This window comes from Nelumbo nucifera, chromosome 3, assembly GCF_055504915.1.
Source record: "Nelumbo nucifera cultivar China Antique chromosome 3, China Antique-T2T, whole genome shotgun sequence".
In the NCBI taxonomy this organism is placed as follows: domain Eukaryota; kingdom Viridiplantae; phylum Streptophyta; class Magnoliopsida; order Proteales; family Nelumbonaceae; genus Nelumbo; species Nelumbo nucifera.
Genome location: NC_142651.1, coordinates 13,173,566 through 13,245,654, shown reverse-complemented (window position 1 = coordinate 13,245,654; position 72,089 = coordinate 13,173,566). Strand labels below are relative to the sequence as shown.

At 37.7% G+C, this 72,089-nt stretch overlaps 3 protein-coding genes and 1 long non-coding RNA gene across 8 annotated transcripts; 2 read left to right on the top strand and 2 right to left on the bottom strand.

The window, feature by feature from the left end:
* The first annotated feature begins 5,151 nt into the window (after positions 1–5,151).
* LOC104596811 (plant/protein) lies at positions 5,152–13,101 on the top strand. Its single transcript, XM_010258108.3, has 7 exons — positions 5,152–5,558; positions 6,177–6,326; positions 6,544–6,759; positions 8,608–8,729; positions 9,005–9,168; positions 11,255–11,409; positions 12,451–13,101. Exons 1-7 carry the CDS (start codon positions 5,322–5,324, stop codon positions 12,547–12,549), a joined length of 1,143 nt encoding a protein of 380 aa, XP_010256410.1. The 5' UTR covers positions 5,152–5,321; the 3' UTR covers positions 12,550–13,101.
* A 1,180-nt stretch (positions 13,102–14,281) lies between these two features.
* On the bottom strand, positions 14,282–28,000 carry LOC104596796 (serine/threonine-protein kinase PBL34-like). Of its 2 annotated transcripts, none has more exons than XM_010258100.3 (6): positions 26,911–28,000; positions 25,947–26,284; positions 25,683–25,818; positions 16,038–16,174; positions 15,835–15,958; positions 14,282–15,172 (listed from the first exon to the last, which is right to left on the bottom strand). In XM_010258100.3, the coding sequence occupies exons 1-6, from the start codon at positions 27,098–27,100 to the stop codon at positions 14,643–14,645; spliced, it is 1,455 nt and encodes a 484-aa protein (XP_010256402.1). In that variant the 5' UTR covers positions 27,101–28,000; the 3' UTR covers positions 14,282–14,642. The 2 variants fall into 2 exon arrangements, with proteins under 2 accessions (XP_010256402.1, XP_010256394.1); XM_010258092.3 differs by having other exon boundaries at positions 16,038–16,177; positions 26,911–27,991.
* Positions 28,001–38,661: 10,661 nt separating this feature from the next.
* Positions 38,662–60,471, bottom strand: LOC104596789 (protein CLP1 homolog). Its single transcript, XM_010258080.3, has 10 exons — positions 60,072–60,471; positions 58,131–58,199; positions 57,905–58,000; positions 46,137–46,378; positions 45,853–45,991; positions 45,692–45,748; positions 43,982–44,116; positions 40,656–40,891; positions 39,223–39,267; positions 38,662–39,147 (listed from the first exon to the last, which is right to left on the bottom strand). Exons 1-10 carry the CDS (start codon positions 60,306–60,308, stop codon positions 39,060–39,062), a joined length of 1,344 nt encoding a protein of 447 aa, XP_010256382.1. The 5' UTR covers positions 60,309–60,471; the 3' UTR covers positions 38,662–39,059.
* A 255-nt stretch (positions 60,472–60,726) lies between these two features.
* On the top strand, positions 60,727–71,080 carry LOC148800962 (uncharacterized). Of its 4 annotated transcripts, none has more exons than XR_016083885.1 (5): positions 60,758–61,132; positions 61,235–61,281; positions 63,084–63,183; positions 63,344–63,442; positions 64,027–68,256. It is a non-coding gene; the product is annotated as an uncharacterized LOC148800962 (long non-coding RNA). The 4 variants fall into 4 exon arrangements; XR_016083884.1 differs by lacking the exon at positions 64,027–68,256 and adding an exon at positions 69,806–71,080 and having other exon boundaries at positions 60,768–61,132; XR_016083886.1 differs by having other exon boundaries at positions 60,727–61,132; positions 63,084–63,222; positions 63,344–68,256.
* Positions 71,081–72,089: the final 1,009 nt, after the last annotated feature.

Genomic DNA, 72,089 nt, shown 5'->3' with positions numbered 1-72,089 from the left:
TTATTGAATCCATTTCATCATTTATAGCTTCCTTCCAAAAGGCAGCATCTCTAGAGGTCATGGCCTCACTATAGGTTTTTGGACCATTTTCAATGTTTAGGACAATAGGTATCTTATTTAAAATCTTCTCTCGATCAGCCTCAACCAAAAATACAATTGACTGAGTAGAGATAAAATCTGAACCTAAGTGTTTCTCTGTTCATTGTCTTTGACTTCTTCTAAGTCCTAATGTAGGTGTTACAGTTGTGTCATTTCTTCTTTCAGTCTCATTATTATCAACAGGTTTTGAGATATGAGTTTCTCAGTCATTTTCTGTAGATTCAGAACACAGTTTATTTTCAAAGAATTCAACATCTCTAGTTCCAATTATTATGTTGGACTCTAAGCCTAGAAACCTATAGACCTTGCTATGTTCTGCATATCCAACAAACATACTTTTCTTAGCTCTGAGTCCTAATTTGGTTCTTTTAGGATCTGGAACTCTATAATATGCTAAGCACCCCCACACTTTTAGATATGCTAAATTAGGCTTTCTTCCCGTCCATAATTCATATGGGCATTTGTTATTAACTCTAGAAACAATTATGTTATGTAAATGGCAGGCTGTTAGGAGTGCTTCCCCCCACAGGTTTAAGGGTGCATTAGCTTTTAACAACATGCAGTTTATCATTTCTGTAAGTGTTCTATTTTTCCTTTCAATTAGGCCATTCTGTTGAGGGGTATAGGGAGCAGAACACTGATGTATTATTCCAAATTCTCCACAGAAAGAATTAAACTCATTTTTAAAGTATTCAGCACCCCTATCACTTCTAAGGATTTTAATTTTCTTTTCTAGTTGATTTTCAACTTCAATCTTATATAGTTTAAACATGTCAAAGGCTTCATCCTTAGTTCTCATAAGGTAGACATATGTGTACCTAGAAAAGTTATCTATAAATGTTATGAAGTATCTCTTACCTCATCTAGTTAATACACCATTAAATTCACAAATGTTAGAATGGATTAGTTCCAAAAGTTGAGAATTTCTCTCAACACTAGGGAAATGTTTCTTAGCCATTTTAGATTTTACACATATTTCACATTTTTCAGTTGATTCATTACTATAAGTAATTATGCCAAGTTTGCTCATGTTCTTTATGGATTTAAAATTCAAGTGTGTTAATCTATCATGCCATAAAGAAAAAGAATCAACAATATAAGCAGAAACTTTTCCTTCATTAATACTTAATTTGAACATACCATTACAACCATATCATTTTCCAACAAACATCCCATTCTTGGATAGGATTAGTTTGTCGGATTCAAGGACAACTTTGAATCCCCTTTTACAAACAAGATTTACTGAGACCAAGTTCTTTCTAATGTTAGGAACATGGAGAACATTCAGGAGAGTCAGTGTCTTTCCGGAGGTGAAGTTCAACTCTACGCTGGCTCTTCCAGCAACTTTGGCACATGTTTGGTTTTCCTTCTGTACCTCCTGGCCATCAGTCACTTCTTCATATGTCTTGAACAAGGACTTGTCCTTGCAAACATGGACTGTGGCGCTTGAATCAAACCACCATCCAGAAGATGATTCTGCCATGTTGACTTCAGTAATCATGGCCACGAGATTGTCTTCTACCATGTTTGCAGACTTGGTTCCGCCTTTCCGATGTCAGCAGACTCGGGCATAATGCCCCTTCTTTCCACAAACATAGCAGGATCCTTTCTTATTGTTGCTTTTCTTGAAGTTCCCATCCTTCTTCTTTACTTGTAATGCAGGGTTAGTCTTCTTCGATCCGTTTTCCACAAAATTGACCTTAGAGTTCAGCATATCGGTCAGGGTCTTATCCCTACTGTCTCTAATTCGTGACTCTTCTTCAATACGAAGGTGTTGTTGAATTTGCTCCAAGGTAAGTTCTTCAGCCTTGTGCAGAAGCTTCTTTCTGTAATCCTTCCAAGAGGGTGGAAGTTTGGCAATGATTGCTCCCACTTGGAAAGATTCAGGAAGGATGATGTTAAGGGATCAAATTTTGTTGACTATCACCTGTAGTTCATGAACTTGCTCCAGTATGGGTTTATGGTCGTTCATGGTGAAGTCAAAGTATTCTGCAATAAGATACTTATTCGTACCTGCTTCTTGTACCTTGTATTTGAATTCCAAGGCCTTCCAGATTTCTTTTGGAGATGTAAGTTCCCTGTAGAAGTTGTAGAGCTGGTATGATAAAGCATTCAGTATGTGTCCTCGGCACAGAAGTGAGTCCTCTTCTTGTTTTGCTCTTTCCTTCTTTAGTTTCTCTAAGTCTTTGTCAGTGGGTTCAGGAAGTGATTGCAGATTCGGGTCCAGCAGATAGTATAGCTTCAGTGTGGTCAGAAAGAAGATCATCTTGTCTTGCCATCGGCTGAAATTTGCTCCATTGAACTGGTCTAGTCAAACAAGATTTTGGTTCATCATCTTGATCAAAGTCATGCTTGCTTCTGCCTCCATTGCAAAATAACGTTCTAAAATTGTTGGGGAAGATGGGGTCACTGTAACTTTGGAGGAGAAGCTCTGAGGCGCGTCTGAAAACACTGTCTTTAGAACGTTATTTGCCCCCACTCAGTTTTACTGAGTTTGCTATTGGGTTACAGGCAAATTCGTTCGCAGGATACAACAGAGCCTTGGGCGAGAATCTGCAACCAGCAAAGTTGAAGAGTCTCTAGAGAAACCTTCTGTGAGACTGTAGCAGACCGGACTGAGAGAGAGAGAGAGAGAGAGTGAATTTCAAAATTGTATGTTTTGGAGTCTGATTTATGCTCCTTAAATAATTTGTAAAGAAGTATGAAGAAAAGGTAGGTGTTGATTTAGAGAAGGCACCTTGATTAAACAGTTAACAGTTAGTGACTGTTAACTTTGAATTGTGCCTCTTGATCACACCCGATCGAATCGTGACCGTTGATCTCATCAACGGTGATCAACGCACCAAAACCAAAGTCGTCTATTGCGAGCCACGCGGGTGCGCGCAAAGTGCGCCTCTAAAGCGCCTCATTGCGTCGCACACATGCGCGCTTTGCGTGGTATCGAATCCCCATACTCTCCTCTACTAATTCTAAGGAGTGTAAATCAGCTCCTATTGAAAAACTGAAAACAAAATTTATAATTTTCCAATGTGGGACAAGTTCAAAACTGGATTTTGTAAGAGAAAAACTGATTTTTCAACCAAGTGTGCAAGTGCAATTTCTCATGTAATTGACCAATCAAACCCATTGGATTTAATCTCTTATGAGATTAAAATCCAACACTTATTAAAAAATAAACACTAACAAAAGCACTTAAAAAGCATCTCACCAAACACTCATTGGGATAAACATTTATTTAATAATTTATTTCAACCCTACACACTACTATTGAACCATGAGGAGAAGATTCTAATATATAGGACCCACCAAGTACCTCCAACCTAATAAATTATGTAAATTAAAAATTTAAGTTGGTAGGATGGATCATTGCAGCTAATAAAATAAATACCATTGCAAAGTGTCAACCAGTTGGTTGGTAAGGTCTTCAGTTATTGATCGCTTATTACTTTATGAGAACTTTAGAAGTACACTTGGAAAGAATACAAATACAAATGTTTGTATTTATACTCCTTCCAAACTGAGACCTAATATCAAATGTATTGTTTTGATACATTTGACATTGTTCCTAACTTATATTGGTTTTCAAATGTATTGTTCATACCTCCACACATAGTTTTTAAAGCACTATTGATCCAGATGGTTAGATTGTTTGGCCTAGGAACCGTGCAGATAACTGGTTCTGTTATCGGTCAACAACCCGTTGACCAAAGTGGTCGAACCATGGTTTTTAAAAACGACCTAGAGATTGAATCGGTCAAAGGTCCGGTTACCGGGTCAACAGTTTGCTGACCAAAATCAATAGTTTTGGGCAACTTTTCGGTTTTGGGGAAAACCGAAACTGGTCACCTGATTGGTTCTCGGTTTTTCTAGTCCGACCGTCTGGCCCGTCCAATTTTGAAAACCATGAGTGAACTGTTAACCTGTTCAATAGTTTTTGACCGTTTTTTATTTTTATTTTTTTTAATTTTTGTTGTCAAAATAGACCATTCGTTCGAATCGAACAGTCAAACCATCAACTCGAAAGCCGATGACGAAAACGACTCCATTTTCAGGTCATTTTTTAAAACCATGCCTCCGCTTAACACACACCACCATCCCCCTAGCACCGTTCCTAACTGAATGAAAGCATAAAGATTTATGAGAGAGAGAGAGAATGGACAATAAAAACCCCTTAAAAATAAAAGAAGGCTCCAAGTGGAATTTAGATAATGAGATAGATGTTCTCATACACGGCTGGGATGAGCTTTGAGATGCCCATGCGAATTCATGTGTACTACTGATTTGGCGCATTTGAATCTAATTTCCTAGATGGTACCCATCAAAAGATGCATCCTCATCCTCCGTTATGTCACTGCTTCATTTGAATTCATATCTCCGCCCCACAGCATATCCCCGCTGTGTATGGAGAATATCTTTCGATGATATCATCGATTCTGATACCATTATCGGAGATGTTTCTAATACACGGCAATAATGTGCTGTAGGGCGTTGTGGGGTGGAGATGTGGACTAAGCTCGCATTTTGCTCCAGACATGCCACGTCATTGTTCCCCGCCCAGGAAATGGATAAGGTCGAGTATGACTGACATAAGAACCAACAAATTTCAATTTGATACGAAAGCCAACTAGAAAAGATAAATTTCCACGCTACGGAACTAGCGTTATTGCTATCTGCTCCGTACGACAGGAATTACAGGTGAATTAGCGGAGTTGAGATTTTCTGCCAACAAACATCTTTGCCCCACACCATCGATCGGCTAATGACAAATGTCAAATGCATACTCACTACTCAGAGCATGGAAGTCGTTGCCAAACGCTCGGAGCTGTCGTGATCGGTCCCACCGTCCCAGTCACTACTCTTACGAGTAGAACCATAGAACGGAGGACATTGAGAATATCTCTCGTACTTTCTATGTTGTAATTAATGGTGAGATATTCTCGATGTGCGGCTTTAGTTTCTTGTGTCAAGTTGTATCCAGCCCTTTGTTCTCAGCAGATCTAACCGGCATTCTTTTTTCTTTTTGGTAAAAGAGGACAGGCATTCTGACATATTGAGATTCGCAAAATAATCAATAAAAGAAAGCTTAGATGTATTCGACAACGACCCCAACTACTACTTTCATAGTTTCATTTGTATTTGTTTCCTTAAACCACCTGCTTGGCTGCTTCACGAGCTTTGGAGCAGACCAGAGAGAGAGAGTGGATTTCTGAACAATCAGATCGATGGAGGCTACCCGGGTTTCCTCTATGATTTCCTTATGCTCGTATATGAAAAGTAGGTCTCCTTCGCTACCCTCTTTGAATTTACTATCCTCTTCGTCGTCTCTCTACGACACCAAATCAAGAAATTTAGTACACTCAAAGACAAAATTTCCCGGCAGTTCGATTTGTAACAGAAGACGAGATCTCTGCATGGTTTCTGGTTCAAAAACAGATGGATTTCAGGGTTCGACTCTTCAGGTGCATCTCCATTCAAAATTACTAGACCGATCATTTCTGTTCTTATTTCATATAGAGAGGACCATTATGCACCTTGATTCTTTTTCGGTTTTATTATTATTTTGATTTCAGAGGTATGAGCTTCTGCACGAGGATCAGTTATGGTCCTTTCATGCCCATTGGGCTAGTGGAAATCACTCATCCCCTAATCGAAGCTCTTGCCTAAGCAAATGGAGCCTACTGTGTAATAATGATCTTCCAGTGGAAGGATACAGCTATCACTTGATACTTCAACATGTGTTATTGCTCGAAATGCATTTGATGCTGTTCTGATCAGGGAAAAAAGAGAAAGAAAAGAAAAAAGACTTTTTTTTTTTTCTTTTGTTTCTGTATTCTGCTGTTCATTATAAAATACCTCTCTTGCCTTTTTCCTAAAACCTTCTATTTTCTATCTCTTACTCTTTTTCTCTGAATATCATTTCGGGTTCTTCTAAATGTTTAATTCATTGTTCAATTCATAGAAATTTGTTGTGCCTGTTGTATCACATAACTATCAAGCTTGTGAATATTTATTTTTCTCGATTAGTGGGTAGTTAGTATGCACTATTACCACTAAAGCTAATGCTACCTTTATTTTAGGGTGCTGAATCTTTCTTTAGGAGCGTGCTGGCAAGTATGGAAAGGGTGTATTTAAGTAGGAATCCCACTGCAAATGCCATTTTGGAGCTTGTTCGCTCATTTGGTGATGATCAGATCTGTTATGATCATCTAGCGTTTCGAACTTTTGGGGTATATTTCTGTTGCTATTTTTTTCACATTTAGTTTAATTTCTTAGCTTTCAACAATGGAATTACTTATGTTTGCCATTTCCCGTTCTATTACAAAGATACACACTCTAAGAAATTTTGTCAACTTTAGTACACTCTCCTAGGAAAATGCAAATTTTCTTGAACCATTTCCTACATCCCAATGGAATTACTTATATTTTTCATTTATAACATGGTAGGTTCATGACTATGGAATTGATTCAATGGCAAGATTTTTCCTTGATTTTGGTTATACACAACGCGAAGAATTGAGATTTCCTGCAAAAAAACTGAAAGCATTGTGGTTTGCCCCTCCCACTACCTCATCTTCTGATAGCGGGACTGGTGTTAATGGGCCTTTACCAAGAATTTTCATATCAGAACTTCTTGTAGATGAGATGAGTCTGCAAGCTCAGGTACAGTCTGTTGAGATGGTTATAATTTTGTATTGAAATATAATGAATGCAATAAACTTTTACAGTGGAAATTTAGGGGGTATTTCTCCAACCTGAAAGAAAAGGTTTCACATCATCCATGTACAAGCAGATTCTCCAGAAAATTTGGAGAATCTTTTCTTTGAGTTATTTTCATCTTCTAGGAGGAGAGAGAAAGTGATGTGGTGGTGAGCAAAGGTAGCTTGGTTATGGTACATTTGGAAAGATAGAAATGCCAGAATATTTAAGGCAAAGGTCCACACAAGAGAAGCTGCTATTGAAAACTTTGTGGTAAGGGTGGTTCACTGGATAAAATCTATAAAAATGTTAAAGACAAATGTTATCCTTTATTGGAGATCATCAGCCCCTTGTCTAACCAAGCTGAACTTTGACAACTGTACTGTAGGTAAACCGATCAGGTCTTAGAAATAGACAAGGATATTTAGTGGCTATGTTCTCAACTCCTATTGGCCATGGAAATTCTGTGAATGCAGGATATTGGCTGTCTCACAAGGGTTGAGATTGGAAAAAATGCTTGATTATAGAGGTCCTTTGGTGGAAGATTCTAGGGGGGGGGGGGGTTGGTGAGTGAATGAGCGAGTGTTGGTGACCAGAAAATTCAGGAGGGAGAGAGAGAGAGATGTGGGGGCCCCCTTTCGGAAATGGGTTCCCTTATTTATATTTTTCTTTTCTTTCTCTAATTAAAGAATCTTCTACAATTTCCAATTTTGCTTAGTTAGCATAAGCAGCTGGCTCGGTTTGCTAACATGTGCCCTAGATCAGACTGGGGGGGCAGTTTGATTTTGGATTGAACTGGGTCTATGCTGGGTCAGATGCCCATGCTCTTACAAGGGATTAATAGAAGAATGCTATTGGGGGGGGGGCAGTTATGCAACTGAAGTATTGCTTATAGTTTAAGCAGCTGATGCTAGCCTAAAACTAAAGATGGGTGCTTGGCACACTCTGTATTTTACCACTTTCTTTATATAAACCAATAAAGTTATATTCAGATAGAGATTTAATTAAATGGTTATTAACTCATACTTTTTCCTTTTTTTTCTTTGGGCCCAACTCCATTTAAATGTGGGTTGGTATGGTCCGTATAAGCTTTAAACCAGCACTTGTGAGCGGATGCATAGGAGATTTTGGTGTGTTACCACCCACCAAATGGTAGGCCATATGTGCCTCATGGAAGTGAAAATATATTTTTTGTTTTTTAAAGCATCTTTTTATTTATTTTAGAAACAAGGTTATTTTTTCTTAGATGAAACATATATTTTTCTTTTTCTATTTTTTGTTTTTTCTTATGTGGCGTATATTAGAAACAAGAACAGACATTCATGTTGGAGAATATGTATTTTCTCTTGTTTCCTTTTTGTTTCTCTATGTGGTATCTAGTAGAAACAAGAAAAAGAACATTTGTGTTGGAGTGTAGCCCCTTAGTTTCTGTGGCTCATATGCAGTTTTTTGGTAGTTCTTTTGAAATGGACTACGTGTGTTTAGACCCAACTTCATCGTTCTTAAAGAAGGATACATAACATGATGTGACCAAAGTCTGCTTAAAATTTAACTTTATGGAGCTTCCAAGAATAATCTAACCATGAATTACCTTTATTATTGCCATTTACTCCGAAGTCAGTGACCTCACTGAAATATCTGACACAACAGGGAATTGGATGAATAGGTTATACAAATTCCATCTTTTTTTAGTCCAGTAGACTTGGATTAATCTGATAATACTCAATTTTGTCACCTGGCATTTTGGATTTAGAATAATTTTTCTTATTTTCTTTATTCTGAGTATGATAAGGCTTTGCTTCATATTCACAGGAAATAATAAAAAGATATACCAAAACATCTGGTAATGGAAATAAGTATGCAGCTCTTGCAAGTGCTTTAGGATCATTAACATGGGAAAAACCCTTATATTCTGACTTCCAACAATTAGCCAGGTACTTATTCTTTAAAGTTCCAGTGTTTTTTGTGGTTCCTTTGAGCGAGTGTATTATTCTTTCCTACTGGACAGGGTATACATGCCATTATCTCAGAACTTGGTATTATTATCAAATATTTAATTTCTATGAAATGATTAAGAATTTTGTTCAGCTAATTGACAGGTTCTGTCTTTATTGTGTCATGGGTAAATTAGATGCAACATACTTTGCTTCAGATACAACTTTACAAACTTCTGCCCTGGAGCCTTACTATTTGGTTTGTGAATTGACAGGGAAAGTGAATATGCTGCATGGACTCTTGTTAATGGATATGCAGTGAACCATGTCACTATTTCTACTCATCGTCTGAGATCTCACCTGAGGAATATAAAAAGCCTCAATCAATTCATTGAAGAGAATGGATTCAAATTGAACTCTGAAGGAGGAGTTCTTAAAGGTTGCTTATCAATATTCTTGTACTGACAAATTCAAGTTTATTAAGTTTTCCTTCTTTCTTTCTCTAGATAATATAGAACTAAAGTTTATTAAGTTTTCCTTCAGTGTAATGTTTTCCTTTTTCTCTTTATTTATTTGATATAAATTAACAGTTCCTATAGAACAATAATAAGTAATTAGAACAAATTTTTAGATCATTTTCTACATGACATTAGACTTCAATTATATGGACTAGTTTAATAACATATATTTCTTCAGATATGACCGTAAGCACATATTTTTCCATCCTGCTGAGCCAGACTCCCAGATAAATGTTGGTTTCTGATTCCTGTGTATGTTCCTGCAGCACTTAAGTAAGGAAACTGGAATGGAATTCTTTTTCTTTTAAATACAAAAAATGGTATGAATTTTTCTTATTTTACAAGTGATTTGACAAAAAATGAAATATGTAGGGCTTCAAAATTCTACTAATTTTTCAAAATAAGGTCATTACCCAATGATGGTCCTATAAGTCTTCAAAATAAACTTCCTAATTCATCAAGTGCTAAGGCTATCACATATGACTGCAACATGCACTAAAATTGATGATATCATACTTTTGCTCCTTTGGCATATCATCTTCTGGCACTGGGAGAATACTTTCATGGCTTGAAGGGAAGCAGAAAATTTATAGTTTATTCCAGCAACTGTTTTTTGGCCAGCTACATTAGTAACATTCTTGTATAAGATAAATCTGATAAGTTTTTTTTTTAATGAATGATAATTAAGAAAAAAAATCTAATACTTGCATTTGGTTTGCTCTTGGTGTATATGTTGATGTTCTTGTCAGTTGCTTGTCATAGGGATCGTTTGATTGCACTTTTCAGAGGTCTGAATCTGAAAATGCTACTTTTCAGACCTCACCCCTTGTTTGGCTTTACCTCTTAAAATTGGTCTGAATCTTATTTTCAGATCTGAAAATAATAGACCTTGGGCCGGCTCTTAACGCGCTCAGACGTGTTTCAGAGCCTGTGCATAGTCTACAATATTTTGGAAATGGCGCGAGTTACCCCTGATAACCCCAAACCCAGAAAACCTAAACATTTGACCTCTCTCTCTCTCTCTCTCTCTCTCTCCCCCCTGCCCTGTCTTCTCGCCACCGCCGCTGCAAGCTGCAGCTCTCTCTCTCCCCCTGTCTTCTCACTCTCGCTCTCTCTCTCCCTCCCCTGTCTTCCAACCACCGCCACCGCGGCTGCAAGTTGCAGCGGCGACTCTCTTTCTCCCCCTCCCGTCTTCCCACCACCACCACCGCTGCTGCAACTCTCTCTCTCCTGTCTTCCCACCACCGCCATTGTTCGGTGAATAATAATAACATTTTTATTAATTATTAATTGTAAATTATTTTTATTAATTATTTTAATATTTTTTATTAAACATTAATTATTTTTTATTAAATTTACTTGTGTTATTTATTAGTTATTAATTATTCTTATTAACTAGTAATTTTTAATTATTTCATTAATTTTTAAAAACTATTTTAATTTTTGTGTAAATTATTAATTATTTTAATACTTTTATAGTCATTAATTATTTTTTTAATTTTAATCGTTTCATTTATTAATTAGTAATTATTAATTTATTATTTTTTATTTGTATTGTTTCAATAGTTTTTTGAGGTTGAAAATTATTTTTTATGAGATAATGCAAATTGAATTCAACATTTCCAAATAATATGTTTTAAGGGTAAAATAGTAAAATCAGTAAATTTTAGATGGTAAAGGGTTGATCCAACACAAACAAACTTATGGATTCAGATCCTCTAAAAAGTAGAAAAGCATCTATGCCTCTTTTCAGATTTCAGACACTTTTAATATCTTTTCAACTTTTCAGATCTGAATTTTCAGATTTATCAAACGCCATCATAGTTTTTTCCTTTTCAGATAAATTATTATCCTGACTTAAGTGCCAATTTTTGTTGCAAAAAACACTCATGGAACAATTATTGTTATTGCTGTTGTTGTTTCAACTTTTTATTTATTACTTTCAATGGGTTCTATTAGAAGGCCTTGGGAGTGAACAATTGGTGACTTTCTTTCTGTTGTAAACAGTCAGCCCTGATGGACTTCTGTTGCAAAGCTCAACAGTTGCAGATTCAATATCTTTCAATTTCTCTGATGGTATAACCGAATCTGTTCCCTGTTCATACATTGAGTTTGCAGAACGCCTTGTGCTGCCTCGGTATAAAAGCTTACCTGAAAAAGAGGTACCGTTTTTACTTATTTGCTCATTTAAATCTTATATTTTAATGCAAGGTGTGAAAAGTGAATGATTGTCCCATTAAATCTGCATACAGAGTATCCTCATGATTAATACAACTGAACGCTTCTTATTAGCTTTTGTGGAATAAGTGATGCACTTGTAGTGTTAATCACATCAACACCTAGGAGTAAGGGCAGGATGCTGAACCATAATATAATGAATTTCCTACACACGATATCTCTGATGCTCAGTTCTAGTTCAACTCGGTTGTCTTCCTAAATCCAACAGTTTTTTCTATACCCAATGGATTCCTTGTTTTAAATTTAACCAGTTCTTATATACATAATGAATTCCTCCATATGCATGCCCTAAGGATCTTATAGGAAAGATGAAATTCATAATGCATGCTGCATGCTAGATATTCATTTATATCAAAAAGCAAGGAGAAAAAAAGGAAAAAATGATTAGAAATGCTTGAGAATCAGAAGCATGTCTAATACGGGCATTTTATCCATTTGGAGTCCATAAAATATTGGTTATCAGAGCTTTGGTATTTTCTTAGGACTTTCTCAGCTTCCCCCTTGTTAACTATTGGCAATACTGATTTTCTTGATTTATTTAAGACCCATCTCATATCATGCAAGTCTGCAGCAGGGTTATAAAATGGATATTTAATGTGGATTAAGCCTATATGTATAATGGATTTTCAATCCAAGATGCAAAGCATGAAGTCAAATTTTCTACGGTAATTACGCAAGTCTATTGGTTTATGTATCTTTTTGGCCTCATGAACTGTTGTGGTTTACTGATTCACTACCAAAGAAATAGAACGTGTATGGCTTTTTGAAATTCACTAACTGCTCTCTTGTTTAGATGTTCCTTTCTGGGCATGGTCCACTTTGTCAGGTCATTTAGGGAAGAATGTAACATAACCAGAAAACTTACACCATTCCACGTATGAATCTTTATTGGGGCTTAAAAAGGCTCTCTGGTTTATTTTCTATAGGGTGTTGCTAAGTACTTTCATCTTTGTAAAAATGCACAGATAAAGGAGTTCCACAGACGCGATGGTTTTGAGGTTGGAAATGCTGACAAGATATTCGAGAGCACATCCAAGGATCAACTAACCAGGAAAGCTTCCTGAGACGACCTGGGCCCATGTCCACGTTGATTATATATATCTACATGGAAGCGTCGATCTAGTGGGCCTTTAACCATAAGTCGTCATGTATTACCATTGTTGGTACTTAAATAAAATAAAAAGAGATTCCGATTTACGACCCTGATCGCGATTTAAAGGAAGTACTTGGGCGTCATGTTTATCTGTTTCCATCACAACCATGCTGCAGGCACTACCCTTGTCCATTTAATGATCTCAATTCACACTGCAGTCTGCACCTACTGGGTTTACAACGTCGCCTAAACTCTGAATGCAGAGCTGGTAAGGCCTCAAAGAATAAGGATGACCTAGTCTAGATGGGAAGCTACTCTTTTCTTTATTTGGAAATCCAAAAAAGCATGTGTTTGCAGATAGTGTGGACATGAACCGAGCTTTTTTACGAGTTATTTGAATTCGACCTATGAAAAGTTCGTTTTGGTTCAGCTTAAACCAATCTTTGAATCGAGCTTGAACCCAATATATAGACTCATTTGCTAATTGAGCTGAGTTCAAGTTTAATGAAACTCGATTTATGAAGCTTGCAAGTCTAATCAAGCTTATATATTATATTATATATAACATTTTTTATTTTTTATATGTTAAATTTTTTATTATTTTATGAAGCTTGGTTCACTGTCAAAAGCTCGAGCTGAGCTGAACTCGAACATATGAGCTTTTGAATCAAGCCAAATTCGAGTTCATGTTTATACTTTATAGCCTAAATTGGCCTGAACTCGAGACTAGTTTTCTGTTGAGTCGAACTTGAATAACCAGATATTCAGATCCACCTGGTTCTAATTCACTCTTATTTGCATATGTTACCAGAAGGGGATCCGAATAAACTTTAATTTGGGTTGGTTCGGACTTTGGAGGACTATTTTTTTCATCCGCTCTGCTACAAACAAGGCATACCAGGGGCTACGAAACCCAATCCAAAGTAAACATTATATTGGTGCGCATTGTGTACTGTCATCGGACGTACCAGCAACTGGAGTTTTAAGTACTGAATTCTGATTGAGTTTCATGGTCTGTTGTAAACATCTTATTTGTAACAGATCCAAAGGCCTGCATAACATGCCTCGTCGTGTTGTCGTGCACTTCCCTGCAGATCCAACTGCACATTTGTTGAATCATTCTGCACATGGTTTCCACATCACTGCCTTAATCCAATGGCAGGTATCCTTCTCTCCATGTAAGCATGTAACCTTCATTCAGAATTTCACATTCAGTAACCCCACCTAAACTGGATCATGCTTGGTTGTATTTGAGCGGAAACTTTGACCCGAGCAACTATGGACAGGACCATACTTGTTTTTGAGAAAGCCCGTACGCAATTCATTCAACCTGTTGAACAAAATTGTCGCTTACAAAGAAATGGGTGCACCAAGACAGCAAGGGTGTTATTTCGAGTGCGGAACCATTCTTAATATAATGACAAGGTCCCAGTAGAGAAATTCAAGACAAACCCAACTTTGGCGACAACCCACATAGTATTATAGCGTCTTTGCATGGAGAGATGGTTCAAGTTGCTACGGCTGTAATAGTATTCTGTATGTATTCATACCATATAGTCAGACGGAGCAATCCCACCAAGCAAAATTCAAAATATCTAACCTGTAAGTTTTCCACATGGCAATCGCTCTATCTATCCAATCAAATGTTTTGAAGGCATATTTATTAACAAAGATGGAAGAGAAAGAAGCATCATAAGCATCAGGTCACCGGTCAATCAACTATACTCTTACCATTTTGATATTTTCAAACAAATTAAATGCAACATAAGGTGGCATTACAATTCTCTCCAAAACCCTCTTCCACATTCCCCCTCCCGATGACCATTTCCTTAATGGAAGAAAGGGCACAGCCCACCAACTCTCGTCACAAATTAAAATACACTGCATCCGCTTAGAGATCCCCACTGCCTGTTCAGTATTCCAAGACTAGATATGACCTCGTGATGATCATGTATTTATACATAAGAAAGAAAGAAATGTAAATTAAAAAAAAAAAAAAAAGGAAGTCTAGGATGTTGGGATGCAATGGATGAAATATGGATATAGAATCATAGAAACTGAACATCATGCCTGTTTACCATTGGGTTTGGGTGACTGGTGGGATTGGTGGTGATGGTGGTGGTATGGAGAAGCATGCGAACCATTTGGCATCGAAAGGCTCCTTGTTGGTTGCCCATTCCTCAACAGAGACCCTCCCTGTGTCCGAAGACCATTTCTAGTTAGGTTGGACCCAGTTCTCTCTGCTAGCATTGTCTGGTAGTAGTAGGAGGAGCTAGCCATGTCCCTCAGATTCTGTAGAGGCTTCAGGGCTTCTACAACTTCACTCATCAAAGGTCTGGCTTTGGGGTCCCGGCTAAGACAACGATGGGCCAGCTGTGCAGCCTTCTCTGCACCTTTGATTGAGAAATGGCCCTCAAGACGAGGATCTATTATTAGCCGATAAAACCTTTTCTTCTCACCAAGATATGGTCGTGCCCATTCCACCAAGTTATGCTCCCCATTTGGTCGGTTTTTATCCATGGATCTTCGGCCAGTCAGCATCTCTAGTAAAACCACCCCAAAACTGTATACATCACTCTTTGACGTTAGATGCCCTGAAACAAAAGATGGATTGTATAAGAAAGAGAGATGGAGGGTCATGGAGATGCCCTGTTTAGTAATCATTCAGGTCTAAATAGAATATAACTATAGATAAATTTTGCAAATAGCACTTGCACAAAAAAAGGTTATTTTTTGGGGGCATAGAAAATTCGGGCGTGGATCTCTCAATGTTTTATTTTCTCTTTTGAGAATCTAATAGCTTCTCTCAAGTTTTTTTTATCAACAACAAAAAGGATGTATTCATTGAAAAACTGAATCCCTATTCTAGATGGATATTATGCAATATAGAAACATGTCTGGCAACGAAATGTAAAGTTAGGTTGGATAAAAGATGCACAGAGATATTTACCAAAAAAAATAACAAAAGAAAAGTGCAGAGTTGCATTCAGAAGATGAAGATGGATCAAGGAACAAGAATTTCAATTGGACCAGAGAACTTGAGGAACAGAAAACCATTATAGGATCTCACATCACATCAAAAGACTCTTAAACCATCCAAGCCTGTGTTATGTCACAATAACATTTTACTAAGCAAATTGCCAGAAAATCCATGAAAGACAGTTAAACAACAACAAAAAAAAAACATAAATATACCCAAAAAAGAAGAATGTGCAATTTGTTCATATGAAACCATTAAAAGATGAATCATACCGACCTGTCATCACGTACTCTGGAGCTGCATAGCCATATGTTCCCATCACTCGAGTAGAAACATGAGTCTTATCTCCCTCGGGACCATCTTTGGCTAGTCCAAAATCAGAGAGCTTTGCATTATAGTCCTGGACCAGCATCCCATCAGATAAGGACTAAAATTGGGGAAAATGTAATGGTTCATAGTGTGTCAAGTTTGTCACCTACCGCATCTAACAGGATATTAGATGTTTTAAAATCTCGATATATAACAGGCCTTTCAGCTTCTTCATGAAGAAATGCAAGGCCCTTGGCAGCACCAAGTGCAATTCTCATCCTGATAGACCAGGGGAGAGGCAGGGACCCTTCTGCATACAAAATGGTTGTTACCAGAATACATTAAACATCAATAATGGAAAAAATATATGATTAACAGAAATTTAAAAAAAAATCGGGACAGATGGTCAAGTCAACAAAAATATCAAAGAGAGACCATGATTGCAAAGAAATGCGAGAGAACATCTTTGACAAAATGTGACAGAGAAAAGGGAATTCTGCAGTTAGCTGAAAAGTGTTAAATATAAATGCTCAATGGATCCTGGCATAATCTTTTCTTTATCAGTGTATTCTGAGAGAACATCTTTCAAACAAGGGTAGAATAAAGCTTTGCACTTCTTAACACAAAGCAGTAAAGCCTACTGTGTTTGGTAAAGCTAGACAATGGAACTCTAGAAATGGCTTCTTAATAACTTAAGGAATACAAAGAGATCAGATTTTACTTCTAACTAGAAGCAAATCCTTGGTGGAGCTCAGAAAGTGAACTAGGCATGGATGAACAAGTCAGGCTGATCACAAACTGAAATGCCAACACAACCATACAGATAATTTTGCATAGTAGATATGGTTTAAGAAGCTTGGCATGCTATCAAACTCCCATGTAATCAACAATGAATGTCACTCTGCAAGTTGAAAGCTCTGAAGAGAAGGGACCAAAAGGACATGAATCAAAGCAGTGATGATAGACCAACACCTATCATTCAAGAGAAGGTAAAAGTGGAAAAGAACCGAACAATGCTAAATAGAAAAATGAATATAAATAAGTATAAGCTAATACATATGAGATTCTATTAATACTTTGTAAATACCACTAAAAACTGAGAAACAAAATCTTTTCCTTTCCTTTAATACTTTTTTTTTATCAATAACACTTTCATTAAATCATCAATAGAAAATTTACAAGAAGACAAACACACTTATCTTCCAAGAGCCACAAAGAGACTCATGAAAGGAAAAAAGAAGAAAAAGAGAAAAGAAGACACTAAAGTTACAGCTTAGCCCAAAACAGTGAATCCCTTTCTGCCCGTTGTTTAGCTAAACCGTCAGCTAGGGAATTAGCCGATCTTTTAACCCAACATGTCTTAACTTTCCATCTCCCGCACCAGCCACATGAATTTCCTCCTCTCATTGTTGTACTTCAATAAACCATTTTGATCTTTAGTCAGCCACCCTATCACCACCTCTGAATCCCCTTCAATTATGAGTTTCTTGATGTTTAACTCCTTAGCTTTCTAGACTCCTTCCATAACTGCAAAGATCTCAGCTCTAAGGGAGTCACCCACTCCAATTGGGCCTGAGAACATGGCAGAGATGACCCCATTTTCGTCCCTAAAAACACCTCCAATCCCCGATTGTCCCGGATTTCCCCTACTACAACCATCAAAGTTTAATTTCAAGAATCCACTAGGTGGGGGAGTCCAAGCCACATTCATTACTGACTTGGTCTGTGTGCAATTTGCAATTTCACCCCACTTCCTCAACATGCCATCCACAGTGTAATCTGTGAATAGTTCCAAAGATTTCAGCCACTGTACCACCCTAACATGTATGATAGCCCTCAGATCTGCTGCTCCTCTCTGGGTTTCTGAGAATATCCTGGAGTTTCTTTCTTCCCACAGTGTCCAACATACTACAGCCCTTAGTCCTCTCCACATTATCCTTCCCCTTTTTATCCGCCACCTGAAAAGGGTAGGGGAGAAAAGGCCCTACAAGTCTGATGGGGGATTCCAGCTGCATCCAAATAAGGAGAAAGCCCAATCCCAAATTGACCTCGCAAAGTGGCAAGACACCAGTAGGTGAAAACCAGTCTCCCCATCCGCTTTACATAGAACATACCATTGAGGTGACAAGCAAGTATTGGGTCTCTTCTTTTGGAGTAGATCACCAGTGTTGATTCTTTCCAGATAGGCTTCCCAACAAAAACTACCAACCCTAGGAGGTATTGCTCTACATCAAACCTCACCAACAGGGAAAGGGGGGAAGGTACGACTGGTGGACTGACTTAAGACTTTGAAGAACGAAGCACAAGAGAAGATGCCATTGGGGGTAGGTGTCCAAATTCTAGAATCCGCCCTAGTGGGGTCTAAGACAACGTTATCAAGAAGTGCAATAAGGCTCGAAATACTGTCGAGGTCTAAGTCCCTCAAATCCCTTCTTAGACCCAAGTTCCACCCAATCCCAGAAGTTGAAGAGGATGGGGTGGTGAAAGATGAGATCGACTCATTTTTCAAATCAGAAAGAGCATACAAAGAAGGAAACTGATCCTTTAAAGGGGCGCTCCCCACCCAGTTTGTTCCCAAAATTTTATGGAGTTACCGGAATTCAAGTCATACCTGATATTAGGGGAGAAAACTGGTAGCAGGTCATGAATGGCTTTCCAAGGAGAATTGCTTGTGGTCCTAGCTCTGATTCCAGTGTCCCATCCATTGTGCTCCAACCCATGTATACTTGCCACTATTCTAGCCCATAGCTTCTCCTTCTCCATAGGGAACCTCCACAACCACTTCCCCAACAGAGTCATATTCCTTCTCCTGATACTCCCAAGCCCCACGCCACCACAAGACTTACTCCTACATACTATCTCCCAGCTAATTCTGTGATCCCTCTTCTCCTCTCCTGGTTCCCACAGGAAATCTCTCATTAGCTTCTCTAATCTGTTAGCAACCTTCACTGTGATTTTAACACCGACAGGAAAAAGATGGGTAAGTTAGCAAGCGTGGCCTTAATTAGTGTAATTCTCCCACCGAGAGAGAGGTAGTTCTTTTTCCAGGATACCAGTCTTTTTTCAAACCTTTCCACCACCGGGTTCCAAAAGCTCTCTCTCATGGGATTATCACCTAATGGCAACCCTAAGTAGTTGAAAGGCCACCCCGAAACTTCACACCCCAACACTTCAGCACTCTCCCTGATCTCTCCCTCCTCCAAGTTTACCCCCACTACACAGTTTTTCCCAAGGTTAACCTTCAAGTTAGACATTTGCTCAAACAGTTGTATCACCAACTTCAAGTTCCTGATAAAACTCACATTACCACCTTCACAAAATAGAATCGTGTCATCAGCAAACTATAAGTGAGTGAAGGGGGTTTCCGCCCTCCAAACTCTCCAGCCTCTAATGAGCCCCCTAGAATCTGCTCTGTGAATCAGTTTCCCCAAAACCTCCGCAATTAGAATGAACAAGAAAGGAGACAAGGGGTCTCCTTGTCTTATACCCCTACTGGTTGGAAAGAAATCTACCACTGTCCCATTCACTAGCACTGAATAATGACAGCTCCTGACACAACCCATGATCCACTTGCACCATCTAGCCCCAAACCCAAATTTAGTCAAAACTTTCCTCAAGAAATCTCAGTCCACCAAGTCATAAGCCTTTTCCAAGTCCAACTTACAGACCACTCCCTTCTTCTTATCCCTCTTAAAGTTCTCCACACTCTCATTAGCAATTAAAATATGATCAGTAATTTGTCTTCCACTCACAAAGGCTCCTTGATAGTGTACAATGATATCGGACAGTACCTTCTTCAGCCTCAAAGACAACACTTTTGCAATGATCTTATACAAGCTATTAACCAAGTTAATTGGCCTAAAATCCTTCGGGTGGGATGCATCTTTCTTTTTTGGAATTAAGGCTATAAATGTAGAGTTCACACCCGAATTGACAATTCCTCTGTTGAAAAACTCCTCAAACACCCGCAAGAGATCATCTTTCAAGATATCCCAACAGTCCTGATAAAAAGCCATTGTGAACCCATCTGGCCCTGGAGCTTTTGTTCTATCCATAGAAAACATAGCCTCCTTGATCTCTTCTAGAGTAAAGCTTCTTTCCAACCTTCTCCTGTTCTCCACCCCTACATCTGGCCAGTCCAAACCTTCTACCCACACCCTTCTACTCACAAGCCTTCTTAGAATAGATTTGAAATGCTCCACACAGGCCCTGGCAATCTCCTTTCCTTTAATACTAAAATAAACATACCAACTTTTTCCCCAAGCAATGTAATAATAGATTCTAGAATATTCTTTAAGCATTTATATTAGGTCTATACTGGAAGTACCTTCTTTTCACCCCCCCCCCTTCCCTTCTAATTAAAACTCAAATAGAACCTGTAATGGCCTCCAAAAATGGCCCACCATTCACCCTCAAATTTTATAGGTAAGAGAAAAGAAATGACTTCTTTTTATATAAAAGAAATGACTTTTATAGATCTTAATAATGTCAGCTTCCTTAAACCATTTAAGTTTAATGCCTTTAAGTGCTGCGTATGCACATTGCTGATTTTCTAGTGTCAATGCCCCAAAATAACACTTTAACAGCAACAGAAAGCAGAATGAGATCCAAAACATTCAAGAAATGGCTGATATGTTTGTCCCTAATCAACTCTTGTTTCACAAGTAGCAACCTGCAAATATAAACTTAAATAGAAAAGCAAAAAGAAAACACATAAGACAATAAAGTGCAGAAATAGAAGATTTATGGAGAGAATAATAGATCTTCAAATACTACCTACAAATAGGAATTATGGTGCCTCGCTTTAAGACAAAGACATAATGCACAATTGGGTTTTCATGCATGGTTAAAGGTCAGCAAGTATTCTAACATTTCCATTTTAATGGGCATCAAAATGAATCCTACTTGTAACGTTTCCAAAAAACTCCCTAATATTTCAATATGTTTTATGTGTTATTTTGACTAAATTGTTATTTCCTAATTATTCCATTGCAATACCTCAGTTCCATGCATTATGTATTATGTATGGCCATATATCTCATTCTTTTAGATTCCTAGAAAGAAAAAGTAGTATAACAAGCTATTTTTCCTTTGTATTTGAAGGGTACTGATAATTGGTATATACTAGTTTTGATAAACTAGGGCCGGACCAACAGAAAAGACCAAAAAATAACAAAAATAATAAAAATTAATGCATATTAATTTCATAGTTGGCAGTTCAAACCAAGACAAGTCATTAGTCATATAAGATGCTCGCTTTTCCAACTGCATGCTCTTCTCAGGTTGACCCACTGCCACTGCTACCACCATGACCCATCACCGATGCTGATCCACTGTCACTGCTATTGCAGCTGCTTGAGGGCCACTGTCATCCTGTAACTGCTCTATGCCCCCTCCCCCCCTCCTCTGTTCCTTTGCTGTTATTGCAGCCACTAAAAATTAATGCATATTAATTTCATGGTTCGCAGTTCAAACCAAGACAAGTCATTAGTCATATAAGATGCTTGCTTTTCCAACTGCATGCTCTTCTCAGGTTGACCCACTGCCACTGCTACCACCATGACCCATCACCGATGCTGATCCACTGTCACTGCTATTGCAGCTGCTTGAGGGCCACTGTCATCCTGTAACTGCTCTATGCCCCCTCCCCCCCTCCTCTGTTCCTTTGTTGTTATTGCAGCCACTAAAGAGGCCCTGTTGGCTTGCTGGCTGCCACTGCTTGATCTTTCTCTTCCCTCTCTTTCTCATTTTTTTATCTACGGTTTTAGAAGACCAATCCATAATCTAAGGGAGGAAATCCATGATCACAATCTAAAGGTTGTAGTGCTATTATGGGTTGAACCACTAACCCACCATCCAGAGGGAAAAAGCGGTTCCAGAATCTTTTTTTTTTTTTTAAATACTAGTAATTTATAGTAAAACTATAACTTTAAGATATCGATTATACCTCCTTTTTCATCTCACAAATATCACCAAAGCATTCCAAATATTTTTGCAATGCTTTCACAATCCTTTCAATATTCCAACACAGCATTTTTAACATATCCCCAAAGGAGGTTGCGGGTGCCTTGATGGCTAAAACTGAAGTTAGGTAGTTCGCTCTACCCTTGAAATTTGTATTATTTAATTATTTTAACAACTAAAAGACAAAGCAATTCTTTCAGTTCAGCAACTTCAACCAATATCAAGTGGCCCCTTATTAGATTTTACATTAAATAAAATGAAGAAAAGAAATTAAATAATATATGTCTTCCATAATAGGGAATATTTCACTCATTTACCTACAGTTCCTAATTTTATGCTTCTTTTATTCAATGGCAAGAAGTCAAGACTTGGGGAAAGGGGCCAAAAGAGGCCTCAAATAGGCAAGGCAACGGGACAAACTTAAGGGGAAAAGGGACCCACCAAACAACAAGACATCATGGAGGTTTCATCTCCCAACACAACTATCTTCCCCCAACCTCTCCGTTAGCCAGACCATCAATCATCCAATTGACAGATCTCAGGATCTGAATGATATGTTTACTCTAGAAGCAAAGGCTCTAACCTCTATAATAAAATATCTCTAAATTTCAATCTATCTGAATTGTTAGTCAACCAGTCCGGAACAATCTGAGTGTCACCTCTACTTAGAATAGTTTTACCCATTTCCATTTGTCATGCAGTAATTTATTGTCATATAATACGTTAGTAATTTGTTTGATTATTCTTTGTGGTTTCCTAAAATATCATCTCATATTTCTTATTAAGTTTCCATGATCATTACAAGATTGACCCAAAATTTTTAACGTTCCCAACATATTTTTCATCTCTAAATGACTAATATTCCCCCAAAGACCATTTATCAAAAATAAATAAATAAATCCCCCAATGACCATTTTCTTGGTATTATGTACTAAGTTTAGCATGGTCATTTTCTATTTTTTTTAGAAAATGGGGTTTAATTCCCCAATGGGGAATTTCTAAAACAAAACTTCTGAGTATGAGAAGGCTTTGCTTGGAAGTGTTTAAATTTTTAGTAACTTCTGATATATAAGTGATTAACTGAATATTCTAAAACAAAACTTCTGATATATTTTTAAATTTTTAGTAACTTGGAAGTGTTTATCCATGCTTCTTTTTATCATTTCCTAAAATATACAAGTGATTAACTGAATATTTTGCAACACTTCCACAACCCTAATAATATTCTAAAACAAAACTTCTGATGTATTTTTATATTTTTAGTAACTTGGAAGTGTTTATCCATGCTTCTTTTTGTCATTTCCTAAAATATACAAGTGATTAACTGAATATTTTGTAACACTTCCACAATCCTTATAATATTCTAAAACAAAATTTCTGATATATTTTTAAATTTTAAGTAACTCATCATCATCATCCAAGCCTTATCTCAACTATATGGGTTGGCTACATGAATCCTGTTTTTCCGTTCCGTTCTATTTAATGCCATATCCATTGTTAAGTTATGAGCACTTAAATAATTTCTTACTACTTTGGCCCATGTCCTTTATGGTCTACCCCCAGCCCTTCTAGTCCCTTTAACTTGCAACAAATCACTTCCTTTTACAGGTGCTGTTGATGGTCTTCTATGCACATACTAAACCATCTTAGTCTACTTCATCTCATTTTATCACCTATTGGAGCTACTCCTAGGTTCCCTTCAAATGCCATTTTTCAAATTTGGTTTCATGGATTCTATCATGAGCTGTTGTTTTTTTTTTTTTTGATAATCTATCATGAGCTGTTGTTCAGATTATGATAATTGCATGGAGGATGCAATTAAACACCCCCATAGAAGCCCTTTACATAAAAATGAGATGAAGTTTGAAATTAAACACCCCCATGGATACAAATCAAATCTTTATCTGTCAGATTCAGTTTGGATTTGATCATATTCAAATTCAAATTTGATATACAGCCCACTAGAAGCCCTTTACATAAAAACACCCCCATAAATCAAAGCGTGAAATTACCTAAAATGAATTCTTCCTATTTGACATTCGCAAAATCCTTCAATGGTAATGTGGGTCCATTGAGTACATGATGCTTTAGCCTACAAATGTCAAAAGGACTTCTAAGGCCCTTAATGGATCTTCCTATTCACTGTATTTAAAATTGATCCAGAAACAGAACTGCTTCTTTTGTCCAGGGGGCAGGCCAGCAGTTCAATATTCCAGGTCAAACTGGTTAAGTTGTAATGTCATAATTAAATAATAAATAGAGAAATATAAAACTACATAAAACTTGTAGAAATTTTGGGTATATCTCTAATATTATATAATCATCTTATTAAACAAAAATAACTGTGATAAATAAGAATTTTTATTAATGATGGAAATGGCTAAAAATACCAAAAATAGGTAAAAGAGAATTAATATTTGACCCGCGAAATGGTTCAGCAATTCAACCAGCCAGGTCACTGGGTCATTGACCGAGTCAATAGTTTTTTTTTCAGGCAAGTGGTTCAGTAGAAAAACAAACCTGAAAATCTGGCTGGGTGACAGGTTCTGACCAACCGGTTCAACCATTGGTTGAAATCACTGTTCCCATTTCTTTCTCTTGGTGTGCTTCAAAATATAATCATAAAAAATACAAATCCCCCAAGCCCAAACTAATTTCTGTTCAAAAAATTAAGAATTAAGACACCATTAATCAACAAGAGAAAGAACAACCCAACCAGCATTAAAGGTTCAAACAGTGAACAGAATAAGCTCCAAAGCTCATTAGTCTCAAAATAAGAAGGGGTGATCTAGAGATTCTTCACCACCTTGTGCATTAAACATATTTTAAAAATTTGAATCTCCTTATGGTTGAGATGGTTCACAATGCAAAAATTACCCAAAATACAAGCCACATATAAGAAGGCCACCCTCCAAACTACCTATGATTGAGATGCTTTGCCATGCAACAACGTCCATAAGCCCTTTTCTAAAGATAGGACTTAAATTTACTTTACATTCCACTATCCAAACTGTCCCATGACTTCACTCCAGGCAACATAGGGCATCTTCCAACTTCTAGAAAAGGATGGCACAGTAAACAATCTTCCTAGCCAACAGATGAGAATTGAATACTGGGTTCCAAGTTATCAAATCACCACAAGTTACAAAAACTTATCAAATGATGCCGTGATCAACTTGGGAAGAAACTCTATAAAGAGAACAACACATAAAACAAAGAATCTCAGGTTCACAACAACCATACTCCCAAGACTAAACATTTTTTATCAGTTCCAAAAACTCAACATCCAATTTAGGAAGACCCCATGATTCAATATAGTATATAATACCTAGACTGTTACATATATGTGACAACAAATACTTAGTCTATTTACCTAATGCTCCTCACTTCATAATAAGTTAATAACTAGGGAATATTCATTTATGTTTCAATTATTTCCTATGATATCAACAAATAGTTCAAAAATACAAGTTATGATATTTTTACCAATCTTTACAATATTAGGACATGAAATTCCCAACATCCTTTCCATTCTTAGAAATCAACATTCCCATAGTTACAACCATACGAAAGTTGGTTCATGTTCACAGTAACTGCATGGAGGATGCTACCATTAAGCACAAAGAATTTGCAGGTCTTCCCTTCTTTTTAGACTTTGATGAGATATGCACATTAAGCATACCTACCTCCAAATTAAGAACTGCAACATAGAAAGTTATAAAGATTCAAGTTTTAATACAATGATAGCACGGTGATAAAAAATACCAAGATACTAAAGGCCAATTTTAGGGGTTCTCCAGGCTGCCTTGAAGAATAAATTTAATGTTGAAAATTATAAAGATTTGACATACTTCTAAAGAGATGATTCTCCAGGCTTCCTCGAGGCATAAACTCATATACTAGCAGCCTTTGATCATCCTCAATGCAGTAGCCAATCAATTTGACCAAATTAGGATGGAGGAGGTCACCAAGAAAATTTACTTCAGCCTGAAAGATGGAAAGAATGTGAAAATATCCATTCATCATTCACGCCTTATCCCAACTATGTGAAAATATCCATTATAGAATACATACATTCGTACATATATATATATATATGAAGAAATAGCTCATACCAGCCACTCTTTATGGCCCTGAAGTCCATCATGATTGAGGGTTTTAACCGCAACAGTAAGCCCAGTCCCAGGTTTAACAGGAGCAGTTCCATTCTCCTCAATCCATCCCTTGAAAACACAACCAAAGCCACCCTCACCAAGAAGACTTTCTGGCCTAAAGTTCCTTGTTGCAGACTTAAGCTCATTAAATGTGAATCTTCGAAGCTGAGAAGCAACTTTCAATTCCTCTCCTACTTTGGGGGTGGAAGGGATACTCTCACCATTGCTAGTGGTTGTAGAGGAGACTACTGGAGCAACTGGTTGGTCTCTACTAGTATCATTTGTAGATTTACTTTCCGCTGATCCACACACACAATCAAAACATTAAATGCATAAATGAGTTTATCTAGTTCCGCTAGTCACCATAGAGAAACGTTTATTATTTGTGGAAGTGGAACTATGACAATTTGCAGTAAATAGCCATCAATCAAGATCATCTAGTTTTACCAATCACTCTAGAAAGCCATTTATTGTATGTTGAAATGTGACAATCCTTAGGAAACCATGCTGCGGGCCAGAAACGGCAAAGTAGTATAATGGGAGTAATTTTCAGAGAGAACAAAGAAAACAAAATTGATCAAAACATTTTCCTATCTTAAAACCCACAAGAATAACCTCTTCATAAAATTTGAATCTTCCCCAAGAAAATAATAAAGGTGCCAAATGGTCAAATACGTAGAAGCTCAAGACTTTTTAATTAGGAGAACAGAGGAAAAGGGACAAATTGGTTACTGTCAACATAACATGCAAATAAAATATGCTATATATAGAGTTGATGAAAACAACGCCTATTAAGCGGCAGGAATACAAAATTTCTTCATAAATTCAGATGCTCTGGCAAAAAAAATCGAATAAGAATTTAAAGTATCCACACAAATGAACACATCTAAAATGCCAAAGAATTTCGTGAGTAAAAAAAGATTACCATAATGCGTACTGGTGCCACTTATGGAGGTATCCACTTTGGATCTTGAAGAGATGCAGGAACTCATAACCAAAAGCCTAAATTTAATCCAACAACCAGGCTCCTCGGACTTGCCTTCTTTCTTCTTCTTTTCCTTTGATTTCCCCACATCCCATGATTCCGCCTGAATAACATCAGGACCTACTCCCATCTTTAAGAAGCGTTAATTCAACAGTTCATATCTCAACAAGACACAGAACCTATCAAACAACCGCTGCCCCTTAACCAGCCAGAGATTGGAACCCACAAACGAAATATATGACACCACCTTAAAAGCAAAAAGAAAACCTTTGTAATAGAAACTTCAGAGTCAGCATTGAGACCCCAAATACGATGAAACAACAGAGATCATAACTTGCAAAGTCCCCGAGAAACATAAAACATTCCTTTTCAGCTCAAAATTACTCGAACCCGGTTCAGAAATATATCCGGCAGAGCCCAAGATGACTAAAAATCACCAAAAGGCGCAGATCATACATAGACCAGCCCTTCAAATAAAAAGTAACAAAAACGTCTGAATTGTCTGGCCAATACTAGAAGAATAAGCTCAACCCCCGACAAGAAATGCCCGCACGGAACTCCAAAAACCCTAGAAATAAACTCACGATGAAAGCTGACCAGTTCAGAGCCAAAAAACAACTACTCTGAATTAACTCCTATCGGATTTGTCTTCGCTCTCTCCACTCAAGAAGACTACGGATTTCAAAAGCAAAATCGAGCTGACCGGAGAAAACGGGCAGAGGGGTTTACCTGCCCGAAGCCAAAAATGGAGAGCCGACCGTACAGGTAGCTTTCGCAGACGTTGAAGTGTGAAAGAAAGGCAGCATCAAAGATAATCCCTCTGTCTCTAAAGAGAGAGTGGTAATAAAACCAGAAGAAAAAAGGTGAGAGAGGGGTGGCGATGAATAGAGATCAAGAGATGTACTTGGAGAGAGAGAGAGAGAGAGAGAGAGAGAGCGCTAAAGAACGGGCAGCTCGGGCAGCAGAGAGAGAGAGAGAGAATTTGGCCAACCGGTGGGTTGTTGTTGTGCCTTGCCCTTGCAACAGTGACAAGCATGTTCCGGACATCAAACTCCTTTTTCCGAGATTTCTTTCTTTATTTTATTGTTTTTTATCACTAAATTAGTCCTAACATGCTAACACAAATATTTTCCTAATTAAAAAAAGATAAACAACACAGACCAAAGCTAGCACCACGCGCTGTGGCAGGCAACTGCCCTTCAAATCATACTACGGCAACACTATATGCCCTTTAAACTACTCTATAATTGCAACATTGCCACTATTTATATTTTGTCCTTTTGTATTGAAGGCCCACTCGGGCTGTGCGGATAAGATGACTAAACGATAGAGATAAACTCAGAGCATGAATGAGTACAAAATTTTAATTAATTATAAAACCAAACACCTCCTAATCCCGCACAAACAGCTTTATTAAGGTATCTCCTTTTGTAATTAAAAGTCAGTTGGGATTTTGCAACTGAAGGATAATTGACGTTAGGAATGAGACGGACAGAATTGCCCAAACAATAGTATAACAATAAACTTGAAGGACCATCATTTTTGGGGTAGTATATGGTAATAACATACCATCCAAAACTATGGCCATCCCTCAATATTGTCCCGCCTATGAAAAGCACAGGTCACAAGGCATGTTACGGATGGTGAGATATATTAGAGGCAAAATTTTTCAAAACCATGATAATTATGTAATAATACTAAAACTAAATTTTTCTCTATCTTTTATTTATTTATCCCACAAACGCCCCATATCATATCCCAAATTCCCAACGTGTATTGGGAATATCTCCCATTGATGTGCATGTGATGGTAGGGGGGAGTGTTGATGCACAACAAGGGTATTTTGGATTTTCAGACCAAATATATAATGTGTGTATTATTTATTTATTTATTATAAATGTATTTATATTGCATATTTTTAGTTTTTTATAAAAAATATGTATATATGTATATGATAAAAATAGTTGAAAAAATACTTGTGTTTTTTATTTTTCTTTATATAAATTGCTATATATTTTTTCCTTTTAATAATTTATTAAAATTTTTATACATTAAATCAGATATGATTATATATGAATATCCAACATTCTTAATGGATTCAGATTTAAATCGATGTTTTGAGACCTAATCGGATCAGATCTACTATTTGTATTATTGAATCGGATTCAGATATACCTGGTTTGAATCCGAGGCTGATCCATTTACATATCTATTCATTTGATCCCAAGTCTAGAGCTGTAAATTGGATCGTGTTGGACTGGCACGGCACAACCTGCATAAAGAGCAGGTTGTGCTTCCCTCCCTTGGGATAAGTTGGGGGGTTGGCCTAGCACGGCCCACGACCCAAGCCCGTACAGGCCCGTGCCATGTCGGGTTCTATTTGAAAACACAAATAAATTGATTTTTTTGTTTTTTTTGTTAAGTAAAAACTAAAATGCTTAACTTTCCTTTGGGAACAATTGAACAAATTGAAAAATAAAAATTCTAACAAAGAAATGAAAAAATACTTAACAAAATACAAAATGCCAAATGGACAACAAATTGGAAAAAAAAATAGGAATTTTATTTCATTGAAATTTGAAACTTCAACCATACAATGGTCAAAAAATACTTAACAAAATGGAATAAAATATAAAAAATTACATTGTTGAAAAAATAACAAATAATTTAAATAAAGTTGAATAACAAAATTTACAATAATTTTAAAAAAATATATACACAATTATTGAGTATACAAAAAATATTGTCTTCATCATTTTTCTTCAAGTTCCACCTCCATCTCCATCTTGATTTCGATCATTTACTTCAAGTGAATCATCAGGTGTAGTGTCATGCTCTCCTTTGTCTTGTAATCTATCCTCGACATCTAGCCAATCTTTGAAACAAATGTACATTTCCAGACTTTCATCAATCATGTAGCTTCTCTTGTCATCTAGTACCCTAGTACCTACACTAAAACAAGACTCTGATAGAATTGTAGACACCAGAGGGGCTAGTAGATCACGTGTCACGGTGGCAAGGACTGGATAATTTTTTTATGTCCACTCCACCATGCTAAAATATCAAAAATATTCATTCCTTTCAAGCAAGGTTCAAGTATCGACACATATCGACTAATACGTATCATGCCGATGGCTTCCCAATACGCCCCTCCATAGGTTATTGGGTCAAACCATGGTTCAGAGGGTAGTCGGGCCTTAAACCGATCCCTCTGAACTGGTTTTGAAAAAATAAATAAAACTTAAAAAAAGTACTGATACAAGTTGATATGCCCTATTAGCATATTGGCCTATGTTGATACTTTGAACCTTGCTTTCGAGTCGAAGGAATCACTTAAACTAGAAAAATTTGCTTGTAAATAAAAATTAAGTTCAATAAATGAACTTGTTGATGGGGTGGCAACTAGAGTTGTTCATGGGCTGGGTGGCCCGACGGGCCGGCCCGGCCCAGCCCCTGGACGGGCTTGAACACGCAAATGGGCCCGCGGGCTTAACCTCGGGCCAAAAATCCCGGCCTGTAATAAATTCAAGCCGGGCTCAGGATTTGCCAAAATAGCCCAGCCCGAGCCCGGCCCGGCCCGACCTATAATTAAAGCTAAAAACCCTAGTCGCGAATACCCCTCTTTCTTTCACCTCTTTTTCCAGCCGAACCTTTCTTCTCCACATCCTCCATAGTTCTCAGTCCTCACACTCTTAGACAGCCACACAACCAACGAAGCGGTGAACGTTCACCGACGCAACAACTCCAGCGGTGAGTCCTCTCCTCTCTCTCTCTCTCCTTCTCTCTCTCTCTCCTTCTCTCTCTTTCTTTCTCTCTCTCATTCCTCTTCTTAAATCTCACTTCTCTTTCGAATCTCAAACACTGGCGACGGCGAGGCGGCGAATATAGGCACCAACGGCGGTGGTGAGTTCTCTCTCTCTCTCTCTTGCTCAGACGTGAACTGATCACTGTTAAAATCGTAGGTCGCAGCTCACAGTCACTGCGAACTCAGCTCCGGCGAACACAATCACCAACGGTGAGTCCTCAGGCTTCGGGCCCAAGTTGTAGGCCCGTTGGTCGGGCCGGGCTCGAGCTTGGGTCTAACAAATTTCCATTAGTGAAGAGTAAAAGCCCGACTCGAGCCCAGCCCGGCCCGGCCCATGAACAGGTCTAGTGGCAACAGATTTCTGCCTCCTTATTAAAGACCAAACTCTATCTTTTGCACTTCCGAAACAAGTTGTTTCAGAAGTGAAAGTTGCACTTGTACAAGTTGTAGATTTTTTATTCTATATCATATTAGACTCATATAAACTATACATTTCAAATAATAAACTATTAATCCTAGGATCTAATATTGCAGCTAAACAATAAAGAGGAAAAATGTTTTCCCAATATTTTTTAAATTCATTTTCCATTACTTCAATAATACTTTTAAATTATAGATTTTTTCTATATGTTGCAAAACATTCACTGATCATGAATAATTGATTAACTAAAAGACAACTAGTTTGGTAATAAACAACAAAAAATTCTTTAGTTGCATCATAAAAATTGTGTAAAAAATCTCTTATACAAATAACCATTTCCCAATTTTCATAAAGTATAATATCATGTGACATTTTTGAATTATAAAAATAAAAAAGAATTTGTTTACAAGGAATACAACTTTATACCATAAATAGTTAGAATTCCATCTATGTTAAACATCTAACATAAAATGTTTAGATTTTAAACCATAATTATGGCATGAATATTTAAATTTTTGTTTTATTGCTCCAAAACTTTTAATATATATATATATATGATGAGAAATAATAATTAAAGCATCTTGAATACATAAATTTAAGATGTGACATACACATATAATATGAAATAATTTACCATTAAAATGAGGTTTTAATTGAGATTTTAAAATATTTATTGTTGGCATTATCAAAACTAATAGAAAAAAAGTTTATTGTCAATTTCATAAGCATGTAAAGTATTTAAAATACTTGTAGCAATAGTTGGGCTAGTATGTGGTCATTCAAGCCCAATAAAACTTATTAATTTTTTTTTTTTTGTAAAAGCTAGTTTTCATCAATAAAATGACTGTTAACACAAATATAACTTATATTAAATTTATAGGTCCAAATATCAGAATTGAAGTAATTGCAACTCTAGAATTAAGATTTGATAACATAAAAATTAAATCTAGTTTATATGAATAAAGAGTTTTCAAAGCATTTGTTTTAATAGTATTTCTATAAACTTTTTTAAATTGAGGATTTACAAAATTATGTAAAAACTTTTCAAATTTACTATCCTTAGCTAATAAAAATGGTTGTTCAGCATGTACAATATATTTTGCCAATTCTTGCCTCATTTTTTCTCGTGAATATTTAAAAGTACCAAAACCCCCTCCCAATTTGTGTTTGGGATTTTTATTTCCCTTATTTTTCTTATTGTTTCTCATGTGTGAGCAAATGTCTACCCAAGTAGCCAGTACCACCCTTACTATAATAACTAAAGTCACTCCTACATTTTTGGCCAATGATCCTTTTCCCCTTCCCCTCAACCCCCTATATTTTAAATAGTTTCCAAATAGGGCTAGTCAATTTAGTTCCATTCTTTTTCCTACCCTCAACATCAGTACTAATGGGAACTCCGACAATTTCAGTAGCATTCATATCAATGCTAACGCTATCATGTTGCGATTGAATATTGCCGGCACCGAACATGCTGGGGAATTGGTTTCGGGAAGAGCTGACCATTTTTTAATTCTAAAAAATAAAAATTAATTTAATTAAACTCACCCGAATTATCGGTTCAGAATCTCAACTTGATTTCAACGGTCGAAGTCTCCAAGCCTCCCAAATTGCTAGCTTGAGATACTTAAGCAAGGCTTCTTCTTGTTGAAACTTGAAAAAATCGAGAGTCAAGACTTGAGAATTGGAGAGTGGAAAGAGAGAGAGAGAGAGTATTGAGAGTATGAAAGAGTGTTTGAGAGACTGAGAGAGTATTGAGAGTATGAAAGAGTGTTTGAGAGAGTATGAGAAGATAATTGTTGAATTGGTGTGGTGAGAATGGTGGAGAATTAGACTATTTATAAGAATTAAAAATAATTTAATTGCCCAAAACACCCTAAAAATTAGTTGTTTTTTAGTTGTTGAGAGGGGGATTTTGGTCATTATAAAGTCATTTATCACTTTACCCAAATTGCCCCCCAAACTAGCTATTATATAGTTGTTGGGGCATTTTTATCATTAAACGGGCTTTGGTTCATGAACATTTTACATTAGCCCTACTAGCCTGGCCCATAAACAATCTAATACATACATGCATAAATGTTATATTATATTTTAAATTTTATAATAAATATTATAATATAACACCTATAATACATATTATAATCCGAGAGGATAAAAGGTGCATATTTATACGAACTAAAAAATAGTAAATAATTAAGTGGGAAAAAAAAAAGAACATACTAAGCATTAATAATAGAAAATGGTATCTCCGTTTAGTTGATCGGCAATGGTGAGATCTCCTTTTAGTTTCACAAGTGGACGACTAATGGTTTTATCATGCAAGTGTCTTTGAGGTTAACATCTATAGGCCTGCATGTTGAAGGCTGTGTTATTGACTTGGTGGAACCTTTGTAACAAGGGTTGCTAAAGAAAGCAGCTGTCAAGAATTAATCTGCCATCCATCTTGCTTTGGGAAATTGGGGTTGTAGTTGTGTAAGTCGGGTTGGCCCAAATTAACAGTTTACATTAGATTTGGGCTTCAAATCCCGCCTGCAAGGTGTTAATAATCAGCTGGTTGGTAAGGTTTCTATTGATTGTAGCAGAGACTTGGGGTCAAACCCCGCCTGTACTTGGGTTAAGGGAGCCATGGGTTGGGGGATGGGCTCTTGCATTATCTATTCCTCTCAAGAATATTACTCCCAAGAGAGTTAAATGGATGACTTGGCTTCCACACGAAATGGGATATGCTCCTCACACAGGGCGCCTCACACGGACCTCATATACACATCTCACCATATATGCACTGGGAATATCTCCTGTGAATAATAATGTATAAATACGAGAAATGTTCCCAAGTGGGATGTGCATGTGAGGTGCCCGCAGATCCTGTCTCCTTCCACACCCCCACTAAAATAAATACATTCTGATTGAAGCTTAATCGGCATAACGTCATGGAGTGTGACAACAGAACACTAACCAACCACAGCATCATTTCCTTTTTATCGGAGACTAAAGAATTCCTTTTGAGAAAATTAGATGTTTTTTTTAACTAATTAATTTGGTGCTTTTGTTAACTAAAGATTGGTTAAAAACTTAACTTGAATTTGAAACTTAAAAGTTATTTAAAACAATGATAATATCTCTCAAAGTATTCATTTCCTAGACCTAGAATTAATGCTATCCTCTCGAATAGGGCTGGTTGGTTTATTTATTTTTGGACAAAATAATATCAAGACATTAAAAAAGATACTTGATACTTATGGGTGCAATAATTTCAAAAGGAAATGATTTGAGAACACCCCATTTGTTTACAAAGGGAGTAGACACCTGATCATTAGTCATAGAGTATATGTTTTGAAAGGTCAAATTCTTACAAAAAGGCAAATGATTCCTATAACATTGCTGTTCATCATTATAAATAGGACCCCTTTTACTTGTTAAAAACAAGATGTGCACAAGGCCCTAAGTTAATTCCTTGGGATCACTTAGGATAGAGTATGTAGAATGTACAATCTTGTATTTTATATTATTCGATTATTATGTATTTGTACTATACATACAATTTCCAAACTGAGTAGATGGGCTTGCGTAATTAATACTTAATAGTGGGAATGCTATAAAATTTTAAACAAATTATTCTTTTTTTTTTTTTTGACTTTTCTTTTATTGCTTTACTGGAAGGAGTACAAATACAAACATGTAGAGTGCAAAACCTTGTATTTTGTATTATTTTAAATGTATTTACACTTACATAATTATATATTTATATTTGTACTCCTTCCAAACACCAAACTGAGCCAGATTAGTAGAAACATAGATCCATCAACTGCCAACTCCAACCATCAAAGTATTAATACAACAAGTTACCATTCATTTATTGGGTTTCATGCGGGTCATAAAAGTTAAAATCCAAATACCATATATCATATTTAATTATTTATAATTATGATTAATTTGTGTACATGTACATAAAATATACTCTTGTATGAATTAAAACAAAGGAATAGAATAATATCCATATATAGCTATATTTATTTTAGGAAAAAAACTATACTTTTATGATATAAGCTTCTCTGGTATCATAGTCCGACTCTTTGTTTTATCCTAAACAATACATTCTAGAATTGATATATACAGATCTAAACTGTTAATCCAGCATCAAATGAAAATGAATAGAAAGGTTTGTTGGAAAAAGAAGTAATATTATTATTATGTGAACGTGAATGGTGTTAAATGTGCAAGGACTACGGGTGATGATTTCCAACCTGGGCCATGCTCACCCGGAGCATAGTCAGAAATGTCAAAATGTCTTCCCCTGAGGAATCAAGATGGTCAGAAAAGAAGATGAAGATTTATGGCCGGTTACCTTCCAAGCTTCCTTAAAGGGCTACCAGAGAGCAAAAAGAGACGAAAATAAGAGGATAACAACATGCATGCATGGTCCCTCCTAATCTCTGCATAAAGAAAGAAAACAATATATCTGACCTGAGAATCATCAGTCACACCATAACTGTGGTCCAAAGTACTTCTGGAATCGCCATTTGCTCCCTTTCGGCGGTGATTGAAAGTTTGAAACTAGGCTAAGCTGCAGGGGATGAGAGGACCGGAAGAAAGAAGACTCTAGGACAAAGGCTTTAATGACTTTTGGTTAATGCAGAGAGAGCCAGCAGTAATTAAGGAAGAGCTGATCTATTTCCCTGTATCCTTATTAGGGGTGAGCATTATTCGGTTAAAACCAAAATATTGAATTAAAAATTTCAGTTTCGGTTTTTTTGATTTTTGAGTAATTCAGTTCGGTTAGTTTGGTTTTTAGAGTTAAAAATTCGGTTAGCTGAAAAAACCGAATTAATCAAATTTTATTATATAATATGTAATACGTAATATATAATATATAATATATAATATATAATATATAATATATAATATATAATATATAATATATAATATATAATATATAATATATAATATATAATATGTAATATGTTAATATATTATATATAATATGTAATATGTTAATATATTATATAATGTATTATAATGAAGTTCAATTTCATAATATATATTGTAATATAATAATATAATATAATAATCCAAGGTTTCAGAAAAAAAAGAAATAAAAACTAAAAAAAAAGTATCAATTCGTCCGATACATCCATACCGGTGTATCGAGCATATCAATATTTTGAACCTTGGATAGAATAGATGGTCTAACATAAATTGAATGATTGATTTAATATATTTTTCTTATATATAATTATTAATTATGATAATGAATAGAAATTATTAAAAATGATAATGAATAGTATACAGGATGGTATATTACCCATTAATTTTACTTGGATAGTATTCTTTTGCCCATTGGCTTTTCTCCCACTATGGTGTTATGTCTCAATGCAAAACGTCATAAAAATGATTTGATTTTTGGCACAAAATGATTTGGGCACACCATATTTGGCCAATTTAATTTAATACGGACACACCATGGGTTATTTAATTTGATATGGCCATGCCACATTTTGCATCCCACTATGTGAATAGGGTAGTAATGGAAACATGAAGAAGACTATTATTTGTTGACATTTAGAATTGAACAAGATCTTATATATTCTAGGATGCAATTGTCCACGTTAACCTACTCTTTCTTGCTTCTTTATCTCCTTAGAATTTTGTGATTTCTTTTTATTTTTTTTAAAAAACAAAAAAAGAAAAATGGGTTACTCATAACCATTTCAATTTCCCTTTATTATAAAACCTGTGATCACTCCCTTGTATAATACGGTTATCTTTTAACACCAGTCCGTGCATCGCATGGAGCTCTTCTATAGTATCTAATTGATGTTTCGTTTATCTGATTGACTTTGTGTCCAAAGGAAATAAAATGATGTTATAAATCCTAAGGCTGTGTTTGGTTGTAGTACAGTTTTCATTTGTATTGGTGTTAATGCATGGGAGTGCAAAAAGGCCGAATATAAATTCTGATTTACTGTTCGCTTCATATTCGACTTTGGGACCATTTGATACCGGCTGAAGTTGCTATTTACATAAAACAAAGATTACAGCTTGAAGTTGCTGAACTGAAAGATTTAATGCTTTGTCTTTTAATTGATAAAATAAATAAATAAATAAAACTTTTAAGGGTATACTGATCTACCCAATTTTAGGATACAAAATTTGCACTCAGTTAATGCAAGAGACAAAAAGTACAAATTTTGCATTGAATAGGAATGCAAATCATAATTACAAATAAATAAAAACATAACTGAACCAGGTAAAAGTTTTGCGCCTAGTCAAAATTTGTACTGCAACCCAAAACAGTCTAAACAACTGATTAAGCAAGTGAAAATGAATCCCATTGTGACAAAGGTGTATGTAAAACTAAAATGAAACTCATTTCAGAAATGGTGAGCAAGACTCTTTAGGGGTGCAAGTGGGGCTAGGTTAGGTCAGGTTGAGGCCAACCCTAACCCAACTAGATTTGTTGAACCCCCAACCCTAATCCTCACCTGGATTGGGTTCAGGTTGGACAAAGCTCTTTGCATCCTTTAACCAAATACACTTATTTCCCATATACTAAGGTTAATTCAATATTAGCATTCTTATGTGTAAAAGAACATTGTTATTATGTTACAGAAAAAAAAATGTCTTTTAACTTAAAATTTTTAATGTACAATATATATAAATACATAAATACTTGTAATAAAAAAATACATAGATGTATACATTTTGGATGCATAGTTGCATATGCATACTTGCACGAATAGTGACTGCACATATACACGGGTATTTACATGCATAAATATATATATTTATATGATATCTATACATGTAAATATGAACTTAAGTCAGGTGCGGGTTGGGTCGGATTGGTCAAGGGCCTCAACCCTAACCCAATCCAAAGTTAAATTCAAATTCATATTTTTCAACCCAACCCTACTTTTTCGGGCTGGGTGTAGGCTAACCCGGTCCAAATTGCAGCCCTAAGCAAGACAGTATAGGCAATGGTTTTACCGGTTAACCGGCCAGTTAAATTGTTCAGCCTGTAAGAATCATCAAATAATTAGAATAACACAGAAAGCTTCACGGCTAACTGGTTCACTGGTACCATCCAGCTAGTCTGAGTCTGACAACACTGCAACAAGACAACAAGTCATACAACAAACTTCTCTTTTGTTGCTGCTACTGCTCCTATTGTAGGTAACTTAATGAATCTTAATAGAAAAAGCCTTGGCAATTTTAGTTTATCCTACTTTACTTAAATATAAATACAATCCATTAACAAGCCCCTAATAAATTGTTCAATTATTTTGATTGAACAATTGCTTTTCCCGTTGAAGAGAAAATTGTTCAATTATTTTGATTAAAAAAGACCTGAAAATCATAAAAGCCCATCTTTCAGGCTGACAAATTACATCATCTCATTACCAACACACGCATTTACATTGCCTGCTACGTAAGTGGTTTATGCAAAAGTTGTGAAAGTATATAGACAATTAATAAAAATGAAAACCAAAAATCATAACAGGTAATATTTACAGATAAAGTAAGATGGTCACTCTAAAATTATGAGCCAAAATAAATCACCAAGGAACCAAAAAGACAAGTTTAGGTAATTAGGTTGGTGGATGTTAAGGAAACTTGCAGGGCCTATTCGTCAATACATCTGGAACAAGGAGAGGGAAAAAAAAGCACCGCAGTCAAATATGACAACATAAGGCAAATAAAGCTTTCCCAGTGGGGGCTGCTTTGTACATAATCAACACAGAGAGGGAAATACTGATTGCCAAAATACAGGTGGTGATCATCAACTCTCATAACAAATGACAACATCCACACCAGGGTCATGACCTGAAAAAAATTGGTTCTGAACTGTTTTCAAAAGCTTCATGTCTCAAGCCATGTCAAACTTCCAACTATTAAGAATTTGCCTGGAAGTTCTCCAGCGGATGGGGCAAGGTATGTAACTTTTTTCCTGTACATAATCATATTATTAATTTCCAGCTAAATACAGGATAAAGGCAACCAATAGAGTGGCAAAAGTTCAGACCTCTGGATGTCAATATCTGTGATATAGATAAACCCAGCAATATTGCTGCATTGAATAGGCACAAAGTTGTTAGCAAAGTCCCAGAATGAGAAAGTATTGTTTATGAAAGTCTACAATGCGCTGCAGTTTATGCATAACTTTCATGCAGGTCCAGGAGATTATTACATGGACTCAGGTGTAGGTCTGTACCTAAAAGTCAGATTTATCTGACATCAAAATTTTAGGACATGGGGACTTGGCTAAAATTAATCCACCAATCACTAATAATATATGGGCACATCATACATTGTACAATGAATATTGATTTTCATCGCACAAGTAACCTATGTTTAATTTAGATACACTTCATTATTTATACGCAGAAGAGAAAAGCATCAACAACAAAAGAATGAAAAGGTAAATCAGTTTATAACATGACAATTAAAAACATAACTTATAACATAATTGTGTATAGAAAACCCATATTTCATGATGTTTAAGGGGACATTTTGGTAGAGCATTGTACCGAATCGAGCTTCAACTTATATTTTTAATATTTATTTTAATCATATAAGTGAATAATTTATGTTGGTTATCCGTTGAATTAACTGGATACATATCCAACCATCAAAACTTGGCTCAAAGAAATGGATGGTTGAGACAGGTCATAACCAGGATGGTTGCAGAAGAATTAACCCAAGTACTAAAAAAATAAAGAATTAATACAAGTATATGGTCACCAATATTATTTATCACACATTTATATGGACAGAAAAGCTATGAATGACTCCAAAATGGAATCCTGAGATCAAATAGCTAATTCACTTGGGTCCTGTTTACCACCATTCACTTGGGTCACAGCTTCATTTGGGCAGACCCCACCTTGCAATTGCAAAGACAAAAGTGGCAACATGAAAGCCCTCCCAAACAAGCACTTAAAACACAAGTTTTGTCCAAATTCAAATATTATTACATGAAACCCTGGTAAAAAGGTTGACTTGCATTTGACAGAACCAACTTAAAAGAGTTGCATTACATCAAAAATCCATGTGACTAGGTGATTGGAACTATCTAACTTTGAACTTAATAACCAGAAGGATTCTGATTCAAAGCCTAGAAAGGCCTACTTATTCAATTGTCTCTTAGATCATAATGCAGAAACATGTCAAAAAAAAAAAGAAAAAAAAAAGAATGTGATCATCTCGTTAGGTCAAATGTGGTCCAGGGACTCTGGGCTTTTAGGCAGAAGGGTGTAAATGTGCATTTTGGAGTCATTTTAGATGTTTCTTACACATCCCCCATCCCCATCCCCACTGGCTAAATGTGTAAGGCATTTTAGATGCTTCTTACATTATAATACTCAATAAATCTACACTGTAATATAAATAAAGTGAGAAAACTTTGCCCCTTTGGGGTTAGGGCAGGTCAAGGCCAAGTGTCATGTCATTCATTACCTAGAGATTATTTGATCAGGTTCTTTAGCAAATGAAACAGCAAGAACTAAATGTAGCAGGTCCCGATTGATATTCACAGAAACTAATCGTGTAGGATCTGCTGCAGGCTCCGCACCAATTGGTAGAGCTGAACGTGGTGCCTGTGGCCCACCACCAATCTTATAGATGAACAAATCACTGAAATTTGCAATGTTTGAATGCGGGGAAAGATCGTTCGTAAGGCCATAAAAATATTCCTGAGAGAATCCAAAACCACCATGAAACAATCTCATAATTAAGAATCATGAATACACAAACCTCATTTTAGAAAAAGATCTGTAAACTGAACTAACAGTTAAAAAGCATGAAAAAGAAGATGAGGCCAAATCACATCAATGACCAAGGACAGTGGAAAAGCAGTTTTGCTTTTAAAACAAGGCCATTGCATAGACAAGAAGAAGCCTTACCAATCTACCATCTATGTGGGAAAAGGTTCACTAATCATCAAGTCAGTTTTGGTTCTTCCCCTACATGATCTGCGAAATGAACGGATGAAATGGCCTAAACAAATTTCTATTAGATAGAAGACCTTCTAGATTGGATACAGCCATACAGGTTCCTTTCTGCAGCCCACTTCAGACCAACACCCTAACTTCCATTGGCATTTCCCAACTGATGCAGGCATTGAAGCAAAGAAAGAATCCATGGATAAGAGATCAGTTATCTTTCATTTCTCACCCAATGGAGTTCTTTCTTAGAGACTGGAGTTGATCACTTCCTCACCCATACCAAGACAGCTAGTCCAAGCATAATGGACCCCTCCAAGAACGAATTATGTAAAGCTAAATTTCAACAGGTACTGTCTCAGGAATCCAGGACCATCCAACATTGTAGGAGTGATAAGGGATGAATCCAGAAAAGTATTAACATATATTCCAGTCCAATTGGTACAGGGGATTCCTTAAGAACTGTGTTAGCACTACTACAGGGTTTGAGAATAGGGAAACATTGAATTTGAAGAACATAGTGGTGGAAGGAGACTCAAAGCTGGTGGTGGGGTGGATGATACATGATAACCAAGGGCTTGGCAATACAGGCATATCTCGCAAGAGATAAGGTCCTTGATCAGGGAATTGAATTCTTTACACCACTGGGTTTAGAGATTGGATAATAGTTTGGCAGATGCTTTGGCAAAAGAAGGGGTGAATAGGGTCAAATTATTGGGATCGATTATAATATGCATTTCTGAAGTAAGATAAAGGGTTAGGTGGAAATAGCAAGCCTACTCATGGGAATGTTTGCATTATGTACACACTGTATTCTTTTTTTTAAGTAATAAAATTGAATGGTTACCATTTTTTTTTAAAACCTCAATACTGATTTAACAATTTAAGGAGCTGGTTTCTTTTTTATTTCCGTAACAAAAGCAAACTAAAAACAGTCAAACAAGAAAAGTAAGTGAATTTAAAGAATTAAAGTTTACAAATAAGCTAAAAAATTCTGGCACATATGTCATTAATTTTATTTCTTTGTTTGCCCTCCACCATTATTTTCCCCTTTACTCTGATTGGTTACTGTTAAATTGATTATGAAAAGAATGAGATATGTACAAAATGCCAAGAATCCCGAGGAATAGGCTGCTGATTGTCCATCTATCCCAAGTTCTTTCCTTTTTTTTTCAAAATGTAGCTAAATGCTCTCCCAAATGACACCCCATGTATTAAATTTTGTCATTCCAATGAGCAATATATATGTTGCGGTGCTATGCAAAAAGCCAAAAACATGCCAGCAAAGAAACAATACCAATTACCAAATGCATCAATGTTGTTCAAGATACATATGATACTTCTGTCTGTAACTTGAACAGGACCAACTTGAACCTGGGTAGGCCAACCCAAGCCTCTCCAAAAGTTATGGTCGGATTTCACAGAGGCTGTCCTGGATCTCAAAAGTTGGGCTTGGGTTAACCATCAGGACTAGTCCAAACTCTTAGGGCAGTCCCACCAATTAATAGCGAAGCACAATAATATCCTATACTGAAACCCCACCAGATTATATTACTGCAAGGCACAATTCTCCACCTTTTCAATAGCCTTGTATGGAAATTGGCACTTGGAAGATGCCTAACTACAGACAGGCTGATAAGAAGAGGGATGCCCCCTCTAGTGCTCTTTGCTCTTTATGTAATAAAGTCCCAGAGTCCCCAAATCACCTCTTCATTCATTGCAATTTTTCACACCAGCTGTGGGTAATGGTAACATCCTGTTTGGCATACATTTCTGCTTTCTGGAATCAGTAACACAGCTTCTGCAAGGTTGTACAGCTAAAGGTCTGAACAGGAGGGGTAAACTTTTATTTTTTTTTGAAAATAAAAGAAAATTGTTATTAAAAAGAAAAGAAGAAAATTGGTTATAACCAGCAACAGGGTGACAAGGGAGCACCCAAACCAACTACAAACCAACAGGATGAAAAGAAGAGTCTGGTTTTGAAGGATCAGAGAAGCTTGGAGGGGTGAACTATTATGAAATACTTTCTCAGCTGCTATCACTTGGTTAATCTGGAAGGAAAGAAACCATCGTATTTTTGACAACAAATACTCTGACATGGAGAAAAGTAACAGTGATCTTATAGGTTTGCTTTGTTCTTGGGTGGGTGTACTGTGTACAAATAATATATAAGGGTGTCCACTGAGTTCTTTTTTGCAGGTTGGATCTTTTTATGGATGGTCATGCTTTTCGTATTTTTCCAATGTACAGGTTCTCATTGTACATGGGCTGACTTATTTTCTATTTGCATATTGTTATAAATCAATACAATACTTTCATTTACAAAAAAAAAAAAAAATTGCAATAATTAGTCAAGTTGATATGAAAAATTCTTCCAGGTAGTGCATAAATCAAAAGTGGCAATTCTTCACCCTTCATATGCTGACTCATATCCTGGACTCTATTTTTACATGTGCATACAATCTAGACATAAAAAGGAGATCTAGCCAAGTAGCCATAAATTATCAGCAAAACACAAAATTGATTGCTAGTTCATAAGGTGCTTGGTAATGCCTGCAGCCTGTTATTTGATCTGTAAATGCTCCTTGCAATTTTCCCTTCATCTTGTTTTAAAAGCTAGCTGTTTTGATTGCATACTCTATTAACTAAAAGTGCTATATTACCTAGAAAAGCTTTAGAAGGTGCTTCACATTGACATTAACAGTTAGAAAGATTTGTCAAAAACTTGGAGCTTTCTTTTTTTGCAGTGGGGAGATTGCATAAGCATATAGAGTGTGCAGAATAAAAGTTCCCCTATGAATAGGGTACAAGTCAAATCTCCCATTAAAGAAGGCACTTTACCCTTATCCTGTAGCTCCTGGCCTTCTGACGGACCTTTGCATTCCTAGATACAACACCACCTGACTTTTGAAGTTTCACAACATCCACATTAGGCTTGTTCTTTAGTACATCTTTAAGCATGCTGCAAAGTTTCTCCTGCACACAGTTTACAAAAGAACATGGTTAGGAGAAACAGATGAGAAAGACAATTACAAGGGACAGCATGGGTGCATTATTGTAAGAAGCAAGGGAAGATGGGCTATTTCAACAGTGGAAACAAAACCATATTCTCACTAAAGAAAGCACTTGTATTTAGGGCTAATTCCAGTGTAAAACTTATCAATATTAGTTTACAGAAAGATTGGCCTCCGCTACATAGAGCTCTGGTGAGTAAATATTCAGAACCATCTAACTTTGAGAAAAGGTAATTCTTAGAAACAAATACAAGCCCATTGCTCAAAATGACCCCGAAAACATTACATGTATTATTAGATGATTCTCACAACTACAAAAAAATGAAATGTTCTGTTAAACTGTAAGGATAAATCCACAGTCCAAGTACTACAGCCTATAGGCTGATCTACTGATAATAAATTGCTCAGAACAACCACAACTTTACTTTGGAATTTGGATCAACTAATTTGATGGACTCCACTCTACCTATACAATGCTAAGTGAGGCTGTGAGCTTACAGAACTTGTATGTGAGATTGTGAGCTCAGCCAAGCATGAAATTAGTTCTCAAGCATGAACCAAGAACAACTTCAAATCAACTAGTTTAGATAAACAAAACTAAGATGAGCTAGAACAGGCCCAGTTAACTTGGATAATATATTATCATAAGGCTCGCTTTATGATTAAATTTTTTCTTTCTTGGTGAGAGGTAGGTTCAAGAAGTTGGCATTATATGAGTTCAGTAAACCAGACAAAATAGGGAATAATAGGCCATAATTTAATGGGCATAGCAGAGTTGGGCCAGAGCTTGGATATCAGTAGCGACTAGAGCTTCAGCCCCCTGAGGTTGTCATAAACCCAACCAAAGCTGGGAAAAGCTCAGCTTCTTGATAGCCATAGCATTAGGGGAATTGATCCTTGACCCTCCCACTAGTTGTTTAAACCAACACTTTGTTGCCAGGTCATTGTGAATCCATCTAGTAACTCTAGTTAATATTTAATAGTTGTATCTACCTCAGGTAGAAACCAGATTCAGTCAAGAACCTGCACAACCAAGCAATTATCTGCTTTTGGATTAACCTACTACACCAACAAACAACATTATAAGGTTCTGTTTGGTTAGATGGCTTTTCATAAGTTCTTTTTTTTTTTTTTTCATCCAGGCTACAATTGAACAAGATCTAAAAATTTTGATCAGGGATCAAGTTGGTTTGGACTTTGGACATGGCTGAAATAATGGAAATTCAAAACAATGAAATTCTGACAAACTTCAAAACCTAAATGCAATTCAAAAAAAAAAAAAGAGAATCTCCCCCCCCAGGTGCCTTTTTACTCGTCTTGTTTGATTTCCTACCCAAGACTAAAGGGGAGCATCAGAGGCTAGTTGTGGACCATCACATGCATGCCATGTGCCTGTTCAAATTCTTGGACTTGTGGAAAGTATAGAAAAATCAACAACCTTAATTAATAAGATCAAAATAATCTAATGTGAGTGGTGCTTTGGAATAATGATAGTCATGCTAGCAGTATTTGAAAAAACTTATGTAAAATAAATTACCTGACCTAAAACCAAAATTACATTGGCATTGAATGCATCGATTGCATGAAGAAGCAACTGCAACAAAACATGAAGGCAGAAATGAACATTACATAGAGCCACACATTCAACAAGTATTGCTAAACTGGAACAACCCCACTCATGAATAACATCACAAATACCTCATAACCAACACCTTCTATCCAACCCATGGTATTGATCACCATGCCTGCAGCTCGAGATTCGGCATTGCCAGCAAATTGCCTCTCAAGGGTTCGAGAAAGCTCCTTTACAAGCACTTTGTATAAATCTGCATTGGCACTGTGGAACAACGCTGTCAACAGCACTTTTCAAAATTGGACAAATTGCCATAAACTTGTCAAGTTTGGTTAATCCATAAATTGTGGTGATACTTCAAGAAAATTGGTTAAAAGGAAAAAAAAAAAGGCAATGCATAATCTGCTACCTGGGTGTTGTGTGCCCAAAAAAGTAAACAAGGGGCATATCAAGAGGAATTCCTTCAACTGGATCTATTGGCATTTCAATTGGAGTTGCAGCAATACAACCAGGAATTGTTATGAATCCCTGACCAATATCCAAATCCACAAAAGTAGGTTTCCAACCCTGTTTAGCTGCCCAGCTAAGAAGCATTGCTGACAATGTACTCTTTCCAGAATCTGTAGGTCCTACCACAATCACCCTGGGACCCTGTACCACTAAATGTATCTTAACTTTGAGATCCAAAAACCAAATACAGAGAGGAAAATATAGCTTATTTAGATGAATAAAAACATAATATGGCAACAAAATTTAGTAGAGTTCCATAGCAAAAGAATGGAGATAGTTCTACAGCAAAAGGGTGGAGATGACCGAGAAACTTAAATATGTCAGCTTAGGTAACAGCTCAGAAGGGCTCCATCTATGCTGCATCACCCTCTCCACATGTGGGATGTACCCCAATAGGCTCATGCCACATGTCTAAAAAGGCATAGCAAGGAATCTAGATAAACCATTTACAAAATTCTTAATATATACAAATGTATGTAGCTAGGTGTATTTTTTTGTTATATGGTTGTGTACATTATTAACTCTGTGACTGTTAATAATACTTTCCCTTGTTGCAACTAGCCAAGGATGAGATGCAGGTGGTGCTCAAATCCAGATGGTATGTGGAACTCTCATGGTGCCTGTTAAAAGACTGTTATTTATCTAAGTATAATACCGCAGGGGTACTATTGTACTTTCCTCCTTTTATTTTTTATGTTCTGTCGCCCTAGTATATATATCAAAAGCTGGCGCCGCCAGCAGTAATTTTGGCTCTCAGTTCTCTCTTCTTCTCTCTCTCTCTTCTCTCTTCCTCCTCTCCTGCATAACATGGTATCAGAGTGGGACTATCAGATCTTAAAGGAGAAGTCGAGTGAACAGTTTTCTTCGCACCAGATTTCCAGATCTGCCACCCTCATCTACTGTCGGCTGATTGAAGATCAAGGTTTTCTCATGCACTGAAGTAACTTTTCTCCTTTTTTTTTTGGTCGTGTGCCAGGGCAGAACCTGTACTAGGTCTGCTGGTTGGATGTGAGGTGATCAGCACCTCTTTCTTTCCTTTTTTGTGGGATCAACTGATCCCTGTATAAACTGTAGGTCGTGAAGACCTTTGTGTACTGCAATAGCAGTTCTTTATGGTGGACTGAAGGTTAGAGAGTGACCTGTACATGCTGTAACAGCCTTCCTGTTGATGCGTAGGTCAAGAGATGACCTGTATGCACTGTGACAGCACCTGTGTTGATTCTGTAGGTCAAGGGATGACCTGTTAGTGCTGTAACAGCACCTGTGTTTTACAGAAAAGAGTTGTGTTTCCGAAGAAAAAAGGGGTTACCTTTCTCCCTTGGTGTTAGACCTTTTTTTTTAAGGTTTTGTACCCACTTTAAGAGTGTTTTTGAATCTGTAATCATGAGTGGTGAAGATTCTGCTACATCCAGTGCTTCCTCAATGCAGAATGGAATGAGTGGGGGTGTGGACCTATCCTTTCCCATGGCTGTTATTCCTCTCGATGGCTTAAATTATTTAGAGTGGTCAAGAGGGATCAAGCTGTACATCACTACAAGGGGAAAGATAGGTTATATAAATGGGAGAATCAAAGAACCCAATTCTGGGAGTGCTGAATATGACAAATGGAGCCAGGAAAACAGCATGGTCATGTCCTGGCTTTTAGTGTCTATGCAACATCAAATAAGAAGAAATTTTATGTGGGCTGAAATGGCAAATGAGATCTAGGAACAAGCAAAATCAACCTATTCTGAACTGCGTCACTATGCAAAAATCTACCAGTTACAGGCAGAATTGTCCACTTGTAAACAGAGGGAGAGGTGTCTGTCTGTGTACTACTCAAACTTGATCTCTGTCTGGAAGGAGTTAGACCATTATCAGAGTGTGGATTGGAAGTGTGATGAAGATGCAAAATTGTACAAAAAACTTGTTTCCCAATAAAGAGTGTTTGCTTTCCTACATGGCTTGAACCCTGCATATGAATCTATCAGAGCTAAGATCCTAGGTAGCAAGGATCTTCCATCCGTCTAGGAAGTTTATGCTCTTGTATAATCAAAAGAAAGCAGAAAAAATTTGATGAGCAATTATGGAGGGGATGTAGTCGTGTTGGCAGCAAAAGGGAGTGTTACTACCGGTGGGGGAAATACTTTTAAGAAGGGAGATTTTCAGAAAAAAGGTAGATGACAAGGACAAACTGTGGTGTACTTATTGCTAGAAACCCCGACACACCCGAGACACATGCTGGGATCTTCATGGGAAGCCGAAATGGGCTCAAGATATGAGTAAGAAGCAAGGTTCAGATATGAATAAAAAGTCGGGACAGCAAGGTACAAGAAAACACACAATGGCAAATATGGCTACTCAAGAGAATCAACCCCCCATTGCTACTATGACTCAGCCACATGCCTCTGGATCTAACCCAAGGGAGGATATTATTTATTCCTTCCATGACCATTTAGAGCTCTATGGTAGAGCAATTCGTCAGATGGATGTCAACACTATTGGAACAGACCAACAGAAGGCAGTTAATCAGTTTTACAAGAGGAGGCCACATCAGCTCAACTAACCAGCCACTTGTAACAACTGCTATCCACTTGCAACAGCTGTAATGGTCAAGATTGTAACACTATAAGTAGTAGAGCAGAAAAGGAATAGAGGAGGACTCTTTCAGCATTAAACTTTCTCTCTCTCTCTCTCTCTCCTTCCAAGAATTCAGGAGGTTGGCCCCTCGAAGAGCCCTGAGTTAGGCAGGTTCCTAACAATTTGGTATCAGAGCCAGCATGACCAACACAAGAAACACATCAGTAGACACCCGAGTGGATCAGATGGAAGTCGAGATCCATCGAATGTCTTCAGATCTCAAAGAAATGAAGGAAAGTTTCACTGCTCTCCTCCTTCGACTGGAGCAGGGGGCAACGAACATTGACAGAGGAAGCCAAGAAGAGCGCAACAATGAAAATAGCCGCAGAACAGGGGCGGCAAAAAGAATAGCCAAAATCGACTTCCCCATCTTCTCAGGCGGCGACCCAACTCCCTGGATTCTCAGAGTAGAAAGGTATTTCGATTACCATGAAACACCGGGGCAAGATAGGGTAGCTCTGGCTTTTGTGCATCTTGAAGGGGAGGCCATCCACTGGTTTCAGTGGTACCGAAGGGGGCACCCTCGCCAAACCTGGGCAGACTTCACCGATGCCATGACTGTCCGTTTTGGGTCATCTGGGTTCGAAGATCTTGATGAAAATTTGGCAAAGTTGCGGCAGGTAGGATCAATAAAGGAATACCAGATGGAGTTCGAAAGGCTGGCCATGAGAGCCCAAGGGTGGATGGAGAAGGCGTTGGTGGGAAGCTTCGTCGGCGGCCTAAAAGAAGAACTGCGACTGGAAGTGAAGGCGATGCAGCTCACTTTGGTCATCAATGCGGCAGCACTAGCAAGGTTGTATGAGGACAAGTTCAGTCGAGCAAGAAAGGTGCAGCAACCATGGGGTCCAGGAGCAAGAAGGGAGCAAGAAAAGACGACAACACCAGACAAGGAGGAAAGAGTACTGGGCCCAGGCCCATTGGTTCCTTTCAAACGGCTGACTTGGGCAGAGATGCAAGCCCGCAGAGACAAAGGTCTCTGTTACAACTGCGAAGAGAAATTTGGGTCGGGCCATCGTTGCAAGAAACAACAAGCGTTTCTCCTCCAAACAGATGCCGAAGAGGAAGACGACATCCCCGGGTGCGGAGAATCTAACCCAGGGTGGGAAATATAATCCAATGGCACGCCTGAAATATCCTTACAAGCCCTTACGGGACTTACGTCCCCTCAAACAATGAGAGTTGCAGGGCTGATTCTAGGACGCCAAGTGTCAATCCTCATAGACAGTGGCAGCTCCCTTAACTTCATAACTCAAGTCTTGGTGGATAAAATGGGACTTCCAGTGCAACCAACAACGACCTTTACGGTTCATGTGGCCAACGGTAACAACCTATCTTGCAATAGCATTTGCATGGACCTACCACTAAAGATTCAGGGTCATCAGTTTGCGGTGGACCTATATCCTCTCCATCTCAGTGGAGCAGACGTGGTGCTAGGCATTCAATGGTTAAGGCAGCTAGGACCCGTGGTTTGTGACTGGGCCTGTCTCACCATGGACTTCACATCAGGAAACTCTACAGTCCATCTACAAGGGCAGACATGCAAGGGCCCAAGGCCCATCAGTCTTGCAACACTGACAAAGCAAAGAGGAGACCCAGATCAGCCCATATTCGTGCACATAGACTCAAATTGGACTAGGCCATCCTTAGCTAACAGCAGCCCAGATGGGCCTAGAGACGTCCAAAGCTGCCTACAACAACTCCTTCAGCACTATGGCAACGTATTTAAAGAACCCCAAGGACTGCCACCATGCCGGGAGCATGACCACCACATCCCCCTCATGCTGGGATCAGCCCCACCCAATGTAAGACCCTACCGATACCCTTACTTTCAAAAATCTGAAATCGAGAAGCAAGTTCAAGATATGCTTAAGCAAGGGATAATACAACCCGGTCACAGCCCATTCTCTTCACCGGTACTATTAGTCAAGAAAAAAGATGGGATGTGGCAGTTCTGTATTGATTACAGAGCCCTTAACAGCATCACCATTAAAGACCTATTTCCGATACCAGTCATTGATGAGCTGCTTGATGAACTCAGTCAAGCCACCATATTCTCAAAACTGGATTTACAAGCTGGGTATCATCAAATAAGGGTACATAAGGGGGATGTTCACAAAACAGCTTTCAGGACACATGATGGCCACTATGAGTTCCGGGTCATGCCATTTGGGCTGACCAATGCTCCAGCCACATTTCAACGATTGATGAATGACATATTCCGGCCATATTTACGTAAGTTCATCCTTGTTTTCTTTGATGACATATTGGTCTATAGCCCCAATTGGGAGGAACATCTGAACCATCTACAGGTCACCCTTGCAACACTTGAGGCCCACCAACTGTTCGCTAAAGAGTCCAAGTGCTCCTTTGGACAAAACCAAGTTCACTACTTAGGACATGTTCTAGAAAAGGGGACTGTAGCGGCTGACCCAGATAAAATCTCCAATATACTGGGCTGGCCGCAACCCAAATGTGTGAAAGAATCGTGGGCCTTCTTGGGCCTGTCCGGGTACTATCGCCGCTTCATCAAAGACTACGGCCTAATAGCTACCCCATTGACCCAATTGCTGAAACAAGACGCTTTTAACTGGTCAACCCAAGCCCAACAAGTGTTTGAGCAATTGAAACAGGCAGTTGCGAGCCCTCCAACATTAGCACTGCCCGATTTCACAAAAGAATTCATCATTGAGTGTGATGCCTCCGGTCAAGGCGTTGGGGCTATTATCATGCAAGAAGGGCGACCACTTGCCTTTTTCAGCAAGGCCTTAACATCACAAAAGTGGGCCAAATCAGTTTATGAGCGAGAATTAATAGCAATAGTCTTAGCAGTCCAACGTTGGCGATCCTACTTGATCGGTAGACGGTTCACAATTCGGACCGACCATCAAAGTCTGAAGTTCTTATTGGATCAATCAGTTCTATCCCCGGAACAGCAACGCTGGATATCCAAGCTACTGGGGTACAACTACAGAATTGAATTTAGCAGGGGCTGCTAACCGAGTGGCGGACGCCCTCTCACTACACCCACAGTCATTTCAATTACTAGTATCTTCCCCAACTTCTCCACTCCTGGATCTACTGCGAAAAGAAGCCCAATCCCATAAGGAGTTACAGCAGTTGAAGGCCCAAGTATTGGCTAATCCCTCACTGCACCCCGGGTACACAATTAAGAATGATCTACTCTTCTTCAAGGGACGCCTGGAAATCCCAGCAGCCTCTGCTCATCTCAGGAAGCTCTTGGAATTATTCCATGCCTCACCCACAGGTGGCCACTCCGGCATCCTACGAACACAAAAGCGCATCGCCACACAATTTCATTGGAAGGGCATGCGTACATCTATCCAGAACTTCATAGCCGGGTGTGCAGTATGCCAACAAAACAAGTCAGCCACTACAACACCAGCAGACCTCTTGCAACCACTCCTAATACCAACCCAGGTCTGGGATGATATATCAATGGATTTCATCATGGGATTGCCCGTTTCTACCGGCAAAACAGTCTTCCTTGTGGTAGTAGATAGACTGACGAAATACAGTCATTTCCTACCTCTATCACACCCATTTACAGCAGCCACAATTGCTGAATTATTCCTTCGGGAAATTGTGTGCCTACATGGGCTCCCCAGCTCAATTGTATCAGACAGGGACCCTATCTTTATGAGCCGTTTCTAGGCTGAGCTCTTCCGCCTACACGGGGTTAAACTGTTAAAATCAACTAGTTACCACCCCCAATCTGATGGACAGACAGAGGCGGTTAACAAGAGTCTCGAAACATATCTGAGATGCTTCGCAGGAGATCGACCAAAACAGTGGGTGAAGTGGATCCACTGGGCCGAATGGTGGTACAACACCACTTTCCATAGCGCTGCGGGGATGATACCCTTCAGAGCTTTATATGGTCGGGACCCACCCCTTCTACTTCCTTATGAAAAAGGAACCACCACAGTAGCGGCCGTTGAAGAACAGCTAACGCAACGGGATGAGGTGCTAAGGGAACCGAGACATCATCTCTTACAGGCACAACAATGGATGAAGCACACCTATGATAAACACCACAAGAATGTCCAATATGAAGTAGGTGATTGGGTATTTCTCAAATTACAACCTTTTAGGCAGATTTCAGTTGCAAGCCGACAGTGGAACAAACTCAGCCCGCTCTATTTTGGCCCATTTAAAATCCTGGAGAGAGTAGGATTAGTGGCCTACAAACTGGACCTTCCGGCAACATCCAAACTGCACCCTGTATTCCATATCTCCTTACTAAAGAAAGGGCCGAAGTCAGGAGTCATTACAAGTACGACCCTTCCCATATTTTCAGAAGGACAAGTGCAGACTGAGCCAGTCCGCATCATTGATTTCAGATGGGTGCGTTGGGGTGGCAGAGTGATACCAGAAGCATTAGTTGTTTGGTCTAACCTTCCGGAAGAGGATGCAACCTGGGAATCCTACTTAGATCTGCAATCAAACTTTCCTACATTAGACCTTGAGGGCAAGGTCACTCTAAAGGAAGGGGGGATTGTCAAGACTGTTGGAACAGACCAACAGAAGGCAGTTAGTCAGTTTTACAAGAGGAAGCCACATCAGCTCAACTAACCAGCCACTTGTAATAATCGCCATCCACTTGTAACAACTGCCATCCAATTGGATTGTCAAGACTGTTGGAACAGACCAACATAAGGCAATTAGTCAGTTTTACAAGAGGAGACCACATCAGCTCAACTAACCAGCCACTTGTAATAACTGCCATCCACTTGTAACAGCTGTAACAGTCAAGATTGCAACACTATAAGTAGTAGAGCAGAAAAGGAATAGAGGAGGACTCTTTCAGCATTAAACTCTCTCTCTCTCTCCTTCCAAGAATTCAGGAGGTTGGCCCCTCGAAGAGCCCTGAGTTAGGCAGGTTCCTAACAATGGATGCTCCTCCCTCAATTTCATTTGTGTCTACATCAGGTAACTCTGCCACAGCTTTCCATGTAGCATATCATTCCCCTGACTCTCCTTGGATCATTGATTCTGGAGCGTCTAAACACATGACTGGTAAGTCCTCTTACTTTCAAACCTATCACCTCCTTTCTAGAAGAGACAAGGTAAGACTAACTGATGGATCATACTCTACCATAGCTAGTCAAGGAACTATTTCTCTTCCCTTTGGCCTTACCCTATCTAATGTTTTACATGTCCCAAAATTTCCCATTAATTTGTTCTCTGTTAGTAGTATTACTAATTCCTTAAACTGCTCAATGACCTTTTTCCCTTCTCATTGTGTGATCTAGGATCTGGCCTCGAGGAAGATGATTGTTAGAGGATGTATGGTGGATGGGCTTTACATGCTGGAGAATAAGACTGGTCTTCAAGTCATAGAGTCTAAGAGTCAGTCTTGTAATAGTCAAGTTTACTTATGGCATAGTCGTCTTGGTCATTTATCTTTTGAGTATTTAAAAATTGTGTTTCCAGAGTTGTTTAAGTCAGTATCAGTGTCAGAATTTACTTGTCAAACTTGTCAATTGAGTAAGCAGTGTAGAACTCATTTCTCTTCAAAGAATAATAAATCTGAATTTCCTTTCCACATTGTTCATTCTGATGTTTGGGGCCCTGTTACTTTACCATCTGAGAGTGGCTACAAGTATTTTCTTACCCTTATCGATGATTACTCCAGATATACATGGGTATATCCCATGCAAACCAGGGATGAAGTACCTAAAATTATCCAAGATTTTCAGCGGATGATCTTCACCCAATTTCAAACTGAAATCCAAAATTTTCAATCGAACAATGCCAAAGAATATTTTCATAGTGATCTTACGGAATTTTTTGCTTCTCGTGGCTCACTTCACCGTAGCTCTTGTGCCCAGACACCACAACAAAATGGTGTTGTTGAAAGAAAGAACCGACACTTTCTTGAAGTGGCCTGGGGGTTACTATTTCATATGAATGTCCCGAAACGCTTTTGGCTTGAGGCTGTCCTTTGTGCTACCTATCTCATCAACCGCATGCCCACTCGTTGGTTAGAGTGCAAAGCCCCACATCAGCTTCTTTTTCCTAAGGCCCCCCTTCTTTCTATTCCTCCTCGTGTGTTTGGTTGTCATTGTTTTGTTCAAAATCTGTCACCCACTCGTGGAAAATTAGATCCTCGTGCCATTCCTTGCATCTTCTTGGGGTACTCCTTCACTCAGAAGGGATATCGGTGCTTTGATCCCGTTTCTCGGAAATTTTACGTCTCTATGGATGTCTCCTTTTTTGAGAGTGAGCCTTTCTTCCCTGTTTCTCCTCAGGGGGAGTGTAGGAATGAGGAGAAACTAGTTCAACTCCCTCATCTTCCTGGTCCTCCTCCCTTTCGTGTCTTCTTTCGTCGTCACAAAGGCCAACCGTGTTTAAAAGCTGTGGGACACCTAGAAATTGTACCACCAATGCCATCAGACTCTCCGGGAGTGGATCATACCCATTCAGGTACATTGGTTCCTGTTGATGTTCCTGACCCTATTGCCATTGATACTTCTGTTGCTAATGACCTTGACCTTCCTATTGCTCATCGGAAATGTGTTAAATCTTGCACCACTAAACACCCCATTTCCCACTTTGTTTCCTATGAAAACATTCCACCCTCCTTTCGGACCTTTCTCTCTTCCATGACAGTGTCCCTATCCCTAAGAATGTGGCGGAAGCTCTTTTGGTACCTGAATGGACAGATGCTATGAAGGAAGAAATTAATGCTTTACATAAAAATGGCACATGGGAACTAGTAGATTTTCCTGAGGGGAATGATCCAGTTGGATGTAAATGGGTTTTCACGGTTAAACACCAGGCTGATGGCACCATGGAAAGGTATAAAGCTCGTTTAGTGGCAAAGATTACACAAGTGTATGGAGTAGATTATGTAGAAACATTTGCACATGTTGATAATATGAACTCCATTAGTTCTTTTCTCCCTTGCTGCTAATCTTGACTGGGATCTTCATCAGCTTAACATCAAGAATGCCTTTCTGAATGGTGACTTTGAAGAGGAAGTATATATGGTACAACCCCCTGGTTTTTGGGCTCAAGGTAATGAACAAAAAGTGTGCAGGTTAAAGAAATCATTATATGGGCTGAAACAATCACCAAGAGCCTGGTTCAGCAGGTTCCATGTAGCAGTACAACAAAGAGGATACAAGCAGTGTCAATCTGATCACACATTGTTTGTGAAAAGAGGGGAAGGGAAAATTGCAGCACTGATAGTATATGTTGATATAGTTATCATTGGTGATTGGAAGGATGAAATTTAGAAGTTGAAGAATTTTCTTGCTACCTAGTTTGAAGTGAAGGATCTAGGTCCTCTAAGGTACTTCCTTGGGATTGAAGTGGCCCGCTCACAAAGGGGTATCTTCATTTCCTAAAGAAAGTATGTTTTAAATCTACTCCAGGATACAGGAAAATTGGGAGTGAAACCAGTTGATTCCCCTATTGATCCTACCACAAACCATGTGACTGTCAAGGTAAACCCATCAAGGATGTGAAACTGTTTCAGAGACTTGTAGGAAGACTGTTATATCTTTCTATGACTCGACCAGACATAGCTTATGCAGTAGGAGTTCTTAGCCAATTCATGCATGCCCCTAAGACTGCCCATCTTGAAGCAACAAAAAGAGTTCTCAGATATCTTAAGAAGTTTCCAGGTGTAGGCTTGTTGTTTCAAAAACATTAACATTTGAAAGTTGAAGTGTATACTGATGCAGATTGGGCAGGATCCCTGAATGACAGAAAGTCAACTAGTGGCTACTGTACCTTTATAGGAGGTAATCTAGTTACCTGGAGAAGCAAAAAGCAAAATGTGATAGCTAGATCTAGTGCTGAAGCTGAATATTGGGCAATGCCTCATGGAGTGACTGAAATCATGTGGCTAAAAAATTTGTTGAGTGAGTTTGGTTTTCCAGTTGACGGACCTATGACCCTATTCTGTGATAACAAAGCAGCCATAAACATTGCTGCTAATCTGGTGTTGCATGATAGAACTAAACACATCGAAGTCGACAAACACTTTATTAGAGAAAAAGTCGTCACAGGGGAAGTGTGTACTCCTTATGTTAGCTCTGAAGATCAACTTGCAGACATCTTTACAAAAGGATTACACCACTCACGTAGAGGTGTAAAGTGGACTGTGTCAGGGTGCGGGCCCGTGCCGTGCCGCGGGCTGGACGGGCCAGCCTTGGGCCAGGTCGGGCCATGCATCGGGCCAAAGCTATTTTTTAAAAAAAAAATTGACAAAAAACTTAAAATTTTAATTTTATATGAATTTTGTGTATAAAATTGCTTATATATGCAATAATTAAATAAATTAGTATAATAAAATTAAAAAAGTATTTATATTATTAATATATTATATACTATATATTATTATACAATTATAATTTATATAATATTATATAATTATATATAAAATATATATATGGGTCGTGCCGCGGGCTGTGTTGGATCGGGTTGCGGGCTGGGCCGTGCCAGCCCGTGGACCTAAAACCCCAAGCCCAGCACAACCCGCATGGTCGTGTCGGGCCGCGGGCAGCACGGCCCAATTTACCTCTACACTCACAGCATCATGATTTATATGACAAGTTGGGCATGATTGACATCTATGTCCCAACTTGAGGGGGAGTGTTAAAAGACTGTTATTTATCTTAGTACCGCAAGGGTACTATTGTACTTTCCTCCTTTTATTTTTTATGTTCTATCGCCTTAGTATATATATCAAAAGTTAGCGCCGCCAACAGTACTTTTGGCTCTCAGTTCTCTCTTCTCTCTCTCTTCTTTCATCCTCCCTTCTTCTCTCCTGCATAACAATGCCTTAATTTTCCCTGCATATTTGAAGTGTGTTTTTGAAATTTACATGCATAGTTTGTTTACACAAGGTGAAACTCCCTTGTTTTACACAAAATGAAACTTCCAAAACAACTCCAATGGTTAGGAGTTAGGAAACTGTAAACTGATAGAAAACCCTATGTTTTATCAAAAAAAAAAAGAAAAGAAAAGAAAGAAAACCCTATGGTAAAGATATCAAAGACAAACATAAAGTGATACCTGAGAAGTATTGGGATCAGTGGTTGAGGACATTTTAGCACGATTCCGTCGCCCATCCAGTACAGCATGAACATTTACATAGCTAACCATAGGTGTCTAAATCAAGAACCGTTCATCATTAATAGAAAACACACCTTTTTCACTTGAGAACTCACACTCACTAGTAGAATTGAACCAAATGCCTAACGTAATTTGTTAGAATGCTTAGGAGCATAATAGAACATACCTCATCTGCAGTGTAATCAGTTTCAGTGGTCCCATCCATTTCAATCGTGGCACCATACCAAGTAAAAACCTGAAATAAGACATTTTAACTTGTATCAACGAGAGACAACATATGATAATAAAAACCCTGAATGAAGGTTCAGCAACTAAGTCATCTCCTCGTAACTGGTTATGTTACATAGTTAACAATATTTTCTAGAGCCACAACAAAAGGAGTCTTAGATTAGTTCATATAATCTAGATGTCTGCTGACTCTACTAGAAAATTTGAGTACAGTCAAGGTGTACTGGAAATGTGCCCAAAAGTAGTTCAAAGCTTGATATGCAGAAAGAGAAATCTCAACAAACCATGTTGTAAGAATGCAAATTGGACCAACCAGCATTTTGGAAGAAAAGAAAACAAAAAAAGTGACTAAATGCACATTGATTTATCATCCATGAGCTAAGAGAGAGAGAGAGAGAAATGCACATTGATTTACCATCAATGGAGAATTGTGACTGTTTCCTAGTGACAACTGGTAACTGAAATTATTGACACCAACCCAACAGATTTGAGAAATGGAATGTTCAACTTACTTGGTCTATATATACAATCTGGCGTTCATAAATACCTATAGCAGTATGGCCTGGGGTATTAGAGATTCAATTCAGATGATTATCTGATAGATAGGACAGCAGAACAATGGTGATTACCATGAAACCATACAGAAAGATCATAAATATTTCTATAGGGTACACACTTATCTTGTTTGTTTTTCATAAGCTTCAGGTGGCCTTGCTTGCATGGAGACAATAAACTGTAGCCTTGGGAAAATAAAAGCACGCATGCACTCTTAAGTGGTGGTTGCCTACAACAACAAAAAGATGGATTGGCCTAGGAATGTGGATGGATGTAAGGCCATTCTAGTCTATGATTATGTTTTTTCTTCTTTTTTTAATGAGTTTCTATGGTTTATGTTTTGATGAAGCTTCTTTCGACATTCACTACCTGGAAATGAGTACAACTGGGAATCCTCTTTCTAAAACGCCAAGTCCTGTTTTGTTTATTTCAGATACTACTTAAATATATTTAATTATTTTTTTCATTATTAACTAATAAATATGCATGTCCATTTTGCAAATAACAGGAAGAACATAATAATTAATAGCAAAATGGCAGAACGGGTTTGTGTAGCCAAACCCAATAGTTGGGATAAAACCTTGGAGAATTTAGTATAGCTTATGAAGAACGGTGTTTCCCAAGTTCATTTGTTCTGATTCTTACTAATGATAACATTTAACCTCAACTGAAGGCTAAAATTGAGCACTCAGCTTTATATGCCAAACAGAATGAATAAGCAAAAGGACCTTAAAGACTTGATTCGAGAAAATTCTCCAGAACCCTTCCTCGTGCAGGTAAGATGGTATTTCAGATTCATGTGTTCATATGAATACCATCTCTGAATTTGTAATTAAGTGCCCTTTTGAATGTAAAATGGTTATAGATAATGGGCAGTGTACATTAGGAACTTAAACAGAATAGCACCTCTAATTTTGTCAACAAAAAACATTACCCTAATTTCAACTAAAGCCGTAAAGTTCCACATCAAATATTAAGATAACAGAGAACGAAAAAGGAAGAAGTTCTCGTCCAAGACCTGGAGGTCGATGTAGACCAACCCTTAAAGCATTCCAATTTGAAAAAAAAAAACCCGAAAATATATACGTTCATCGACATTTTCTAATCTCTCATTTTTCAAGCAACAAACATAATTGGGCACTACCCGTTCCGCGACACCATCAACCATCATTATTTGTATCAAAACTGCTTGCAATAACTCAAAGAAAAAACGGTTCTTTATCGAACCGTTTGATTCTGCAATTCTATCATAAATTGCATAGTACAGCTAATTGCCAGCTACTCTTAAAACACAGCAGCACAAATATTATCTGTGGTTACTTACAGCAAACTTGTGCCTTGGAGGGAAGCAGAGCCAAATTTCAGGAGGAAGTTCAGTGCCAAAAATTTCAGCGTTGCCGGTGAGGAGCCGGAGACGAAGAGGAGTTTCGATGCCGACCTCGACCCTTAGTTCGCTCTCTTTGTCCAGCTTCACCTGCCGCGTTGTTGTTGTCGTGGCCGACGTCGACAACCCTGCCAGCCCTGGACCTCCTGGTGCACCGAGCACTCCTGCGTACGCCATCCTTTCCTCTAACTTCTCCTTGTATTACCGCGCTTCTATGCTACCACAAGTCTACTACTGGGAGCTCCACTATGCAAATGCCATTGTCTCCAGTTCAGTCATATACTTTTCTGACGCCAGAACCCAGAAACAAATCCCACTGTCGCCCAAAACGAGCGAGTCCGGATTGGCTCTGGCTGCACTTTCTATCTGTATTAGAGGCTGTATAACCAATAATACTTCTCCACGTCCGCCACAGGGTATATACAGCATTTAACACAGCCATCAATTCTCAAAACAAGCGGCTTTTACTTTAATGGTCTGTTTGGTTTCTAAGGAAATTGGTCTGGGAAGGGAAAGGAAAGGATGGGAATGCTTTCATCCCGAAGTTGCCCGTTTGGGATAGCTGCTGAAGCGAAGATTGAGCTAAGCTAATTCCGATTATAAACAGTAAAGATGTGAACTGAATAGGACAATCATAAAGAGTTCCAATCTGACGGTTCCGACAATAGGTATAAACTTTTAAAGTGGCCTTATCGTATTGGGGAAAAGTACAAAACTACCGCAAGAGAGCTTCCTTACGAGAGGGAAAACGAAACAGAAACAGGAAGCTCGCGCGCGAGAAGGATGGCGAAAACTTTTGTATATGAGACTGAAGGTGAAGGGGTAGCAACAAGCCAGCAATTCAGCTTCAGGCAACGGCTACTGCTATCTAGCCTTTTTAGTCACCGAGAATTCGTGATTTGAACCGAATGGTTTGCTTTCTCAGAAAATCTCATTCCTTCGATTAATGGAGATGGTTAGCGACGACTGCGCCGTCTAAATCAACGGAACCGGTAAGAAAGGTATGCACCAGAAATCATTCTATTAGGGTCGGGATTTATGTTTCCGGATTGTATTTTTTGTACATAACTTGATCTGAGTTTCCTTCTTATCTCATTGACAAGGGAGGGAGGCATCTCGTGCACGGCTGCGGTCTTAGTAGGTCTATCAGGTATTTCTTCTAGCCGTTAATGTCTTAGATTGAACATAAATGATAATGGTGAGAACTTGATGAAGCTGGAAGCAAGGTAAGTGTTGGAAGTAGGACTTGTAAAATCTTACAAATGACCCAATTTTAGAATCAAATCTGATATACTACACGAGTAATCTATCAATTGCAACATAGCCCGAGTTGTAATTTAGGATTTCCCCCTTTGTAATTCTATACTCCATGTTCCACGATGTAGAAGCGATTCTGACATTCTTTTGGATGTTGGAAGCTCACCATTTTCCCTTAGGGGCGTTCTTTTTTCGGATTTTGAGGGGGGATTGGTCAATGGATTTTGCCATTTTGGTTCTCGATTGACCAAGAATCCTATGTTCTTTTTTCAGATTTATGTGGGGACCAATTGGGACACAGCCCGAGTTTTAATTTAAGATTTCCCCCCTTGTAATTCTATACTCCATGTTCCAAGATGTAGAAGCGATTCTGACATTCCTTTGGATGTTGGAAGGCCACCATTTCAATGGGATTTTGGTTCTGGTTGACGAAGAATCCCATGTTCTTTTTTCAGATTTATGTGGGGACTAGGAAAGTTTATTTTCTGGGTTTCTGGGTACCACTTACCCGGGTAAGTGATGGGTAAATAACTTTCCCACCTAGGGAAAGTTGCCAACACTTGAATGGGACAAAAATGCCTTTTTTAATAATAGATTTTTATGGCTAAAATGGTTGCCTTATTTACATGAGAAATAAAAGAACATGGGTAAATGCACTTACCCAAGCAAGTGTTTCCCAGGAAAAACTTACCCAGATAATTGCATTTACCCGGGTAAGTAACTTACCGAAAAGCGAACAGGACCTTAGTTTCTATACTGTCAAAGAAATTAACGTGTATATTATATGTTTTATGGTTCTTTTACCCCACTCCACTTACCATTCTTGGGATGCCATAGTGTATCTTTGGTTTATCTACCCTTGACACCCATTGATAGACTCCGTTTTCAATATATTCAGTTATTGTTATTTATTATTTTTCGTTTTCAGTCTTCTCATGGGCCTTGTATTTTCTTACACAGGCACCTCATTTTTATTATAGATTACTAAAAATGCATCTCTCCTCTTTCATTTTACTCGGAGTTATCATTATCTAGAAAATGTCTATTGCTCTAATTTGTTGTTATGCATTAATCTCTTCAAATAATCAGTTTGAAAAGTATGGTTTGCTCACAGGGATTCCAAAAATACCTTTGTAGATACTTTCCAATCAATCACTTTGCATGGACTTTCCTAAATGAATTATGGATGAAGTGTCCATGATGGGCATGCACTGGGCTCCAATACTCAGTGGATTCTTGATGGACACTTCTATGTAACATTTTTTGTTTTTTCCCCTAGCTTATTTGATTTTAATGAAATGTGCACAGTGAATGACATTTTCCTATAAAATGTTACCTAGCAACAAAACTAATAATTTTTAACCCTTTTCTATAGGTATATAAATGTTAGAAACTTAAAATTCAAAGGATAAAACTATTTTATTGATATATACTTTTCAGTAGATCTGTTGCCGAGTCTGATTCTTGGACATACATTGGATTCCAACTTCCGTGTCCATCTCCATGCTAACAACTCGTATTTGGATCTGAAAACCAAGAGCCATGGGTCTCCACCTCAGGGTGGTGAAGTCATTTGTCAGTTCCCATGATTCAAAACGGTCTATCAGTGAATTCTTTGTGTTAATGGTATTTTATTTGTCAATGTTGCTTCATGGTTTACCTTGTATACAACTTTTTCACCTTACCTGCATGCAGGACAGTTGGACTGGTGAAAAATGGTTTAGAGGATCAGAGGAAAACCTTTGTCTATCAGCTTTTCTTCTCAGTTTGGGCACACTATGAAACATGCTGGAAGGCATGGTGTTTTCTTTTTGGTGTTTTTATTTTGTTGTTTGTAAGTTACCATGATTCAAAACGGTCTCTCAGTGAGTTCTTTGTGTTAATGGCAATTTTATTTATCAGTGTTGCTTCATGGTTTTGCTTGTATATAACTTTTTCACCTTACTTGCATGCAGTCACTTGGACTGGTGAAAGAATGGTTTAGAGGATCATAGAAGACCTTTCTCTATCAGCTTTTCTTCTCAGTTTGGGCACTCTATGAAACATGCTGGAAGGTATGGTGTTTTTTTTTTGTTGTTAGAATGTGTTCTATTTGCAATGAAGTAGATTTCTTAGTGAAAAATCTAAAATGCAGTTTTAAAGAGTTATACAAATTTGAAATTATTTTCAATGGACTGTGCTACCGTGAGAAGTATTGGGAATTAACTAATGGTTATAGTTTTGAATCCTATGATTTCCCTGCTATCTCATGTTGGCCATTAAAGGCTAAAGAGTAGGGAAAAACAACTTATTAGGCTAGTTTGGCCTATTGTAAGGAGTTTTAGGCTGGCTTGGCGTATTGGGGCCAGAGCTTCTGGGTATCCCATGTTCGGACTTTGGAACATTGGAACCCTACAAGGACTGGACCCTACTTAGAACATTATCAGGTTATTAATCAGCATTGACATGAGACATGTAATCCTCTGACTTAATTGCATTTATGTGGTTGATGGAGAAATTATTTTCCCTAAAAGGCACCTATACAAATTAATTCCTGAATATATTACAGTTAAAAAGAAATCTGATTAAATTGAATGTTGCTTATTGATTAATGCTAAATTAGTTCACATTAATAGCCATTATCTTGGGGTTTTTCTAGCTTCACTGTGGCCATGAAATCCTGCTTATGCCCAAAAAGAAACTGGAACATAGAGTTGGGTAGAAGAGAAAATGGATGAAGGCAAGAAGAGCAAAGGAAACATTCTGAAAAAAGAGAATGTAAAACAGGGGATGGATTTTACTCTGATCCCGTTCTCCCAGTTGAAGAAAACCTCATCAACCTGGGGTTCCGGGTTCATGTAAAACTACAGCATTGCAACATCTTTTTTTTTGATAAGTAGCATTGGAACATCTTCCAAACCCCAACCAGGGTTTCATTAATGTTAATGTAATTTCGGCTTGGAATACCTTAACTTTCATGGATTTTAACAAGCATTCAGAGTAGAGTTGGGAACACTGTGACAATGAGGTTATGCTAACTGATGCTACAAGACACCGGTGGAAATTTGAATATCTTCTTTGAAAGATAAAATCTTCTTCAGTTGGTATGAGTTAAGACTTAAGGCTGTGTTTGGTTTAGCCTAAAAGCTCCTCTTTTCCCTTCTTGTACAGCAGCTCTAGCTGCTAAACCAGACCACAATAAATGATGAAATAAATAAAATAGAAAGAAGGAAAAATATAACCAGATGATTGTATGGTAGATTGAGAAATGTTTTGCTTCTATGAGTGATAGTTCAAAGAAGATTAAAAGCAGGAGATGAAGGGTCAAAGGGAATATCTGAGAATCTGAATAAAAAGTTACAATCAAATGATCAATGTCACGTTTGGCTGACATGAGAAAAGTTGTATGAAATCCCTTCATCTTCAATGTTTCAACGTTGCTCTTTTTATTTGTTTTTTCTTTTTACTTTTTTTACTAACTGTTTTTTTTTCTTTTATTACTTGAACACACACACACACACACACATATATATATATATATATATATATATATATATATATATGTATAATTCAAATTATTAAACATATAATAAGAAGTCAAAATAAAACTCTTAGATCTTAATTGTCTCTAATAAAATGCATCATTACTCTCTTCACTTTTATTACTCTCTCTAATAATCAATGTTTGTAGCATCTCCCCTAACCCATTAAATTCTTCCTTTCCTCTTAAATCTTTTAACCCCTTTGGGCTCTCTCTAATGAAGTAGATACATCAAAGCTTAAGAAAAAAAAAATATTAAATTAAATGAATTAAGCCACGTTAAAGGGCCAATCCAAGACCAACTTAAATTTGGACCCTAGCTTGGACACTAATGTCATAACCTAAATTTACCAATCCAAACCTAACCAAATTTCCATTTAACCCCATGCATTGCATGGGCTTACTTGCTATCTCTTCTGTAAGGATGGGTGCTTAAAAGCATTGCAAATTGGCTATGTTGGTCATCTTGTATGTACAGGTCATGCTCCAAATGGTTATTGAGTGTTCAAATTAGAGTTCCATTATAAGGATGAAACATGTCTTGTTTTTTGAAACAAAACCAACTTGCTTTTGTCTTTCAAAACAAACACAGTTTAATAGTTTAATTGTTTGACTGTGGGGAAATATGAAAAACAAATGAGAAAAAAAAAGCATTGATGCTGTAGAAAATATGTTCCTATCTCCTATCCACGCATCATTATAGCCGCACATTGAAATCCAAATTGGTAGAAAACTCCCTTAGTTTTTAATAATAATTTAAATTTGATAATAGGTGGGAATATAGTTTGAATTTAAAACTTGGATACATAATTAAATAGGGAGAAATTAAATTAATTAATAGCTCAATTTAAGGAAGGTTGTCATGACTCAAGGTGAGAATTAGAGCCGAAAGGCCAAAAATCAGGGAAATGGATGGCATTGGGAACAAATCCGACCAAAACCATATCCAAATCCGAATATGGAAAAACGGTTTTGGATAATGGTATGATCTTAGAGGAACTCGAAGTCTGTGTGCGAATCTATTCCCACTCCATTATATTTTAGTTTGATAGTAAATTTGTGGTTATTTATCTCCGGTTCAGAATCTAATCAAATATTTGGGATCGGATATGAACCAGAGTTACAATGGAATGTTATTCTTTTAGGGCTGCAATTTGGGCCGGGTTAGCTGGAAGTCAATCCAAAAAAAAAAATTCAAGTTGGGTTGATTTTAATTTCTGGTTAAGGTTAGGGTTAGGATTAGGATTGAGGCCTTGACAACCTGAGCCAACTCAAACATAACGTAGCTCCATATTTATATTATAAATACTATATAAAAATTTATTTATGTATATTAGTACAGAAGACTCAGTTTGGAAAGAATACAAAATATAAATATGTAGATTGCAAAACCTTGTATTTTGTATTATTTTTTATCTATTTGTACTCCTTCCAATTGGAGCCTAAGTGGGTTTTCTATTTTTGGATTTTGAGAGGGGGGAAAAGATCATAAAGTTGGTCAATGGGTTTTGGTTCCCATTGACCAAGAATCTCATGTTCATTTTTCAGATTTATGTGGTGATCATGGAAAGTTTATTTTTTTGGGTACTACTTACACGGGTAAGTGATACCCATCTCCAAGGTGGATAAATAATTTTCCCACCTAGGGGGAAAGTTGTTAACACTTGAATGGAACAAAAATGCCTTTTTTAAAAATATATTTTTATGGCTAAAATGGTCATTACATTATTTACCTAGGAAATAAAAGAACATGGGTAAATAAATTTACCCGGGTGGGAAAAACTTACCTAGATAATTGCATTTACCTGGGTAAGTAACTTATCAAAAAGCAAACAGAGCCTAAATATAAATATTTGTATATATATTATGTATGTATGTATGTATGTATATATGTTGCATCACTGTATTTATTTATTTATACGTATGTAAATATATACAACTTTAAGTTTGAAATAAAAAATCTTTAAAACATAATAACTATGCCCCTTTACATATAATGATGTGAAACTGAATTTACATCAACCCTTAGAATATAAGAAATAAGAACATGTGGCAAAAGGTAGTAGTAGAGAAGTTAGGCAAACCTGAACCCAACCCGAGCTCAACTTGAAAACTTGGGTTGAATTAGGGTTAGGTTGCAGGATTGGGGTTCCATAGCTGGGGTTGGGTTAGGGTTGATCTCCACAACCTGCTTTATACGGTAAAAGAGTGGCCGTATATGTGGGGTTAAAGTGCATTTATTGTAAAGAGGTCCACAAGGGGGCCTGAATTTCAGACGAGAAGGTTCGTGGATTGTGGCGAAAAAAAGCAAGAAGGTTCGTTGAAGTTTGGTGGGTTCTCTCATATCTGCGACGAAGGCTCATGCGAAGTAACGCTGATGATTTGAATATATATCAAATTTGCTGGGCGAGTTTGGCATCGTGCTGACGATTTTTCCTTTGTGTTCTGCCGTTCTTGTTTCCTGTTCTTCTCGTTTGGGTTCTGGTTAGCTTCATTCTTTATTATTATTCGTAGAGAGAGATGGATTGCAAAATGAACTGCACCAAGCATCAATCAATTTCGGTTACAGCCATCGGTAGTCACAACTGCTCTAGATGTGAAGACAGAAACCTATTGCCTTTTCTTTCTCTGGCTTTCTTGACGTTCAACAGTGTCATTGCAGTTTGCCGTGCTTATAACCACCGGGATTTCTCCATGATTGGATTTGTTCTTTTTCTCTACTTTGGATTCATGTCTCTTTTAGCCTGTTTGAAGGCCTTCGATCGCTTGCCTCTCCATGAGGAATCCCCCAAGAAGAGCTGCTTAAAAGTTGCGATTTGGGTGCTCTCCACAGCTCTCAACGTCGGACTGGCCATTCATTTTGCTCCGTTGCTCTTCCCAGTAGCCTTCTTCATCATCCTTGTGCTGGCAATGGCAAGCAGCGCCACCAGCTTCTACTTCTTCTTCATCTACCGTGATCGCCGCACTAACGCAACCAGCAATTGTTCTAGTGACATCAAGAACGACAAATCTGTTGAGTCTCTTCCTTTAGCTTTGCAGAAAGTTTAACTGCAAGAACACCAACTGATTGCTGTTTTATTCTGCATACTCGTGGGTTTTGCATGTAGAGAGTATGCCTAAATTGCATGCCAACAAAGAAAAGAAAAACGCTCTTTCAGAGGAATTTACTGCAAATCATTGTTTTCTTTTGTTTTGGGTTTTGTTTTATTTTGTTTGTTTGTTTGTAGATTTTTTTTGGCGAGAGTTTGTTTGTAGATAAAGTAGTATAGAACTGGAAAGATCTAGTGCACCCTTACCGTATCTTTGGTTGGTTTGATAGGGAAAGTTTTTTTTGTTCGTTCTCAAAAACTCTTTTTATCTCTTACTTGTTATCAAATCAAACACAGCCTTTTAGGCCATGTTTGGTTTGAAGGAAAAACTAGGGAAAGGAAGGGAAAGATAGGGAACCTATACAAGGCTTGTAAAGGTTTCCCTACCTTTTCCTTCAAACTAAACATGGTCTTAGTGAAACGACGAACAATCAACACGAAAGTTTTTCATGTCATGTGCTTATCATATTTATGATTTCGTGCTTATCAACACGAAAGTTGTATCTGGGTAGGGATGGCAATTTTCCCCATTTTCTCGATCTCTGTGGGGATCCGTCTCGAATGGGGCAAGGATGGGGATGGTTTCCCTCCCGCAGGGATGGGAATGGGGAAATTTTCATCCTCGTTAGCGGGGATGGGGTGGGGACGGGGAGAGCACTCCTCGCCCCGCAGGGACCTCGATCCCCATTTTGTGGGATCCCCACTAATATATATGTATAATTGTATATATGTATGCATATGTTATATATGTAAATATGTAAGCATACATTTATATATTAATATTTTAAAAAATATGGTTGAATATGTTTGAATATTTTCTAATACGATTGTAAATGTTGATTATTTTATTTTTATTTTTTTAAATAAAATAAAAAACAAAAACAAAATGGTTAGCATTATAAAGAATCAAAGGGAATGGAGATCCCCGCAGGGATAGGAATCCCAGTGGAGATGGGGATGGGGATAACCTTGTATCTGTTAGCGGGGACGGGGATAACTTTGTATCTGTTAGCGGGGACGGGGACGGGGATGGGGATGGGGACCATGTTCCCTGTCCCTGACCCCGATTATGAAATTAACCCCCATTCCCATCCCTGATCCCTGCTGAGGATAAAATTTGTCCTCCATCCCCGATACTCAATGGGATTCGAAATTTTTTTAAATAACAGTATTTATTTGAAAAATAAATTTACTTAAAATAAATAAAAATTTTAAATTATAAATAATTTTTTAAATGTGTTCTGATATATATTCGGGGTCGGGGGAGAGCGAGGACCTCAATCCCCATCCCCGATCGGAATTCTTATTAATCCCATCCCTATCCCCGCCCTGCCAAAACAACCCCATCCCCAATTCCATAATCGGGTCCCGTCGGGGATGGGGAAAATTGCCATTCAGCTTAATTTTCTCACGTGACATGCCTTTGGCAAAAGTCCATAAATATAAATTAGTTGCAAGTCAAAAGAAACATAAGGTCTAAAAGAAACAAAAATTCCAGATGAAGATGCTTTTGGGAAGGTATTGATTAGAGTGGGATTAAAATTTAAGAAGACCACGGGGGATTGGAGTGGGGTGCACGTAAAATTCCATGACGTTTGTACGTAGAGCCCTCGCAGTTTCGTGAATTGGGATCTTCTTCTCACAGAGCACATTTTACATCACATCCCACTGTATATTGTGAACATCTTTTCTCCCAATCCCATGTTAATAACATACAAGTAGGGAAGATGTTATATGGCTGATACATGACCTGAGGAGCAAATCCAGATTCTAGTTTCACAGATTTGATCCCATGCCTTTGTATGCAGGGATACCGAGTGATCATATCAGCTATTGGGTCATGGGTGTCTTTGGAGATCGATCTGCCACTCCTTTGGAGAACTTGCTGAACAGAGCTTAGACGGAGTTGGAAGGAATTGGTCAGAGTTGGGGAGTACTGTGGCCGTGAGGATCCTCAAAGAGAATTCTTGTCATGTCATTAATCTGGCCATCCTAAAATTCATCTCTAAATTTTGGTCCAACTATGGCAAGATAATCAGCTGCTTTAGCTTCTCACACGCATATGGTTGAATTTGATTCTTCTGTTAACTACCGGGGGCATTGACAATTGACTTTAGAGAATTCACCTGTTTATGATCAAGTTGGAATCTCCTCCATTCATGATGTTGTGTATTTGGAGGCTGTTTGGCAAGTCTTTTTAGATAGATCTTTTAAAAGCCTAGTAGATGAAAAGACATACTGAATTTTTGGAATCTCTTTAAAGATCAAGACTGTTTGGTTTGTGTCGTGATTTATCGAATTATTAAAAACAGTTGAAAAATTTATTTTCAGTGCAAAAAGATCAAAAGCTTCATTTAAAACTTTCCCATTTTTTTTGTTTAGTCTTTCTACATACTTGTCTTTACTGATAATTAACCTATTTTCTTTTTTTAGTGACAGTTGCATTAGTGATTGTCGATAAATGAGAGCCAAATGCCAATTAGTATTTGATAAGCTCTCTTTTTAATCTTTGGTAGTAAAGTTTTTGATAAATACTGTGCGTGTGTGTTCGTGTCCGTGTTCGATTGGGATACTACTACTAGTACTAGCCGATGCTTGATTTCTGAATTGGCGTCTCTGAATTTTTATTCATCAAGTTTGTCGGTTTTCAATCCTTTGTTTCTCTCTCTCCCTCTCCTTCCTGTGGTTTTCCTTATGGTGTAACGGGTGGGTTCGGTCAGGTTCAATGACAACCCAACCCCACTCTAGATGTGCAAATCTTGGGATTAGGTTTGTCCTAATTAAGTTAAGCTTAAGTTTATCAATCCAGGCCTAACCGCTAACTCGACCTTAAACCAACACAATTCAGGCTGGGCTGGAGTTAAGTTAATTGGGCTTGGATAGATTGGTCGAATTTAAAAGAACTGTATATATTTTTATATAATCATTTTGTATTGGGATTTATGGCTCAATTTAAGAGTAAAACTGATCGAAAATGTGTACAAATTTCATTTACAAATGATACATATACATATTTTACATATGTGCATGTATATATAATTAGACAAATAGACACTTTTTTATATAAATATAATACATATATGTATGTATCTGCCCCTCTCCAGACCCGTATTGGCGGGAGCCTCATGCACTGGGCTGCCCTTTATATGTACATATTCGTTCAAATGGGCTTGGGTTGGACCAGGCTTTGATTGGACTTGGGCTACCTGAGACCTCAACCCAAGTTTTTTGACCCAAACCACCCCACAGCCCAAAAACTCAGGCCCAACTCATGCAAAAACTCGAGTTGGGTCAGGTCAAGCTCCGGTTAAGCCTGCCCAAGTTGCACCCCTAGTTTTTATCAATTATTTATATTAGCCCTTATATTTATCTAGTAACTTAGTATCACCTTTTGACCACAAAATTAGTGGGGGTTTGTACGTAGATATCTTCTATATTATTATAAAGCAGATATTTGCTTTGATTTTGGTGCAGGTCATAAAAATGAAATTTAATTACGTAATGTTAATTTATATCTTATCTTTTGCTTGCATACATGCATAGCCTCATAAATATCAAATTTACCTCCAAAATATATTTTTTGAAGTCGACAAAAGTACCTATTTATCTATTCAATTTTTTTTTAGTTTATTATATGTTTGAACTTGTTTTCAGTTTTCATTCCCACCTTAATATTATGGCAGAAAATAATTTGTTCCTTTAAAAATTATAAATGAGGGTATTTTTATACGTATAATACACAATAAGGTGCTAAATAAGAGCACACTTGACATTTTGAAACAATTTAAATGTTAGATGAGCACTTCTGTCACTAACAGGGCGTTTTTTTTTTGGATTTTGAGAGGGAAATCTGGTTAATGGGATTTTGGTTCTCATTGACCAAGAATCTCATGTTCTTTTTTCAGATTAATGTGGGAATCCGAGAAAGTTTATTTTCCTGGGTATCACTTACCTGCCTATCTCCTAGGTGGGTAAATAACTTCCCACTTGGGGTTTACCCGAATAAGTAACTTACCGAAAAGCAAGCGGGGCCTTAGTTAACGAATTAATATTAAAGGGTGGAATAAGCAACTCAATTCCAAATTTCACTTG

Excerpts from the sequence above, each read along its gene's own strand:
- LOC104596811 (XM_010258108.3), top strand. The coding sequence starts at position 5,322 with ATGGAGGCTACCCGGGTTTCCTCTATGATTTCCTTATGCTCGTATATG. Across the intron at positions 6,327-6,543 it reads TAGCGTTTCGAACTTTTGGG|GTTCATGACTATGGAATTGA; the intron begins GTATATTTCTGT and ends ATAACATGGTAG. Across the intron at positions 11,410-12,450 it reads AAAGCTTACCTGAAAAAGAG|ATAAAGGAGTTCCACAGACG; the intron begins GTACCGTTTTTA and ends AAAAATGCACAG.
- LOC104596796 (XM_010258092.3), bottom strand. The coding sequence starts at position 27,100 with ATGGGAGTAGGTCCTGATGTTATTCAGGCGGAATCATGGGATGTGGGG. Across the intron at positions 25,819-25,946 it reads AGGGCCATAAAGAGTGGCTG|GCTGAAGTAAATTTTCTTGG; the intron begins GTATGAGCTATT and ends TCCATCTTTCAG. Across the intron at positions 15,959-16,037 it reads CTAATATCCTGTTAGATGCG|GACTATAATGCAAAGCTCTC; the intron begins GTAGGTGACAAA and ends ATGCTGGTCCAG.
- LOC104596789 (XM_010258080.3), bottom strand. The coding sequence starts at position 60,308 with ATGGCGTACGCAGGAGTGCTCGGTGCACCAGGAGGTCCAGGGCTGGCA. Across the intron at positions 58,200-60,071 it reads CTCCAAGGCACAAGTTTGCT|GTTTTTACTTGGTATGGTGC; the intron begins GTAAGTAACCAC and ends GTCTTATTTCAG. Across the intron at positions 40,892-43,981 it reads CCAGGAGCTACAGGATAAGG|GAATATTTTTATGGCCTTAC; the intron begins GTAAAGTGCCTT and ends GGATTCTCTCAG.